Source organism: Acanthochromis polyacanthus, chromosome 6 (assembly GCF_021347895.1).
Source record: "Acanthochromis polyacanthus isolate Apoly-LR-REF ecotype Palm Island chromosome 6, KAUST_Apoly_ChrSc, whole genome shotgun sequence".
Lineage (NCBI taxonomy): Eukaryota > Metazoa > Chordata > Actinopteri > Pomacentridae > Acanthochromis > Acanthochromis polyacanthus.
In genome coordinates this window covers 21,758,682-21,830,770 of record NC_067118.1, presented here as the reverse complement: position 1 = coordinate 21,830,770, position 72,089 = coordinate 21,758,682, and the positions used below count along the sequence as shown (strand labels likewise).

Sequence of the window (72,089 nt, the reverse complement as noted above, 5' to 3'; positions counted from 1 at the left end):
GATGGATAAGTTAGCCCAAGGCCCAAGTATAATAGAGGGAACATCATCACCTGACAGGTACAGTGTATTGAAATTTCCAGGCAGATATTATTTTAAGTGAGTTAATGACTACACAGGTTGGGCAGGGTTCTCAGGCCCGTAGCCAGGGGGGGTTCAGTGGGTTCTCATGAACTCCCCCACAGCCCTAAAGGTCCAGATTTCCCCAATAAAAATATGAAAATATACTCTAATATAAGCTATTTACCTGCGAAAAGGTCCACATTTTGATTTAGTGACACCCTCCCCCAACACACACACACACACAAAAATTCCTGGCTACGGGCCTGGTTCTCAACTCGTCACGAATTTGGGGCGAGACTCCCATTTGGCCATTTTCTTATACTCTCACGCATCCACAGTGGAATCTCACCCATTTTATATTTTTTCACAATGATTTTAGCCGGTGGATGGGATGGGGGGGGGTGCAGACCTACCCATGGGGGATGCTTATGCCCAATTAGTTAGTTGAGTTCAACCCTGATGACTCCCCCCCACTCCCTGTGAGTTCCCCTGCAATGCTTGCCATGAAATTCTGTACAGTCCCTAAAATTGATGAATGAATACATAACAAGATAAGTTTAAGTATAAAGATTGAACCATTTTATTTCACTGTAACAGACATATGTAACAAAATTAGCTATGGTACTCATAGTTTTTACAGTATCATGTCCACTTTCCATTCATTCACATTTCCTTTAATTTACATTTCAGTCCATAGCTGTAGATGAGGGCACAGGCCCTAAGGAATTGTGTCGGCGAGATGTTTCCAGCCACATACTCTTCCCACAGAGAGAACACACGTGCCTGGATCTGACAGAACTTCTTTTTTTTTGGTGTCGCTTTAGCTTCCTTTCTGACAGTAGCCAAACTTGAATGTCCACTAAGCGTGCCTCCTGGTGGAGGAGGGTCACCAAGAGGTAAAACGGCACTTGGCCTCTCCTAGCTCGAACATTCAGCCGATGGTGCCAGCCTTCCACGTCATTATTTGTTTTAATGCTCTGCATAAAAACACTCCACGCAGCTGGTACCCAGATGTCATTTTTAATCCAAGTGTCCTTCACATAGGTTGTCAGTTCTACAAGGGCAGCATTTCTTCTAGCTTTTTCCTCCAGTTTCGCAAAGGCAGCTGTGATGTGTTCCTGTGGCAGGAAGGGAAGGACAATGTTGCATTTGGTGCTGAAATGTTGTTTGGCTTAATGTATGCTTTGAACCTTAACTACCCCACTGAACTGAAGTATACGACTGAAGTGCTTCATAAAGTTGTGATGGAGCTCGACAGTGACACACTGTCCAAGAAAGCCCAAGTTCTAAAAAACAGACTGTATCAGTGAGCTGTTGCACTGCTTTTAGGTTTGCTACCTCTATAAATGTGGGGAGCCTTGTGGTTCGCTTCAGGACTTCTGAACCCCACTCTGCCATGGTCATAATCATGGGCCTTTGAATATGGACTGTTCAGCATTTGTTGATAACTTGTGTTTACAAATTGTATTTGTGCTCTGCACTCTTTGATAGCAAGTGTTGTCTTTGTAAAGGAAAGGAGATACTGTTCTGATTATTGCCATGCGGTTTTGCACACTCGTTCCTCATTTTGATACATTGTTTATTGACATTTTGTTTTAAGAGCGAAGCTATTTTAAGGTCAGACCCTTCTTCCTTCTAATAAGTGATGTGTAAACAATGTAGTATTTCTCTAAAAAAAAAAGTAGCTTTACTCAGTTCATGTGAAAAAGACATCCTGGTCATTTGTTTGCAATGTGTGACAGTTTGAAGTGCTCTAGAAGGTTGTGATGGAGCTCAACAGTGACACACTGTTCAAGAAAGCCCAAGTTCTAAAAAAAACAGGATGCATCAGTGAGCTGTGGCACTGCTTTTATTTTTTATTTGTACTCCACACTCTTTAATAGCAAGTGTTGTCTTTGTAAAGGAAAGGGGTTACTGTTCTGATTATTGCCATGGAGTTTTCCTCATTTTGATACATTGTCTATTGACATTTTGTTTTCAGAACGAAGCTGTTTTAAGGTCAGACCCTTCTTCCTTCCTAATATGTGATATGTCTTCATAGAGATGTTTCATTGAACCAAAAACTGGATTAACAAGTATTTCGGGAAAAAACCCTCAACTGTATTTTCATGTTTAATACAGTTTTTTTTTCTTGTTAAAAGAAATATTCTTCTCCTGGCTTTATTTATTTTGAAACTTTTATGTTAGTAATTTTGGTAGTTGGTAAGGCTGCATTAATAATAATATAGCTTAATCTTATGTAGGATGGAAACACAAAGTATGCAGAAGCTTTATAACTTAATAGTATGAGACCTGTTTAAACAAATTAAGTTGAAGTGACAAAACACTGCAGATACTTTATATAATGAACTAACATTGCTTTAACAGGTGGTAATTGAGTACACTAAAAATAAAAAGTCATGTTGATTTACGTAGGGTAACTGAATATACTATACATCAAGAAATCATGTTGTTTTAACATAGGTCAGTTTTGCATACATAACATAAGAGAAATACTTTAAATGTATGTAAAAAATGAGTATAATTAACAGAAAAAAATCTTTTTGAGCAAAAATAACTATGTGCAACCGATGTCCATAATTTTTTCATGTAAATTGAACAGACTTTTTTTTCAGTGTACTATGGAGTACTCCACTTCTTCCACCTCTTCTCTGTCCTCCAGTACTGTTGGGACCTCCGGGTCCCTGATTGACGACTCTTCCACAATGGCCGGCACTTGGCATTTGCTCCATATTGTCTTCACTGTGGTCCATTGCATTCCCATGGTCACTATTACTTGCTGATGGAGAGTCCATCTCTGCTGGAATTTGCTGTACAGGTGAGTGTGGCAGGGGGGGAGTCTGGAGGCAACACAGACCTGGAGCGGAGAGCCTGGTGGAGAGCCAGTAAGAGCAATGACCCAGCGGCGACTGATGGGGCAAGTCAGGCTTTAACTGCCACTGATGACTGATCAAACGCAGCTGTGCTCTGACCACAGCTGAGTCCCATCCGCCAGGACTGACAGCTGGTAGCACAGAGGAGGGAGGTGCCATGACAAGATTAAATGGTTGAATATGTAGCGTCAGCTTTGTCTGTGCTGTGATCTGTAAATTAATTCAGCCTGATGCTGATGGTAAATCATATCAGAGCGTGAGCTGTCAGTTCTGTTAATATTCACTCCAGTTCTTTTTATTCCAAAACTTGGGTAATTGCTGTTACATTTCATTTGTGATGAATCATTTTATATTCCAGCTCCATCCCCTGCAAAGTTGCAAATATATGAATAATTCCTTGCATTTCAAAAATGAATATGAGCTGCGAAGTGAAACACGTTGTCGGCTCATGTTTTGCCTTTGAGATAATGGTTACAGTATCAGCCACCCGGTGATGCCAGTGCTCTGACACAGTAGCTGCAATACATCAACTCAGATTTAATTTTATAAGCAAATAAAGCAGGCTTCAGGTAAAGCTAGAATGGGCAATTCTTGGAGAAATTGCAGAGTGATTGCTGAAAGCAGCTGCATGTCATTTGGACAGTTCAGCACAAATGCAAGAGGAACCTGGTCTTGAACCTGCAATCCACAATCAGACAGCTCATTAGAATTTAACACAGTAATGGATAATCGTTAACAAGTGTGAACCACGGAATCTTGTTAAAACTGCAGAACCACAGGATCATTAAATAGTGCTTTTACAAAAATCTCTCTGCCCAGTGAGCTGTTATAATCTTTACTTTAAGAAATGATTTATGTATATTTAGTTAGAAGTTGAGTTGTTGAACAGGAAAACATATAGCATGTTTCCACACATCAAACACGAAGAAAGATTTGAGTTAAAGAACTGAGGGGCTGAGGAGAAGTACAGCCTGCAGTTTGTATTGCAGTGATGTGAAGCTTGGCAATGCCTTTCCCATCAATTCAAGTTTAAATTAGAAAAACAAAACAAAGGGGCTGCACAGTGGCGTAAGTGGTTAGCACTTTCGCTTTGCAGCAAGAAGATCCCGGGGTGGGCCTGGGATCTTTCTGCATGGAGTTTGCATGTTCTCCCTGTGCATGCGTGGGTTTTCTCTGGGCACTCCGGCTTCCTCCCACAGTCCAAAAATATGATGAGGTTAATTGGTTATTCTAAATTCCCCGTAGGTGTGATTGTTTGTCTGTATATGTAGCCCTGTGACAGACTGGTGACCGGTCCAGGGTGTCCCCTGCCTTCACCCGAGTCAGCTGGGATAGGCTTCAGCGACCCTAGTGAGGATAAAGCGGTGTATAGAGAATGGATGGATGGATGAAAACAAAACAAAAACTCATTTTAGTTAATGTTACACCCAGCCTAGGGGTTGCTCAAATGCAATATTAAAAGCCATCCTTCACTGGTCTCAAGCAGCCGCACAAAACTTTTTTTTCCCTCTGAGAAATGAATAATTTATTTTACAAAAAAAGTGAGCTAACAAAGGTTGTAGTTAATAAAAGCAAATCAGTGGTAATGTATAAATTAAATTCAGAGTGAGCCAAAAGTCAACGCAACAAACAAAAGCCTTACCTGGGAGTTGGTCTTACCTACCAAAATAAAAGTGATTAAAATAAACAAAGTCTTACCTCCTTTCCTACTAAAACAAGAGAAAATGCATTAAACCAAAACTGGCAGCTCAATTCTACCTTACATTTACCACACTATTTGCTTTGTCTATACAAAAAAAACTCTATGCTTAAGCTGTGATGAAGAAAATAGCACACATTTTGCTACGGATACTTCCTAGTGTCAAGTGACATTCCTTCATTCCATTTCCCAATGTTATCTCCAATTCTTTCATCTTTTGTTATTTGTTACGGTCTGTCAGACCCATTTCTTACCTTTTTTGTCATGCTTATGCTATTTAAAACTGTTTGTCAGACCCTTCATCTCTTACCTTTTGCTACCTACCCAGACCTCTTGATTCAGTTACCTTTTGGTCTTTGTTATGTTACCTTCTGTCACTGATTCGCAACCATATGCAAGTTAACCACTATTCACCCTTGTGTTTACTTACAGCCCCCTCCCTACCCTCTGACCCACTCTTTGACCATCACTAGAAAATGTGGACAGTGAACAGACTCATGCTGTGTGTTAGTAAGCCCACTGTATGCCGGAATACCAATACCCAATACGACAAACTTCGAAGGACTAAGAGTGAAATTCTTCAACAGCTGTGTTGGGACGCAGTGGATGACGGCTGGCACATCTGACTGCTGGGGACGTCGTCCTTCCACCTTTCGTATTGCTTTCCTCCGTAGTCCAATCCTGTCGTCATTACGGCACAGCCCTATTTGAAAATTAATTAGGTGCAAAGACAGGAAGTGCACACAAAGCACAGGAAAAACTACACACATATACTACCGCAGGTGTAACTGTGAGATATCAACAGTGGGAGAAAAGACACCCTTATGGGTACATTTTATTGCAAATAATGTGCTTATAAAGACATGTTTACACATTTAAAATCTCCAGGAAACCTTATAAAACATAAAGAAATGTGCACCACAAAAGTGCAAAATTAATATAACAATGACAAGAAATAATAATGATGATAGTAAAGTTAATAAAACAAAGCTAATGATTAATCCCCCAAAGCAATAAACCAGCAAGTTTAGTTCCTTGACAGCATTTTGTAAATTTTTCCTCCTAGATGATCCAATTTCAATGCAGGAGTTGCATCAAGTTTGTTCTTTTTAACCCTTTAAGCTTCAGTCAATTCCAGCCGTTTTCAGTACAAAAAATCGCTAATATTCTATTTTTAAATAAAAAAATTACGAAAAATACGGGGAATATTGGACGGGCATCGCGAGGTGCTTTTCCTTGAAAAGGACCGATTCGGGGATTTTATACCGACTTCAGGACATGTTTTGGACAAAATAGTTTCCTGGCTTGTGTCATCTGGATGTAAAAGGTTGGATTATGGCCGTTTTTTGTGGAATCTTTTTTTTTGTGTATAATAATGAACCCGGAAATGTGAGTCGCACTGTGTGCGTTGAAGCCGTGTATAGAGAACGGATGGATGAATATTTGTTTTTGTCGGACAAATGTGTTTTTCTCACCCGCTGTGGTAAGTGGTTTATACCGGCAGATTCATGAGAATCTAAGCTTTCCATCGGTGTATAGTGTTTGTATAAGCGCGTTTGCGGCCGTTGGACATTCTTGAAATTCCTATGCAAATTAGTAGGTGTACCGCCGGCGGTACACTGAAGCTTAAAGGGTTGTTATCAGCACATACAGTTTTACGGTTTCGAAGACACGATCTTCCTGTGTAGCATTGTTGCAGTTGCCACGGTGGAAAGTTCAGCGATCAAGCCAGATGGTGGTGGCAAAAAGCTGTGAGCATTCCCCAGAGCCACAGTTCTCTCTTCTGTTCATCCAGCTGTTTACAATGGAAATAAATTAAGGGGCAAGAGATGAACACAGTCTAATCTTTTGACGATCCCTGAGTAGGACATATGCATAGAAAATGAATCGTAAATAACTGATGGCTTGTATGTGCTACAATTCTTCTCGCTTTAGGAATACAAATAATATGACAATCACAGGGGCTGCAGTATTGCCCGAGCTCGCTGGCAATCATCATCCATCTCTCAGGTGGATTACTGTTTTAATATTTAAAGCAATAACACTGATACTCAGTTACGACTCGCTAACGTCAACAGCATCTGGTTCTTTTCAGAGCCCCGCTGACTGTCATCTCCTCAGTCGATGCCTCTAAAGCTCCCCATGTGGAAGCATTACCAAAAAAAAAAAATCACCTAGTAATCCGACATTCACATGGAAGAAAGCGTTTATTCTGTGAGTGTTTCTACTCAATGCTTTCATGAATTTTTAGCTGTTGGAACTAGAGAATATAATAATCCTGTTCATTCTGGAATAAGTTCAACTATGTTGTGCCAAGTATAACAATAACTGTGATAAAGTCATTTTTAAAGGTCATTATGATACTCCAACTTCATGCTATGGCTGAGCTCAGTACCCACCGTCATTGTTTAAGAGAATCACTCCTTTCAGAGCAGCAAATGTAAAAGCTGACATCAAGTGGATGTGGCCTTGGCTGAATTGCCACTCTGCTCATATAAAGAGATTAAATAAGTGTTTATTTCTTAGAATTCCAAACAGTTTAGAATCTGAATCTGACTGTATTTCTCAGTCAATCCTCTCCCTGTCAGTGTCTCACCATCTTTTGCTTTCTTCACCTGTTACACATATCTCATTTTAATCTCTTGATCCCAAGCTCAGTGTCTCGATCAAACATTACATGGGTCAATCCAGAATTGGAGGACATTTCGGCTTCAAAACTTTTGAAAAATAAGCCTTTTATTTTACAACTGTCTGTTACATGTTCATCAATAATCGGCAATAGACTATCAAAGGCTTGATTGTCTCAGCTTACACATCAACAGTACCATTTTTATTCCATGCTTTATTTGTTGTTTCCTAACCCTACTCTAACAACGGTAGCAGGGTTGCTAATCCATGCTAATGTCAGCTTTTTCCTGGAGCACACGCTAAATATTTAGCTAGCTGTTACTGCTGGCCAAGAGGACAAACTTACCTATGTAAAAAGTAAAGAAAAAGGCAAAAAGAATTTGTCTCATCCTGATAATATGCGAAAAAGGGGTTGCATGAGGTCGAGTGAAACATTAAACCAAGGCTGACAATGTTATGAAAAAATAGGAGAGAACATAGCTTTTCTAGACCTATTCTTTTGGAAAACTGATGTTAATTCCAGCATATCATGTGATTCACTGTATTCTTCTTCTTCTACCAGCTAAAATGGTTATGCTAACAGGGTTGTTATTTTTAAAAACAATATTTTCAAATATGCTTTCCTCCTAGTTTTCGTAGACTTGGTCTCAGGACAAGTAACTTTACACAACAGCAGCATGTTTTAGTATTTTGTACATGGCTAATTTGAAATTTAATGGCTGGGACGTAAACTGTCTTCCAGTTCTGGAATGACCCATATCCCCTTCTCCTTTTGTTTCATCTTTTACCTAAATGCCTTGCCATCTTTTGTCTCAATCCACAATTTCCCTTTTGATTGAAGCCGCATAGATAAAAGTGTCAAAGGTCCATGTAATAAATCACGAACCCCTCTCTCGCTTTTCTCACTTGCTCCCTGTTCTCTAACCTCTGCCCCTTTCCTCTCAGAGTAATTTACTGGCGGGCGAACTTGAGTTTTGAACACCCGTAAACAGCTGACACTAAAGCCAGCCTCTGTGCGTGCGAATGTGTTATGCTGAGCACTTAGCACTTGAAAGCTGGACCTCCCATCACTCCTGTGTGAAATGTTGCTTCTGGATACAGAAATACTCATAACTCTTGCAGCCACACGCATGTGCACACAGAGCAAATATTTATTTAGGCCTGCATATGTGCACAGAAGCTTGCATCCTTTTACAAACATACGTGAGGTATGTAACACTTCGGTTGTCATATTTTAGAATAACAACAAATAATTGTTTTCTTTTGAATTAAACTAAGATGGAATTTAAATCGACCATCATGTAAGGAAACCTAAATGATTGCCTACATACCTTTTATGAATTAACTCCATGCAGATTTATTTCTTTAATCCTTTATTTTTTGATCAGATTTGCTGACTTATGTCCATAAAGTACTGGAATTAGTTTGGAATGAGCAAGGGACAGAACCCAAGGACATGACACAGCAGTGCCTTGTCATCACAGTAGAACTGCCCTATCACATACTCTTATTTTGTAATTCGAAATCAAACCATACTGTACGAAATAAACCTAATTTTGCACTGAAAAAAACAAAGCAAAAAACAACACATACAAAATATTTATTATTTTTGTAAGAAAATTTACATTTGACATAAAAGAACTGTGAAGACATTCATGAAATTCACAATTTTATAAAGAAAATGTTTATGAAATTATCAATCTCATGAATGTCTTATTTAATAGATGCCATTGTTACATTCAAGTTTCATAAATTTGATAATTGTACAAAATTAGTGACAAAAAGAAAAAAAACAAGTATTGGTTCTGTCATCTTACATAGATTTTTTTTTATTTTTATTATATATTATGTCTTTTTTAACACAGGAAACTTCAAGTAAAACATCAAAGTTAAAACAAAAATAGTGCATCTCATAAAAGCAATGTATTAACTTAGAACATAAACGTATTTGAAATAAGTTTTTTGAAAAAACAAATCAAATAAATTGCATCATTTTTATACAGTCTATGCTTCTACCACACTGTATTTTTCTGCATTAATTGGTCACATGTTCCTTATGCTTTAGTTTGTCTTGAAAATTCCGCTTCACTAATTTGCTAAAGTAATCAGATATGAAACTCAGAAGGCATTTTTAAATATTCATTGTGTTAATTCAATCATCTTTACTTACAAACAGGGCTTGAATTATACAGTATGCAGATACTGTATAAATACTGCAACATGAAATGTGGCTGGTATGCTGGAGCTCGGTAGTTAGCTTGTCATCATAAGAAAATGGTGCATTTTCACCGTGGCATATATGTGTTTCGTGAAAAGACCTGCAGGTCATGTTCTGTGTGAATGTACACCAATCAGCCACAACATTACGACCACTGACAGGTGAAGTGACGAACATCGATCAACTTGTTATAATGCAATGCTCTGCCGGGAAACCTTGAGTCCTGACATTCATATGGATGTTTGACATGTACCACCCACCTAAACACTGCAGGTCAAGCAACCAGCAATTTTAAAATATAAATTTTCCCTCTAAAAAAAGAAGACAATAAGACAATTGAAGACAATGATGGGCACTGAAGTCTGCTCTTGTGGCTTAAAAATAGCCATAGCTGGGGCTCAGTGAATGGTTAGTGCAAGCAAAGAGGACTTGGACAAAATTACACATTAATTTTTTGTTTTTTTTTTTGTTTTTTTTAGTATTTTCTTCTCCTACAAGGAGACAGACTTTTGCACGTGGAAATGTAACTGCCTTCAGCTGTGCTCATCTCTGGTGTTTATGATTGCGTGGGCATGCAGCTCAATGTGAGCATTTGTCCAGAAGTCATTCCGGTATTGCTACGCTTTCTAGGTATGATGATTTATTCACTGACATCCAAGTTACCCAGCAACACATGAATGCTTCGTGGACTACAGATGGTGTTGTGTTTGCAATAATCTCTGTGATGTGTTGTTTAGCAACCGTATCTTTGCCTACTTTAAATTAAAGTTATTATTGGTTTTGTTTTTTAACGATGAATGATTTGATGAGCTTTTATCTGGAAATAAATATTTTAATAGATTTTTACTGGCTGTTTATTTGCATATTTGGCTTTACTGGCCTTATATAAATTTGATCAGGTTTAACTGTTTTACTTATCAGACGATACTAAGGAATGACTGTAGCCTTTGCTGCCAGTGTAAGTCTACTGGAGCCTAATTCATTATCATTGGCTATCAGCCCCCCTCTAGACCTGTTTATCAGGATGTTTATGTTCCCTGGAAGGCTCCCTGTGTGCTTATGGATTAAAGTGGGCGTATTATGGAGAACCAGAAAGGTCTGGTCTTGGGGGGGATTCTCCATTGTTGATTTTATCTACAGTAAGTGCTGTTGACGCAGGGAACATTCCAACCATCCCCTTTTTTCCCCTCCTTTGTTATGTCACAAAAGAGACAGAAAAGTTTTTTAGTACCTTATGGGGGGGTCTGAATCAGGATAACACAGTGCTCCTGAGAGATGGGATATAAAGCAAAAGCCTTGCGGTAGATTGGTGACTGGGTGGGAGGTGTGCTATATTGAAACATGCCAATACTGACCTGTGTGCCATTACATAGACGTAGCACTGTCTGTTCACAGTGCAGAGCAAGAGGTGTTTTCACAGACAGCCAGACTTGTTTTGCCGCCACTATTAGTTCTCTCATCACACCTGGAACACATTCTAACCATCTGTAGTTATTTCATAATATTCAATCTTAGGAAAAGTCATGTCAAGTCATCTGGGGAGGTTTCGTTCATTAAAATGGTGTTTTAGTGCAAATTAGGAAGCAGGTGTCCGACATGTAAATGACTATGTCTAATCTGACTCTTATTTTATTCTAAACTGCATTATACCTTTGTTTTCAAAACGAGTTGTACAAGTAATGTTTTTATTGTTTTGTTTTTTTAATTATCGGGAGGTTGCTGTAAATTGAAGACTACAGATTTTTTTTCCTGATGTGTTTTATGGGCTGCACAGTGCATTGGTGGTTAGCACTGTTGCCTGGCAGCCAGAATATAACAGGTTCGTGTCCCAGCCTTCCCGGGATCTTTCTGCATGGAGTTTGCATGTTCTCCCTGTGCATGCGTGGATATTCTCCGGGTTCTCTGGCTTCCTCCCACAGTCCAAAAACACTCTCAGGTTAATTGGTAACTTTAAATTGTCTGTAGGTGTGAATGTGAGTGTGATTGTTTGTCTGTATATGTAGCCCTGTGACAGACGGGTGGCATGTTCAGGGTGTCCCCTACCTTCACCCTAAGTCAGCTGGGATATATTCCAGCACCTTCACGACTCTAATGAGGATTAAGCGGTGTACTGATAATTGATGGATATGTTTTACCATCTGTATGCTTGATAAATGCATATGTCTGTTCCAAAACTTGTCTTGTTTTCCTGAAACAGCCATACAGATGCTGCACAGGAACAAAAAACATGTTTTTTTTTTCTGTGCTCTAATAATATACAACTAGACTCTATATGCTCATGGCGTGAATTTTCTCTCTCTGTCTCTCTTGACTTTGGCAATTATTCCTGATTTAGTTCCAATTTTCTTTGAGTAAACATCTTCATAATCTATGAATTATTATTGTAATAATTTCAGTGAGGTATTTCTTAGAAGCTATTGATATTGCTTACATTTCCCAGTCATTTGCCATTCTTTCCTATTTCTCTAAATGCTGTTATTACAGACGTAGTGCATGTACAAATGAACTGTTACAATCCATAGACTGTCAGTAGTTTTGCACTGAGTAGGATCCTACTGACTCTCATCATCACATCGCATGTCAAAAATGCTGCAAGCAAAAGCATCCGAGAAATGTTTTTGATTCGATTCCTTTGCTGCTGTTCTGTGTGTCATCAGAATGACAGGAAAAACTAACGAGTTTAACACTTACACTGTCAGAAAGGAAAACATCAAGCTGCTCTGTTAAACCACCAGATGCTTCTCTGTGGGAGGGAAAGCATTTATCTGTATAATGAAGACAAAACAACTTTGGTCTTGCTCATAACTCATAAATAGATCTCACTGATTCTTTTTTTTTTTTCCTTTCTTTCTGGGACTGAACTGAACCTTTCATGAAGAGGCAGTATAATTCTCACCTTCTCGATCAGCACACCCCTACATACTCAGTCACACAGCAGATCAATCTACCACATGACCCCTGAAGTGATGTCCAACTCAGCTGTTGTTGACAGGGCTTTCAAGACTGACACCTACATCTTTCAGTCAATTCATAAAACACATACTTCATATATGAGTCAAAATCTGCTAAGGAGTAATAATGTGTAACAGATCATCTAGACATTCAAATTCTTTTATCGATTAATCAAAGGACATTTTTTTACACTTTGATGATTGCCTTAACAATAGAAACAAATGAAAAGATAGTAAACTCGTAAACGGAAAAAAGTGAACTTTTTTTTCCATCAAAAAGTAACATACATAAGCGTAATTTTGGAAACTTGATAGGCCATTTGTCAAACACATGCCTCGTTTACTATCTTTTCATATGTTTCTATTGTTAAGGCAATCATCATCATAGCTCGCGCCAAAAACCGGTGTTTTGGCGCGAGCTATCATGCGATTTCGGAACGAGATTTGCTTTCTAGCATCCTGAGATTTGGATATAGACCACAACAAATAGCGATTGCCAAGTAATGTGGAGGTTTTCGTTCACTTCTCATCTCAAGTATGTTGTAGGACACTCGTTGAGACTATTCGAGCCGGTTAGTGTGGGGGAAAAAAGCACGTTAGGGCGGACTTTGACGCGGGGGGGGCAAGTTGCCCCATACTTTTCGCTAGCTGAGCTGCTAAGCTGCCTGCCTGGCTAAACACTGGAGCTATGTCGAAAATGAATTTCTCCATCACTCATGTATGAAATGACATATGAAAACAGACTCTGGTCTGAATGTATTTGTTTAATTATTTAAAGGGGAACTTCATCTTTTTTTTCAACCTGAGTATATTCAAATTCTCAACAGAACAACACACATCTAACAGCTTTAATAACAATAAAAGCACTCGGAGAGCAGTACTCTGCCAAGGCTGCTCAGTCGTGTGATTTCAATGTATAAGTCCCGATAAGACCACAGTAGTCGATCTGTAGTAGGATCACAATCATGTGATCGTCAGCAGGCAGCTGATGTAGCATTCACTTGTTGTTATAGTTAGTGACACCTCGAAATCTGTAACAAATACATGCATCCAGACTATAAGTCACATCACTGCCAAAATTTAATCTCTTGGTCCTTGTGTCATTTCTGACCTTCCCTGAAAATTTCATCCAAATCTGTTGGTCTGTTTTTGAGCAATGTCGCTAACAGGCAAACAGACCGACAAACATACGCCGATCGTCACATAACTCTGCCGCGTTCCTTGGCAGAGTAATAAACAGAAATTTGGGTACTCCTTTTCATTAAGTAGTATACATACTTTAGTTGTTTTTTTCTTTTAAACTTTATGATTAGTTTTCCATACAAAAGAAATAACTCTACACTTCTTGGACAGTAAACATCTTTTTCTCACTGTAACTGCCAAAGTTTCTATTTCTGATGCTAGTCATGTAAAGAAAAGATCTTACTTGACTTTACTGTGACTAAATAGATTAAGATGAACAGAATATGAATAAATGATAACCTAAGAGCTTACAATTAATTCTTTCACAACCCCTACAATGTTACTTCATCTAGAATGTACAGATTTATAAAATCCCTGCCTCTTTTGATCAAGCACAACAGCTCACCACATCCCTGTGATACTGGAGTAATTCAGTCATCCACGTTCAACTTATGGGCCGCTGGCTGGTACTCTGGCTTGCTCCCACAGTCCAAAAAATATGCTCAAGTTAATTGGGGACTCTAAATTTTCTGTAGGTGTGAATGCGAGTATACTTGTCCGTGAAACCCTGTGATAGACGGCTGACCTGTCCAGCTGATGGGATCGGTTCCTTAGGTTACTTATTTGAAACCCAGGAATCAAATTTGTGTTTCTGAGCTTGCCATCAGTACACTGCACCTTTAAAATAGGAATGCTCTGCCATTGTGCTGGAAAAAAATCCCACATGGACAGGTGAATGCACATAAATGACTTGATTATCACCTAAGGGTGTCTTTAAAGTTGTCACGCTGATGTTTCTTTTCAATTTTACTTCTGCCATTTCTGTCTACCTGGTGCACAAAACAGCTGTTCCATGTCTGTCTGTCTAGGAAAAGGAAGTCTTCTCCCCCCCCCCCAGTGGTTATATACATTTTTTTCTTATCCAATCAACAGTGTCAGGATTCTAAAGCCCTTGAAGAAAAAGTTGTGATGTGAATGAGACTTAATTTAGCAGAGCACACACTGATCATAGGAGACACATTTAATCATTAAAAGACAAATGCAACAGACAGAAGTTACTGGCGCTTGAATAACTGTCATCTTTCCACATTCTCCTGCATATATTTGATTAAATGCAATTAATGGAAACCCAAATTAACACATTAATTTGCAATATTTTCAGAACTTTGGTTCAACTTTGCACAACATTTTAATGGGGACAAGTGACAGAACAGCGATAAGAGGGGACAGACTGCACGTGTTCATGGAGTTGTATCCATTATGTACATGTGTATCCAGTGCTGGTTTGCATCTCTGTTATTTATATGTCCACGCCATCTTGTACCATGTCTTTGTTTCGTCTGTGACATGCAAAGATCCTGTTTGCTTTGTGCTGCTGGGGTTGGTCTGGGGAACACTGATGCAATGACATATTGACTGACACAAGACAATTAAATTGATTCTGACCAGGTCTGGTGGTCTGTATTGATCATTACACCACTTTGCAGCAAATATTCCCTCCCAGACATGGTGCCTTTATAAATGTCACTGAAAGCAAATGCCATGTCCTTTTAATTGCATGACAAACGTATTTAAAAAAACAAAAAACATAAAGTGCTTCCTATGCAAACCATATTGGTGTTTTCCAAGTCAAGGGTAGCACTGCATGGCAGCCGTTCCGTGGCTGATAGCAGAGTATTGTGTATGCCAGATGTAAATGCAACAGAGGTTCAAAGACGGCGTTGTATACTTAGATGCCACTTCTTAGACCAGTAAATATAGCTGGTTTATGATTTACTGTAATATCCAGAGTACTTTTCTCCCTCTGCCAGGAACTACCTCTTACAGTGGAAAGAGCTATTGGCAACTTGCTGAGAGTGTTATCCAGATCACAACATTTCCTTGATCGCAGTAATATAAGTAGACGCAATAGAATTCTCAACTGTTAGCTCTGAGGAATATTATTATTGCTATATCAATATCTGCAGAGTTATCACCATCTTAATAGATGCCGCACACTTTAATTTCATGAAGGTCATCATTGTAATTTCCATATGTATAGTTTCCAACTGAATGGCTCTGTAATTCAATATAAAAAAAAATCTAACCAAAGCTGTTATTTATTGCTATCCAGGTGGTTCAGAAATGTGTCGTAAAGCTCCAGTAGGTAACTAGAACATAATGTGGAGAGGGCTGGGTGTACTGAAGCTCCACAAGCTCCAAGAGATGATGAAAACCTGAACTTTCAACATTGATGTCAGGAAATGTATCGTGCATCAGCTGTGGCATCTGGTTGTTTAATACTGTAGCTACCCAGTCACTCGGACTGCATTCAGCTCTGTGTTGGCAAGTAGCTAGCAATGGGCCGCTATCACATCAACTTCTGTGATACCTAATGGCCTCCAGCCAAAGTCCATGTGTTTAAGAGAAGCTAAGATCACCTAGGACCATGTTCTTCTATCGCAGTAGCAAATGTAACTGAGTCACCATTCAGACCCAAAGCATATGTCTGCTGAGTGAAGCGCATCATCAGCACAGGACAAATGTCCACTGTGCTCAGTTTGTTTGTTAGATAAATTGTTTGTTGATTAATAATGTTGGTAGTATTGTTGAAGAAAAGAACTCCAAATTTGCATTCATAATGTCCAGACCCATATTGTTCCCTTCCTTCACCTGTGTGACATGGAACATGGAAGTGGAAATTGGACATTTTAGTTTACAAAACAATCTCAAGTTGAGATTCACACATTAGCTTATCAGCAACTTTTAACAGCATAACTTGACTTCAAGTAGTGTGCTTTGAAAATACAGGCAAATTTCAAATTCAGAAGCTTAATTTTGATTATATCCTGCCCCCTGGAGGCCACGGATTATTTAATGTTTTGTAAAACTAAACAACTTGGTTCTGCACTGCAGTTCACTCTATTTGAACCGAATAGAAAGACCTGACATTATTCCAGTTTGAAGCATTGCTATTCATGTCATCCTTCCATATAATTACTCTATATGGGGTGCACCATCTTTTTTTTCCACTTGGCTGTGTCTCATTACATCTCTTTGTCCCACCACACAAATTAGTCTCTTTTTCCAGCAACACTTCAGAGTCCATTTGATCCAAAGGGTAATGGGCAAACAATGCCATTAGAATGTGAAGTTTCAATAAAATGCATAAATATTGTTTGATTGCATTGAGGGAAAAATGCTGTTGTTTTTTTTCCAGGGTGTAGGCATTTTGGATCAGAAGAAAGACGGCAGCAGTGAGGTTTGCAGTAAAACAAACAAAAAAAAAGAAGCGAGAGGACAGCGAGTGAGTCAGAGGCACAGAATAGAAAAACAAGAACCACTATGTGAAGCAGAGATGTTGCTGAAAGAAAAGTGTAAACCTGAAAGATTGTGCTTAGGTGAGGGATCAAAGTGTGGATTGCTGGTGGCTTACAGGAGGTGAAGAGAGGAGAAAAAAAGTGGCAAGAGGAGGATTAAGGAAGATGTGTTTACTGTACGCTTACCGTGTGAAATGTTGGGAGAAGCTTCCTTCTCCATGAATCCAGATGAAAGCAACGACCCTTTGTTGATTTCAGCCCATCTAATCCGCTAAAGCGGTGAAGAGGAAAATTAGATTAAAAGGGGAAAGGAGAGATCATAAACCCATGGTAAGTGAACTGAAAAAAGGTCAAATTAAAAGAAAAAGTATTTTTTTTACCACCTAAATATAATTTTCATGACTGTGGCAGTGACTTCATCAGTTTCAATGAGGCAAAATTAACTGATCTAATTGGCTTACAATGTTTTGTCTTTTGCATTTGCAGAGAAACTTTATAGCAGAGTCCAGTAGCTCAAGCTCAGGAAGTCATGAATTTAAACACTAATGATGACAGGGTTTAAACAAATCCAGCATGCTCTTGTGGTTTGTATAGTTCTATTTCTCTACCCAGTCTTGTGAGAATGTGGCTGATATGCAGAAACTAGTGTGCATTTATGGAGCTAGGCAAATTATAAGGCTGTGGAGGTTGTGGTGGTGGATGGGTGTGTGTGTCCAAATTTTCTGCAAGATACTTAAACCTTTAGCACCCAAGTGATCCATATGCTTTTGTTGGCTTCACCTAATAACAACCTTAGTTTCTGTGCACAGACATGCTGATGATCCAGAACATCAACACGATCTGCCTATTATTCATGCATTCATTCATTTAATCTTAATGATTCATTGAGGGCATGCTCATAACAACAGAACTTAAACTAAAAGCACCTTTCCCAATTTACTTTTCTGCACATCAGACTTGAAATAATAATTATTGCCTTGACTGAGTTGAGTCATGATTTGGGACCAGTTTGACAAAGGTTATGTATCTTCTGTTCAGAGATTTATAAATGAAAAGAAACAAATGTTTGTGACATTTTAGTGTTGGAGATGGTCGATCAACTCTTTTGCACACATCACACAGTGATGAGTAGAATAACTGACAGCACTGGTTACAGTTTACCATTCCACTTGAAGATTCATTACTTGTGACAGAGTGGAGGCAGAGGCGTGTCTATAGATAACATCACCACAGACTAAAATTAGATTGCCTCAGTTATTTTCTTGTTACTGATGACATGGAAACATCAGCTTTGTTTCTGTACCAAGACCCAGTTTTATTTCTTGTAGCTTTCCTGAAAAGTGTGTTAATGAGTCTTACATGTGTGTTTACCTTGGACTGCACAGACCTTTCAAGTTGCTAAGTGATATCAGGCACCGAGACTTTCGAGACTTTAATGTGGCCAATTGGTGTACTGTAGAAAGCAATCTTTTTTTTATAACATGATGGTATTTAAATCAGTAAAAGATTATATCATTCAGTAGCTATGTTTTTGTGTGGCTGAGATGGACTCTTTGATTGCGTCACCATCAGATTCACAGTTGAAGTTTTGAAACGCAAGTTTTCAATTTTGGTATCCAGTAGTGTGTTTGGAGTTTGAAATTGAATGATGTTGCCAATGTCTCATTTTGAGAGAAAAAAATGGGGAAAAAAACAGCAACAAAAAAGCCCACCTTTAGGCAATGCATCCTTAGCCTCATTGAAATCATGATCTTCTGTGTACAAGAATAAACTTAGGTTGCATACATATGTTGCATAAGGAAAATGGTCACAGTTGAGGGTGGTTTGACTCATAATGGGAAAGTCTGAGTATGAATACGAGACAAAACTGCCTTCCAGTGATTCAGACACACAGCTGTGAGGTAATTTAAAATACAACAAGATCTCCTTCAGATCCTAGCACAAAGATAAAACTGAAAGATCTGAGGCAGTACTTCAAAAGAAAAGGCAACAGCACACGAGGAGGGTGTTTAGTTGAAATTGAACTCAAGCTTCAATCCCATGATTCCTCATTTTAGGCTGTCATCTGCTGGAGGAGGACAAGAAGATTTAGAAATGAAAGAAAAGGTTACAAGTGTGGTGCAGTTAGAATTCAATTTTATGTTTTGTGTGATGGTCGAACTGTCGGATCTTCCACAGAAAAGTAATTCTCTTTCACAATGAAAAGAACAACAGCGTCAAACTTTCCAGACATTGTGCTCATGTATTTCACTCCCTATGTGTCAAAACTGAAGTTTGTAAAGTTTGATTTTCACTGAAAATGTCTGAGTGAGTGTCTTCCACTAGACCAAAAAATGTTCATCTGTAGAAACTTCGAGAACATCACAATGGCATTTATTTTTCTTAAGATTTTCTTAGCCGAATCCTTTATTTCGCATAGCAGACATGACGCTGACAACAAATCCAAACAGGCAGCCACTGTCTTCTATGAAAAGCAGCAGGCCCTACTTTAAGTCCACAGGGGATGAATGTGATCGTCAAAAAGCGGATTTGAAGCTGAGAACACTTTTAAAAGGCACTCTACAGATTTTAACACATGGAGTTCAGTTTACTTAGAGGAAGTCCTGTGAAAACAAATGGTATCTTCCTTGGTACTGAAGACATCTTTCCAGAGCTTTCTGCTGATGATGACTTTGTCCCATAATTTTTAATCATTGGAAATGTTCTTATATATATATATATATATATATATATATATATATATATATATATTCCACATTGTAAAGAAAATTAAATACTCTTGTCACCCATGAATGTTTCAGTTAAATTTTAATGTGGTGGTGCCGTCTAAATGTTATTTTACCTGTGCAGTGTCAGTAAAGATAGTCTACTTCATGACCTGTGTGAAGAAAGCAGCTACCAGAAACAAGAAGGTATACAAACATGGCATGAATGACATTGGCTGTATTGTGCTTTAACCCTAAACGATTAGAAAAAAAAGGTGATTGACTGTGGTTTGTACCAAGAGGAGAGGTGGAGTGACGTGTGCTTTGGTGTGTCTTTCACTGCGTCATGTACCATTGTGGAATTATCCTGCTGAAAGACGCCATTACCATCAGGGAATACAGTCCCTATGAATGGCTGAAGTGGTTTGCAACAATGTTTAGGTAACTGGATCAAGCTAACGTTTACATGAATACCAAGGCCCATTATTAGCCCTTTGATTGGCAACATTGGTCAAAAGTGACGCAAATTCAATGGAAAACGGGTGTCTCTAGACCCACACTCCGCATCAAACGGTTAGGGACTGAGCAAGCATGACTCTGTTGCTGGTTTGTCTTTTGTCCTTCCTCATCCCAACCCTTACCTCTGACACATCAGCTTCAAGAACAGATTGTTAATTTGCTGCCTAATAGATCTCACTTACTGACAGAAGCCACTGAAACGAGAAAATCAATGTTATTCGCTTTACCTGTCAGTGGTTTCAGTGTGGCTAATTGGTGTACTGTAGTAAGCAAACTTTTTTGTAACATGGTGGCATTTGAGTTAGTGAAGAGATTTTGCAATATCATTCATTATTTGCTGTCTTATGTAGCTCAAATGTACTCTTTGGGTTTGTGAAGCTGATGCAGCTCTACTTTTACTAGCTTCAGCCAGTCAGTGTAATCTCTCATTTATTTTTCAGGAAGGTAGATGAAAGATGTGCTAAAGTACATCTTAGAATCAGTAAACATCCCCCAGAAACAAATTGCTCTGAGCTACAAGACAGAGCTCAATTTGTGCTGATACCTTTGTTAAATTAAGTAAAAATCCAACAAAAATCACTTGCTCATAGGATCAACTGGATTCTCACAGTCATAATAAATCATAATAATAAAACAGATCTGGAGACAAGGGTGAGACAAAATTCCTCCCTGATGATGTAAAAGGTTGCTCATAAGCCATCATAAACATTTGACTGCAGTTATTTCTGCCAAGGGGGAACCAACCACTTATTAGATGTAGGGGGGTAATTACTTTTTTTCAGGAGTGACACAGATTTTCACTAATTCTTCAACAAACGGTAATTTAAAAATTGCATTTTATTTGTGGGTTATGTCTGTCTAATATTCAAATAAGATACATTTTATTGTTATGATCTGGTACGTTTCAGTGTGAGAAATATGTAAAAATTTCACAGAACATTACTGTATTTGTGGGCAAACAGTTTTTGCATGGCACTTGTAGGTGGGAAGCACAGTGCTGAACGTCACGGTGATTCTGAAAGCTCGCTGATAACGGCGGCAGGAAAGCATGGATATGAACACTCTGACCTGTGGAGGACACTTTGGAGGAAGATTGGATGAACCGGCCACCTTCACATGATTGACACGGGGATCTCGGACTGACGTCAGCCGGTGCCGCTGCCTTCCAGGACTGTGGGAGAGTCAGACAGAGAGGAGAGCTGAGGCTGGAGCGCAGCGCTGCTTCCACAGAGGCAACACCGGAGGAGAGAGACTTTACCTGGGACACAGAGGAGGGTAAACCCGCCTGAACTCTCTCAGAACACTTTATCTGTTAAATACTTTCTCTTAATACGCTGTGATTTGTTAACGTTTGGTTGTGCAGTAAAGCTACCTCATAGTAGATCATTACCGGTGGTTTTAGGTTAAGAATTTGATGTTTTTCTTTTCTTTTTTAAAGTCTTTCCCAGTTTCTTATTTAACATAGAAATATTATATTTTATCCATGCTACATGGCTACATCATGTTGATTAGAGGAAAAAAGGTGTTTGCATCTTGTTATATATAGAGAAAATTTGGAGTTCTAAATTCGATCCAGTTCTTTTTTTGTTTTTTCGCTTAATTTTGTCTCCATCGCCGAAACATTGATTTTCGTCTGTATTGATTTCAGCCAGTTAACAGTAAAGTCTGCGCTTGTTCTCTATTCAAGTCCATTAACTCCATGCTCAGTGATGTTTAAATGCATGCACGGTAAGTAATTGATGTTCACATCTCTCTGTTGCCCAGATTTCGTGATGCGCCACTCGTGCGTAAAACGCTGGCACCTTCTCCAGAGCGCACATGAAGCACAGAGAGGAAACACCAATCCATAAATAACCATCGTAAACCTCGTCGTGTTCACGTTCAGCCTTTAAAAAAAAAAAAAAAAACTCATTTCAAGGCTCTGGCATCGTGGGAGAAGAGAATCAGAGGAGGCCATTTGGGATGTGATTTATTTATATATATATATGTTTTTTTTCCATGAAGGAAAAGTGAACGAGTGAATCCCTGAGGAGATAAGGTGTGAAGAGCTGGAAACTGAATATTAATCCTGAAACAAAACTGCTGATGGAGCAGTCGTGAAGCTGGGCATCGGAGGCGTTTTTATACCAAGGACTCTAAATAAATTCACTGTGAAGGGACTCTCTTAGAGTGAGATTTTCTAATGAGAAATTCAATCTGATAGGATATTAATAATGCACATGGTATCCTATCACTTTATAACTGTCTGTACAGTAGGTGGAGGAGGTAAGATGTTCTCTCTTTTTGTAACATTCCAGAAAATGAAACAACAGTGAAATTATTGGATCTTTTGCTCTCATTTGCCTGCTGGTGATTCCTGGACCTCAGCTTTAAAAGTGTTGTTGTTGTCTAGTCGTCTCATCCTAAGTTCCTTTCTCCAGCGATAATTTTTTTTTTTAAACTTCGGAACTGCAGCATTTTTGCTTCAATGATACATGTCTGATGTATCTTGTGAGGGAAAATGTCTAAAACAGAAGAAAAAGGCACTTTTTTTCTTGGAAAATATAAGAATTTTCTTGAAAATCAGTGGATTGTTGTGTCACAATGCTAACAGACTTTTAGTTGTTGTCCAGCTACTCCTCTCTCTTCAAACATGGAGAATGTCTCCACCCCTGGCGGTGCACTGCCTGTATGTAATGACTCTGTGGACTTCTACTCCCTCACGTCAGGGAACCGCACTGAGTTGAACTGCACTCCTCCCTCTGAGTTTTACTTCTACGCTGACCTGTACATCATTTTACCGATCATCTACTCTGTAATCTGTGCAGTGGGACTGACTGGAAACACAGCTGTCATCTATGTTATCCTCAAAGCCCCCAAAATGAAAACAGTCACTAATATGTTCATCCTGAACTTGGCTATTGCGGATGATTTGTTTACTTTGGTGTTGCCAATCAGCATAGCTGAACACTTACTGCACTACTGGCCTTTTGGTGAGGTTTTGTGCAAAGTTATTCTGAGCATAGACCACTACAACATATTCTCCAGCATCTATTTCCTCACAGTCATGAGCATAGACCGCTACCTAGTTGTCTTGGCCACAGTGAGGTCCAAACGCATGCCTTATCGCACCTACCGAGCAGCCAAAATCATCTCTTTGTGCGTCTGGATTCTTGTCATTCTCATCGTCATGCCTTTTACTGTGTTCGCTGGGGTTTACGTCAGCCCAAATGATGAGAGGAAGAGCTGCGTGCTCAGCTTCCCTAGCCCTGAGAGCTTGTGGTTCAAAACAAGTCGGATCTACACACTCATTTTGGGGTTTGCCATCCCTGTCTCAACAATTTGCATCTTATACACCATGATGCTCTACAAGCTGAGGAACATGCGGCTCAACAGCAATGCCAAGGCTCTGGACAAGGCCAAGAAGAAAGTTACCATCATGGTGTTCATCGTCTTGGCCGTCTGCTTGTTCTGCTGGACCCCGTTCCACCTCAGCACCATCGTGGCTCTGACAACAGACCTGAGGACCACGCCGCTGCTGATCGGGATCTCCTACTTCATAACCAGCTTGAGCTATGCCAACTCTTGCCTCAACCCTTTTCTTTACGCCTTCCTGGACGACAGCTTCAGGAAAGCCTTCAAGAAAATGCTGGAATGCAGACCGGCCTGAATGTACGACATGTTAAACCTGTTGCAGAGGACTAACTGTGGGGAAAGCAAATTGTAATAGAATGGGGAAAGGGGTGATATCCTAATGTATGTCATGCAAATTTCACTGGTTTGTTAAAGCTGCACTAGGCAATTTTGCACATTGTTTGTGCATGATAGCAAAAGAAAAACTAGAAAACAGAACATAAAAATGCCTGTAAACTGCATGCAGCTTTTTTAACGTCATACTGTAGTATAAAGGATTTACATTACAGGAATCCAAAATAATGAGCAACGAAAAACACCAGTTTATTTCTGAGTCCAGCTTTGTCTCGATTTAAAAGTCAAGCATGACATGCAGACAACTTAATGTCATCACTTCTGGTGAGTGGAGATGATGTGCTGCTGGCAGAAGTCAATTAGTGCAAACAGCAAATAGAGACATCTTATACATGAGTGAGAGTCTTGTGTCAGAGCAAGGCTGTTAGACTTATGCAGAACTTACCTAGTGCAGCTTTCAGTGGCTCTGAAAGCACAAAGTTGATAAAACTAGACAATATTGCTTGCAATAGGGGATGATGTTGGTTGACATAGAGGACAATAATGACATTTTAAAAATCTGAAAAAACAAACAATAAAACAGCAGGTTGTGACTGTTAGAGTCACCTGAAACATCATTGTCTGAAAATTGATTATTTTCAAGGCTAAGACTGCAGCTGTCAGTTTCTTTTCTTCTTTCGTTAACTAATCTAAATATAGAGCCAAGATGGGTCATTGCAAACGCTTGTGACCTTCACTGGACTCGTCCCGTTTCCACAGGACTGCCTGTGAGGAGGCAAACATCTGCTGTGTGGAAAGAAAACTGAACAGCAAGACTGATTTCCATGCTGCCAATCAAATCAGCGTCACGAGGGTAGCATGGTGTGTGACAAGGGAACACAGGTGTCTGATATGAATGGCTTATTGAGGTTGACTGTAAAACTGGAGGGGGAAACTATGTTTCATAATCAGTGCTGGTGGGGTAAGGTGAGAAATTGTGAGATCATGTATGCAAACACTTAATCTGCCTTTGAAATGACTTGTGTTTGGAACAAAGTAGTCCCAAAGGAAATGATAGAACTTTGTAGATTATCTAAGTGTTGTGGTTCTGTTTTGGGGGGTTTAAACAAGCAGGTTTCAGTCTGAACAATTAAAGGACCAACGTGCAGATTCTTATAATATTCAGTGTCTGGATGAAGGGTGAAGTTCTGTTTAGTTTTTTTGTTTGTTTGTTGCCAGAATGTATATGTATCATTCAAGTCATTCACAAAAGAATCTTACCAACCCTGACAACAGTACTGTAGGCCTGATATTAACCAGGCATGGGACAGGAGGGCTATGTAAAAATGTATTCTGTGTTTCTCTTCACAGATTTCTTGTTTCTGTGAGCTTATATTGCCCCCTGTTGTCGGCAGGGTGGCATTACCTGAAAATGCAGCCGGAGCCTTTTACAGCTTTTGAGCAAAGACACTATTAAGGGGAGTTGCATGTCTCCATGTGTGTCTTTATGATGTTCATTTTTCAGATACAAAGATAATGTGCATTTTCTCTTTCCACATAACATTTTTTTCTCCATTCACAACTTTTTTTTTTAAGTATCTGTAATTCATAAAGACTCAAAATAGTAAAACTCACCAGTCTACATTCTGAAGTCTCATTCATTTAATCTAAAAGGGACAAAGAGGGAAAGTTTATGTCTTACCTCTGTAGAAGATAGCACTGAACAACAGCAAAATTCAATGAAAAACGTAAACAAAAACACAACAAAAATCAATCTCAAATGGCAATATCTTCATCATCAGAATTTTGCATGTTTGAAGCTCGATCCTTCCCATTAAAAATGAAATCTTAGTATTGTCTTGCTCAGTAATCTATAAAAGTTTTCAAAAAGGAAAATAACAGATGTATACTTTTGGGAGCTAAAGTATAACATGTGCGTGACAAATTTGGTTTCTTTGACAGTTTGAGATTTCTCCCAGAGGTTTGGAAGCTTTGAAGCTTGACCACGCACTACTTCATAGAGAACTACCACTCAAGCTTTTTGCTCTTTTATCCTGCATTCTGTCTCCCCTGTTGCACTGTTTAACAGTAAACTGTCTCAAAAGACAGTCTACTTCCTTGAGTATTTTTTAATTCTACACATCGTGCTCTTTTAAATGTTAAAATCACAACACCCAGCACCACTGTAAGGTCTTGCAACCTCTAATTGCTGTAAAATGTAAAAACTTTATTCCTCCTCTGTTTTGTTTTGCACAAGGCTTTATCTGTATGGCTCTGACTGCAACAAATACTATGAACTGTAAATAGTTCAGTCTTTTGTGATTTAACTGTACAGAAGAATGTATAGTCATGTATAATCAAACATTCTCCAAGATTACAAACTGTGTCACTCAAACAAGAAATGATTTAAGTTGAATCATTGTCTTATGCAGCATTTAAAGTCATGAGATCTCATGTCATTTATTTGTGTATTCTTTCATGTCTGTCATTAGCTGTTGCTGATTTAATGATTAATATATATTCATTTCCCCACCAGTATTTGTGTCTGATATTTTAGAACCAAAGTTGCTTGCAAAATATAATAAATGTGCAGATATTTCAATCATAAATCGTGCAGAAACATTCACTTCTAGATTTCCACAGCCACTGTACATTGAAAAGACATGCATTACATGCAGATGAAGACAGACTGTTACTCTTATCAGAATCATCAGAGGGGTGGGATGGTGTCAGAGTGACCGGGGAGATTCTTTATGTGGGGGCTAACATCAGATACCAGCTAAAGAGCAGCAGAATGGATTAGCGGTTAGTGCATCTAGTCAGGAAAAGGTCACGGATTCAATCGCAGCAACAGCCTGTTGTGTCCATGATGCACTGCTAGGCTGTCCGGTGGCTACAAATCGTCCAGGGGGATCCAGTGCAGCAGAGCAGGTTTACAGCAAAAAAGATACAGGATAGTTTTGTATCAATAATTGTATGTTATTCTTGTGTGCTGCTGGGTTCTCTTGTTGTCCAGGGACCAATAACAACGCATCAGTGAACTTCACTGTTGCTCTGAATAACATGTTGCTTAATGACCATCCATCCATCCATTCTCTATACACCGCTTTATCCTCACTAGGGTCGCAGGGGGGCGCTGGAGCCTATCCCAGCTGACTCGGGCAAAGGCAGGGGACACCCTGGACAGATCGCCAGTCTGTGGCAGGGCTACATATACAGACAAACAATCACACTCACATTCACACCTACGGGCAATTTAGAGTAACCAATTAACCTCAGCATATTTTTGGACGGGCTGCACAGTGGGGTAGTGGTTAGCACTTTCGCCTTGCAGCAAGAAGATCCCCGGTTCAAATCCCGGGGTGGGCCTGGGATCTTTCTGCATGGAGTTTGCATGTTCTCCCTGTGCATGCGTGGGTTTTCTCCGGGTACTCCGGCTTCCTCCCACAGTCCAAAAATATGCTGAGGTTAATTGATTACTCTAAATCGCCCGTAGGTATGAATGAGAGAGTGATCGTCTGTATATGTAGCCCTGCAACAGACTGGCGACCTGTCCAGGGTGTCCCCTGCCTTCGCCCGAGTCAGCTGGGATAGGCTCCAGCACCCCCCGTGACCATAGTGAGGATAAAGCAGTGTATAGAGAATGGATGGATATTTTTGGACTGTGGGAGGAAGCCAGAGTACCTGGAGAAAACCCACGCATGCACAGGGAGAACATGCAAACTCCATGCAGAAAGATCCCAGGCCAGGATTTGACCCAGGGATCTTCTTGCTGCAAGGCTTAAGAGATAACCAGTAGACCACTGTGCAGCCCTGCTTCATGACCATGAACAATCTATACTTTTTTATGGATCCCACATAGATTGTCCTGTGTGCCACCATATTCAGATTATTTCTTCCTAGATGATAAATTGCATAAAATAAGAATGATATAAAAACATTGAATAATCTTTAACCCCTTTCCTCACAATGACCATTATTCACATTAGCAGTTGCACTATTCAAAGCTGTATCCCTCCCTAAAAACAAAGAAACTATTAATATAAAGTGTTCACAGAAAGGCAACAAAAAAGTATGTGCTTAAACCGTTTGATAGTCAAAAGAATAGAATATTCTTTATTAGTCCCACAAGCGGAAATCTGCAATGTCACAGCAGCAAAGTGACAGTAAGAAAAGCACATCTATGATTTAAAAAGGTGAAGTGTACACACTGTAATAAAATGAGAAAAACAGTAACATAAGGATATTAAGACAAATTTAAAAATATTTACATGAAAAGAAATAGAAATGTGAAAAAAATGTATTCAGTATAATTTATTATGACACACTACAGTGCAGTTTAAAAGGTTTCATCGTCACACAGCTTTTTTTACTGCATGAAGATATGTGTAGTTTAACAATATTTATTGTTATTCATCTCATTTGTTTCCTTATGCTTTTATGCAGATAAACATGACTTGCTTTCTTCACTGGTATTCTGATTCTGTTCCTCATTAATTTGTACACTGGTTTCATAGGATTTAGTTATAGGAAAGATGAAAGAGGGAGAAATGTGGCGAATCCACCTCAACAATTTTCCTGCTTTCTGATGGGGAAAAAAAAACTATGTTCCTTTTGTCAAGCTTTTCTACACCGTATTAAATCTCTTATTCACATCATTACTGTTATGCTTGTCTCTCTTTATCATCCTAACACTTTGTTTTCATGTCTCCCTGTGTCGCTTTTTCTCTTTTTGTGTTATGTCAACAACACTCAACTGTTTCCACTTTAAACAAAGGACGCTCAGCAGCATAAAATGTCAGTGTTTAAGGATAAAATGTACATTCTTCACAGCCCCCTTTTATTGTGCATGTGACCTCCTGTGTGTTGGTCTAAAAGAATAATGGATGAGCATCTCCTTGTGGTCAGCTTGATAAGGATGCAATTTTTTTTTTTTTTTTTTAATAAAAATGCCAGTAACAGTGTTTGTAACTGCATGTCTCTGCCACTAGAGGGCAGTGTTGGTCTGTGCATCCTCTTGCTGTGTTTGTGTGCATGTGTCACCTTCAGTAGGTCAGATAAGTCTGTCTGATATTTTGACTGCAAACAAAGACTTGGCAGGTGGAAGCAAGTAAAAATAGCCCCACAGAAACAGTGGGTGTGTTCTCATCTAACCATCTTTGTGAGACCCAGCCTGAGTTTTAGAAACTGAAATGAGGACACTTTTGGAGAAGAGAGGATATTTTGACTGGTCTTCACTTTTTCACACCCTACATTATTTCATTTTACTTGATTGATTTGCACATTTGGATGAAACTTCAACTAATGAGTTTTTCTTTTTCTTCAAAATGGCGGCGCACACGGGTGCAGCGGCTCACAGCTCTCCAGTTTGGAATTTTCTTTTTTTGCTCTGTGTTTGTTAATGTTAAAACTTTGTACAGCAAATCACTTTTGTAGTCGCCAGAATCTCATTGATATCAGTCTAAGGTGCACCTTGGCCGTAACAAGGGAATACCAGCAAACCCACAGTATACCGAAGGACAATACGAGACCACCAGGATCTCTGTGGCTGGTCAGCCTACAAACCAAGCTGTGCAGACGGCGGAGACAGAGGAAGCAGAAACGAGGATATTGGTCGGGACTAGATGCTAGCCTAAGGAAAAAATCCCCACAGACCATTGCTACCGAGCATCTTCCTCACCAACGCCAGATCTATCACCCACAAAATGGACGAATTGGAGCCAACGATTACCGCAACCAGCTTTGTCCACAACTGCAGCATTATTTTCATCACGGAGAAGTGGCTTCACCCGCTGATCCCCAACGCTGCAGTTCAGCTAGCGGGCCGCACGACAGAAACAGAGACTCTGGTAAGAGCAGAGGAGGGGGGCTTTGTGTTTACGTGCACAACAAGTGGTGTAGTAAGAGCAGGATCATTGACACGCTCTGTTCACCTGATTTAGAGGTTCTGGCAGTCCTGTGCAGACCTTATGTAAATAGCCGTCACAATAACTACTGTCAGCTCTCTCGGTAGATAATACCACCGGATGCCAACATCGGCACGGCCCTTAGCCTTTTGCTCGCTACCCTAAACAAACAGCAACTCGCCCATCCGGATGGAGTTTTTCTCGTTGCTGGGGACTTCAACCAAGCGTGCTTAAAGCCTGTGCTCCCTAAATTCGTCCAGTACGTGAACTGTGCCACCAGAGGGGAGAAAACACTGGACCACGTTTATTCCAACCTTAAACATGCTTACAAAGCCACCTCCCTCCCCCACCTCACTGGGTCTGATCATCTGTGCTTGTCCCTCACGCCTGCATACACCACTCTCCGGAGGAAAACAAAGCCATACACAATGAAAATAAAAACTTGGCCTGAGAGAGAAAGATCTTTCCACCCATTTCCCACTGATGAAAAAACATCTATCATTAGTAGGAACAATGCAGGCGGCATTAAAGACGCTTCAGAACGGAATGCTGGGGGTCTGCATAGCCACCGCAGACGGTGGCTACAATGTAAATCTCGCATGTATTCCAAAAAGCATAGTGGGGATCCCAGACCCCAGGTACAATAACCTCATCTGGGTAAAGGAGGGGATCCTCCAGCTGTTAAACAGGGTGGTATACAGATTTAAACAGCTGCTAAAGGGCCTCTCCTTTGAGGAAAAACCCAGGCCGTCCCTGCAAAAAAAAAAAAAAAAAAAAAGTCTTTTCAGACTTGGCACACATGGAAGTGCTCCGTCAGGACCAGCACTTCATTTTGTCACTACTGGACCAGGCTATGAGCCTGGCGTCAGGAGACTACCACTTCGATGTGATAGTTACCCTGTTGCGATTTGGCCAAAGAAGCCCAGGCATAGACGTGACGGAAATAGTGGATGTGGAGGCAGTCAGGGCCACGTCAGTCCATGCCGCCTGCAGTATCACACCAGTTGACCCCACGTTCATGCGGTTGTGGTCCAGGGCAGGCTTGCAGGACCTGGCGGGGATGTCTGGTAAAGTCTTCAGTGTGCTTGGGATGCATGAGGCTGTGAACTTCCAGTCGAACCTGGAGGGGAGGCCTCTCGACTTTGCTTGTGACTTCCGTATGTTGTGTGTACCAGAAAAGATCCCGTTTTTGCCACTGTACGTCCGCTCTCTGTTCAAACACCCGGTGTCTGGCACCATTGTGACTGCGGGACTGTCACACCCGCAGTATAACAAGGCTATGATGGGACGTGCGGAGAAATATATTGACCATATGAGTGACCTGGTGGACAAAGTCCAATGTTCTATGGCCCTGTTACAAGCAGAGCCGGTGCTGGTGGGCAAGGCCCTTGAACATGTCTTTTTCAAGGACTTGCACAAAGCCAACAAGGGCTTCATCATTGGCAATCTGAAGGTGGGCCAACCTCCTCCTAGGCCCATGAAGGGGACCATCACGGTGGATGCTCTGTGCCAGGATCTGGCAACCAGGGATGCCTTTTCCACACCCTTTGTCTTCCAGCGGGCAAGACAGCTGGGGAAAGATGTAGCGGAGTGCCTGCAGCTGGGCTTTGCAACCCTCCAGCTCAAGTATTTCCCGGACAACAAATACAGGGATGTCAGGAAGAGGAAAATCCTCACCTGGAACTTCCTCGACTACGTCAAGGTATACGATGGCAGCGGCAAGCCCTCCATTGCGGGCCTGGCAGGTGCACTGACAGGGGACGTTGCTATAGAAATAGAGCGGCGGAACCTGTCATACCACCGCAATGTGGAGAGGTACACTGACTACGGGATGCCCTGGATGGAGGCCTGCCTGATGCGACTCCCTAATAACCTGGGACGCACAAAGACCCTCAACATCCTCACCTTCCTCTCCAGGGTGGGGATGTTGATGAATGGGGATTTTGTCTGCTATAAGGAGCTGGGCAGGCTCCTCCGGGAGATGGAGTACTCCCAAGCCCAGCTGCAGGCACTTAACATACAATCCAGGTTCCTGCTGCCGAAAGTATTTGGCCTCTCTGTATGGCGCCTGCACGATGCAATTCCTTACCGTATGGGCCCTCCTCCCAAACCTGTGGTTGGAAGGATATTCCATGAGAAGGAGGAGGAGGAACAACCCATGGAGGACGATGTGCAGGCCGCCAACCCAGATAAGTCCGGCCAGATACGTCCAGGGGGGTGTTTATGGCCGCCAAATTTTAAAAAACAAAACAAAACAAAAAAAACATTGGCACGATTGACTTCACCCTGGGCAGAGAAAAGGCCTGCCACAAATACTTGCAAACATGCAAGGACACAGGTGTCCCCACAAGGACCAAGAGGGCCTTTACTAGCAAGTGGCAGCTCATGAGGAGGAAATAAAAACTGAAAGTCTCCAAAAGGGAAACTTGTGGGGCATCTGAGTCTTTGCTTTTTTATTTTTAGCACAGATACACAACCCTAGACACAGACACTGCACACACTTGCATTACACTTTTATTGGTACATAACTATTGTAAATTTATTGTTCTGTTAAAAATACTCCCAAATTGGACTCTACCTTGATGTGGTGTGGGGGCTTACATGTCACTCTGGTCCTGTGGACTCTAGTCATGGCCTCAACTGAGCAGTCTACTCTGCTCAGTAGAAACCATAACTAGGGTCCACAGGGCCACAACCAAAGAGTACACCTGTTCTTACAATTTTCATGCTGGACACTGGACAGATGCATGGAAGCTCCCTGGCACCACCTACAGGGAACACACTTACAAAAAACATCACTACAAACCATTACCAATCGACTCCAAATGGCCTGAAACATGCTCCTAAACACTACAGACTTGGAACCAAGATCCCTCTGCCATAATTCGACCCTTCTGAACATGCCAGATCCACTGAGGACGCCATTGCTATAGCTCTTCACAAAGCGCTGTGTCACCTGGAACACCAGGGGAACTATGTGAGGATGCTCTTCATCGACTACAGCTCAGCCTTTAATATCTCGGACATTCTGGTCGACAAACTCTCTCTCCTTGGACTGCCCACATCCATCTGCAGATGGATAAATGACTTTTTGACAGACCGCCCACAAACTGTCAGACTTGGCTCACACCACTCCCCCACCATAACACTCAGCACCGGCTCCCCACAAGGTTGTGTACCGAGTCCTTTACTGTACTCACTGTACACACACAACTGCACACCTACCCATCTCTCCAACTCCATCATCAAATTCACGGATGATACCACCAAGGTCGGGCTCATCTTAGGAGGAGACGAGTTGACCTACAGAGATGAGGTGGAGAGACTGTCAGTGTGGTGTTCAGAGAACAATCTCATACTGAACACCACAAAAACAAAAGAACTCATCCTGGCCTTTCGCAAATGCAGCTTGGACCCGGCCCCACTCCTCATCAATGGGGTCTGCCTTGAAAGGGTCCACTCATTCAAAGTGCTGGGCGTTCACATCTCTGATGACCTCTCCTGGACTGTTAACACCACAGCAGTGGTGAAGAAGGCCCAGCAGTGACTCCACTTCCTGAGAGTGCTCAGGGAAAACCACCTGGAGAAGCTGCTGTTGACCTTCTACCGAGCCACCATTGAGAGCATCCTGGCATACTGCATCACAGTGTCCTGTTGGCTGCAGTGCACCCAGCATACCAGAGTGCTGCAGAGAGTGATCAACACCGCCCAGAAGATCACTGGCTGCCCCCTTCCCTCCCTAGATGACATCGCCAGCTCTCGCTATCTCAGCAGAGCAACAAACATTATCAAAGACCCATCCCACCCCAGTCACAATCCGTTCAACCTTCTGCCCTCTGGTTGGCGCTACAGAGCACAGAAAACAAGAACAAATGGACTCAGACAGTTTCTTCCCCAGAGCCATCAGTGCTCTGAACAACAAGAAAACATGAACACAATAATATCACTAGGAACACACATCATACATTCAATAATATGCAAAGTCACTTTATCAGTATGTGCAATTTAAAGCTTGTTTTTTTCTATAATTGCCACTCTCTCACTGTATTTTATTGTGTTTTATCGTATTTTATTCTATTTTATTCATTTCTTTATTGTAATGTATATATTTTTCCAAGCACCAAATGGAGCAGCACTCCCAATTTCGTTGTATACCTGTATACAATGACAATAAAGACTTTCTATTTCTATTTATACTTGAGTATCACTACTGGTACCCTCCAGGGATCTGCTCTTCCCTTTCTACACTACAGAGGACCAATCTGTACATTTCTTGAATTTTGTGGTCATTGGTGTCACCCGGGATGGTGAGGACTCTACATGCATGCAGTAAATTGAACGGATGGTCCTCTAGTGTCGTCATCAAAACAACTTTGAACCGAACACACTCAGAACTGTGGCGATGACGATGGACTTAAAGAGGAGGCCATTTACACTGTCCACCCCAACAACACTAAACAGCACTGTGTCCACCATGGAAACCTTCAGATTTGTCTCGGAATCTGAAGTGAACACTCAGTGCAGACACGATTTTTAAAAAAAAAGACCCAGTAGCAAATGTGCTGCCTTTGTTAGCTCAGAAAGTTCAACCTAGTCCTGGAGATGCTGTTCCATTTCTACAGTGTGATAATTCAGTATTTTTCTGTACTTTTTGAAAAGCCATCCAAAAGGAATTGAACTGAAGTGCAGAGACAGACTGCAATAGATAGTCGAGACTGCAGAGAAGATCATTGGGGCCAACCTGCCTTCCATCCAGAACTTGCATGTTATTTAGAGTGAGGACAAGGGCTGGTCACATCACTGCAGACCTATTCCACTCCAGACACAATCTGTTCCAACCTCTCCCCTCTGGTAGACACTACAGAACCCTGAACACTACAGCAAAACCCAAGAACAGTTTCTTCCAACAGGCCATCACTCTGATAAACATTAAAATCAGTTTGGAAGAACGCATTCTGTAACCCAGCCCTGGACCACTGTATATATGCTGCACATATTGTATATTACATGCTTGTTTATTGTAACAGACACAATTTGGCCTCTTTGGAATGCTGAGAGAGGTCAAGAAGGTTACAAATACTTCCTTTGTTTCAACTCTGTACCTTCACCTACAATAAATCTGCCATCCTTTACAGTATACAGGATGGGTAAACCTACCCATTCTCAGGAAGAACCACCATTAGCGTGACAGAAAAGTAATACAACCAGGACTGTTGGGATCAACATCATTTGTAATTTACTGAAGCTAATGGTACCACAATCATTCCTTTACAGTATGGATGTCTGAGAGACAAAAAGTTCTCTCTCCAGTCGATGGTATTACTGGGCCAGTCGTCAGGCAACCTTGAGTGAGTTTGCAGATGAATTTGTCTTGGAGAATTTCAACAATGAAAGCAATGTGGTTCAGATATGTTTACACATTCCTCTTACCCGTTTTTGAGGTTATTTTGCTGGTTAAAAAAAATTCCTCCTAGTACACATCACTGGACCCTGCCTAACCCAATACTTTAAAGAGCTAGTGTTCAAGAACTTGCATCAGAGCTTGAAAAAAAAAAAAAAACTTAAACATGTCTCTACCACTGGAAACACCTCCATCCTCACCTTTGGTGTTCAAGGACGAGGGTCCTTTTACACCAATCCAGACCTGCCAACCATGGCGAAATATTTTGAGTACCACTTAATCTCACACACACACACACAGCTCGCGCTCATGTCGATAGGAAAAAAAACTCTCGGTGCTTATTTCCCCGATATGACATCGTATTTTCAACGTGAAAGTAACGTTATCAACAGTACATATTTGCCAAAAGACACACACGTACACTCACGCGTGTGCGCACACACACACACACACACACACAATTTTACCGTTTTAACCGCCACCTGCTGCGGGTGGGGGCACGGGGAGAGAGGTGGAGGGAGGCAGAGGACAGGAGAGAGTGGGCCAACAAGGGCTCGGCAGACTCGTTATTCTCCGCTACTCTATGACGATTGGTTGAAATTGCACCACTATGCTGCTGCATCGTGTTGTCAGGCATGAGTATTGCACGTCCACATTTCTAACAGCACTCACAGATGTCTTCAGCTTTTTGAGTAATTTAATGAGGCGGAGCGTACCAGCGTATTTTGATGTCAAATTGCGTACCTGCTACGCAAAATGCGTACAGGTTGGCAGGTCTGCCAGTCTCTTTGTCGGTAACATCGAGTGGTAGCAGACCTTTTGCACCACTGTCTTTGTCGGGAGGAGAGGGAGTACCGGACTCGCTTTCTTTAACTACTTCAACCTGTTCTTCATACGTCTCTGTCTCTACCTCCTCCTCGTCCTTCTCTTCGATATCCGGGAATCTGTATCACCAAAACCAGCAGGTACACCCAATGAGAAACTGTAGGCTGGGATGATTATGAAGCTGGTGCAATGACCTACTATCCAAAGAAGTCCAAGAAGGAATACTTTGATAGAACCATCAAAATACCTGCCCATGTCAGGTGTCAGGCTTTTAACCCCAAAAATCTAGGAAAAATGAATCCTTGCAGATCATGTGGTAACTTGTTTTGCTTGAACACAGATGAAACTAAAGAGTGGCCCTATGGTAACTGTGCTGAAGTTGAGAGTTTGAGCAACTTGCTAAGAAATGAAGCAGAAGTTAAAAAGCAGTCACAACCAACATCTGACACGTGGAGACCTGAGAACATAAAGGGAGCCAGAGAAGATGTTCTTAAGGAACTTAAGAAAGTGTTAAACATGATCCACTTCAAATGTGTCACATAGCAGTCGGGACTGGGTTTATTGTTGTTTTAGAGATTTATTTTTTGCATGTTTTGCATGTTTTTAATTATTGGTGTTTTGAGTTTATTGCATGTTTTTAGATGTCCCACTACCAGTGAATGGCTCTTATGAGGCAATATGCTGCACCTGCAAAGTTCTCCCTTCTCTCTCTCACAGGAGCCAATTGACAGTGGAGAAAGAGGCTCTGGACTGGAAGGAGAGGGGCTATAAAGGAGCCTGTGGAGGATGACAGAGCAGGACGGCAGTTGAAGGAGAGCGGCAAGGGGAGACAGCATGAGGCCGGGAACCGGGGTAGAAGGAAACGTTGAGGCGAAGCAGGAAAAGACCGAGAACGTTACGACGTGTCACACTCACAGCAGCAGGGCTAATAGCTCTGCCTGGTGTGCGAGTATCCCTTTGGGCTTTTAGTAACATTCTGGTGTTTGTACATCCCTGGGAGAGGGTTGATGGTGCGAGACGTCCATACCGGCAGTGGGTTTTCTGTCTTTCAAGCAGAAGAGTCCAGGACCGGAAGAAGACTGCTGAACACTAGCTTCTGAACCTCGTGCACCTTACCCCGGTCTCCTTGGACCTTCAATATTCATTTTAAACAGACTTTACGTTTTAATGGCCATTCACCCCGCTGGCTTTTAACCTGGTTGCCAGCATTTGAGGAAGTTTTAACCAGCTTATTGGGATTTTAAAGAAATCGCTCCCTGTAAATAAATTGTCTGCACTGGCATCTCGTTTCCGCCCTCTGTTTTTAACTATCAGTGTGCTCCACCTGATATGTAAAGAACCTGCACAAAAACTTACAATACCATTTACCTGGTCATTCCACTCCATGGCTCACATTACAAATGGGATGATCATTTCTACGTTCCTACGTTTCACAGAATAGTCTCGAAGAGGGAAGATAATGTCATCTGTTGTCATCAATAAAAGTCCACTGTTGCACCATGTAATCATAGAATAAACAGAGCACGATTTATCATCTCCTCATACTAACAGTCCAGAATATATGAATCGCAAAAATCACAAGCCTGTCAAAATTGTCAATGCAGAACATGCATGCAGAAGTGATTGGGACTGAAGGAATCCACAGTCATTTCCTAAATGTAACCGTTTCTGAAAAGGGTGCATGCCTCTACAAAAACACCAAGGTCATTCTGACAGTAATGGAGAGCCATTTTCTCAAGTTAAAAGTACATCCACGCACCATCTTGTAGCAAGTGAAAAATTCACTCCTACTTTCTCTACTCATTTGTGCCATTCAGTAAGCGGGAGCTGAGGAGCCAGCTCAGCACCAAAGTAATTTAGATGATGTTCTGAGCTAAAAACATGACGAAAATACCCTTTACTCTGCTACAGACATGGTGAGAAAACTCAGGAAATCTGTGTATTTGTGCCTGTAATCTGTATCTGTTGACCAATTATGTCATTGAATAGTGGCCGAAAAAGTGTTTGGTTAACATTTTGATGTCGGAGTCAAGTTCTCCTTTGACCTTTTGGATACAAAATGCAATCACTTTAACATATCCTATGAGACATTTGTGTGAAATTAAGTCCTAATTGCCATGTGAAATCTCAACTCACAAATGTGTTTTATGAAGTCAGTGACCTTTGACACCAAATTTTAACCACTACATCCTGAGTTCAAGTGAACATGTGTGCTAAATGGAATAAAATACCTCCAGGTGTTGGTGATAATTTGTTTTCACAGAAAAACAGGACGGCCATGAGGTCACAATGACCTTGAAATCTGGTCACCTAAGTGATGTGAAAATACAATATTTGAGCCAAATTTAAATATATTCTATTATGGTGTTCCTGAAATATTGTGTTGACAATACAATCAACCCCCCCCACAAAAAAACAACATACTACTTCTGCTTAAAAGCACAAATGAAATTTATCATAGAACAGCACCTAAGGATGGCAGTGAGTAACCACAGCTGAGAAGTGTGCATGACAGCATTCCTACTTGCAGGTGTGTGCCGTCGCGCATGTGCACACGTGTACAGAAAATATTTTACAGTCCTTTGTAGAGCACAGATTAGGCTAAAAGGTGCTATTAAATGACTGGCCTTTTAGAATGTACATCATTAGCGCTGACCTCAATCCCTCTCAGATCTCTAATGCATTTATAAGAAACTGCTGCAATTATTTATCACATCTGTGGTCAAACAAGTCACCCTAAACTGAATTAATTATGGTTAAGGCTAAAGGAAAGCCATGATTACATTAAAATACTTAAAACCTTTGAAGGTGATGAAACTTTAACTGCCGTGTCATGTAGCTACCACCAAGGTTTTATCCGTTTTTATTGTTTCATGGTTGTTATAAATTTTGAAATGTCAAATACAAAAGCTCTTAAGATATGAAGAAATTTACCTTTACCATTCCTGAAGCCACCCACAACTAGACAGCCTCTCAGCATTACCATCCAAAAAGAATTCTGTTGGACTGCTACATTTCAAGTGAATAATTAATAGTCGACCAGCTTAAGATCTGTGTATTCCTGTCCTCTCATTGCCTGCTGCTGGTGAGGTGATCTGTTCACAAAAGACGACCTGTTTCACCAGATTTCTTTACTTTCTCGGGCTGCTTCTAACTCTGAAACGTCTCAACCACAAGCAAACCTCACCAAGAGTCTTAACATACTCTGTCATCAAAAGCAATAGCAATCCACTGGTTGTTAGTTTCTCAGATGCTCAATGTTCTACAACATTAGAAAAACCCTTTATATTAATTTTTACCATTAGCTCTGATTGTAAGCAAGCAGGTCAAAGCTTTGTGGAAACTGTAGTGTTGAGCAATAAGATGATAACTTTAAGAACGATATGAAACTGTTAAACAGGAGTTGGTTGTGCTAACATATTTTATGTCCCCTGTTCTGTTTCAGTGTAACTTAAGCTCCACCAGTTTTTACATCCGTTTACGTCTCTCCTACTCTCTGTGCTCACACACCATATTTGTATACAGCAAAATTCCCAGTGTAATTGTTGTCATTACATCGTTCTCTTTCTGTTGCAATGAGTATGAAAAAGGGAAAGGAAAGACTACATGTTAACCGGCAGTCACTTCAGAAGCATTTCCAGAGCGTAAACCAGGAGTTATACAGGCATAGTAAAATGAACCATCTTCCCTTGTATTCCGAGCTGAAAAATTGAAATACATTGTGCTGACATGGGAGATATATTAATATACTGAAAATGGGCCCGTATGTGAACTTTAGGTCAAACCATTTTGGTGACAGTGGGGATGCTAACGCAGCGGTCTCTGGTAAACAAATACAAGGACCAATATGTGCTACGCTATTTTGTCAGACATTTTTACTACTGACTGCACATGACAGCTGCTGTGAAATGCACAGCCCCCCCATATATGCCTTTAACCATTCATCAATGTGCTTATTTTGGTGGTTGTATCTTCCTCAGTACCAAGTAAACACTCATCAGTCCCCTCCAATATAAACAAATTAAATGTGTGCTTTTGTGAACCATGTTAATGGATCCATCAATTGGTATATCTTAGTTATTTTTGAAGTGATTTTGTTGTGGAAAACTGAACTGAGTAGCACTCTTTCAATTCCAGACTTAGTTGCACCCATGAAATAATGGTGAGCTCAGTTCCAAATCTTTAGTTTTGCCGTGCTGTTCATAGGAGCGGTCACTGACTCCTACCTATAAACATTTACAGCAGTGAAGCTGGGATAGTCTCCAGCCCCCCACAACCCTAATGAGGATTAAGTAGTGTATAGATAATGGATGGATATTTCTCATCTTCAGCATTGATATAACAGAGGAAGTGAAGAGTGTGCTTTGGCACATTACAAGATCTATACATGGCTACATTAAAGGCAGAAAAAATATTATTCACAGCAAGCAGCGCAGTTTTAGCCTGCTCTTTACATTTCTGCACAGAGATCGTTTCAGGATAATACTGCAGAGTTCAGTTTGCATGTCTTTAATCAGTGGAGGTGCACATACAAAGCTCTGCAATAGCACAAAAAACAAAACAAAACTCTTCTTCATATTTTGGCTATTGAGCACATGTCATTTAATGTGATCTCCAAGGCAGTGATGTTTCCTGGGGTCACTGGCTATTTCCGGTCTTTCGCCATTACACACTATCATCCCAGTGATAGAGCTGGGGTAGATCAAGGCCTGGCTTGTGTCCAGGTGGCACTGCCCCACTAACAAGAATCAGTTACATAATATATTGACATATCTGTCAAAATATAGCTATTATAATATATGCAGACAGATCTGAAATATGATAATGATGAAACCATAATGTTCCGGTTTTACTGAACAGAAAATGTTCTGTATGCAGAAACACGAGTACCTCCTGAAGTCCTGTTTGTTGCCTGCAGCTAGCTGTATGCCTCCCTATGACTGTAAATACCTGCAGCATCACACAGCAGCAGAAACGATAAGTGCTTCTTTAAATTGAGAGTGATGTGCCCATTTACGCAGGTGGCACAGCAGTGGTAACTTCATTAAAACAGGATCCACCAGTAAATGTTCTGTGTTCCTCCACACACCCTACATGTCAGCCGTTCCACACAGATCCCATGTTTACAAGAAGAAATTATTTGTATTAAAGCTTCTCTAGATAAATCCTGTGCATGGATTCATGAACTTGTCTGTGTGAATTTTGTAGCTGCTCAAATATACCGAGATCCCCTGCAATGTATTGAATTTTAGTTGAAGTAATAATAAATCTGTCTAAATGCTTTTTAGCCCATCATTAAATAACTTAAATCCAAACTGTTTTGTGTACATGAACCCACTTTGTTAAATGGGTCACATACTGTCAGATTTATAGTTGTAATAATGCTACTTCTAAATATTTAATTCATTAGCAACATGAACATATAACAAGTACTACATACAAATGCCAAGCACACCCCATACACACAAATACACACTCCGTTATCTATTTTCAGTCATACTGCATTTCATTCCAACTTCAGTGTGTTTGTTGGAAGGACAAATATCATGTTCTACTTCAGTTGCTGCCCCTCATAAACCAAAGGAGAAGCAATATGCCTCCTCAGTGTCTGGCTGGCTACGTGGGAGACCAATAAAAACACTGTCAGAACAATTCCGAGATAAAACAAATGACATCAGGTAAATGACTTTGGCCCAAGACTCTTAGTCATCTGGAGCCAAAATGGCATCTGCCTGTCTGGAGGGGGTTGCTTTCTTTCCACTTGTGAGAAACAGAAAGGCTGCTCCGTTTATGAGTGACTTTCATAAACATTGTTTGACTAAAGATTGATTTGCACAGAGCACTCCCCCATGGTCTTCACTTGTTCACTGTTTCAAAGTGCTTTATAGTAAAAAAGGAAAATGGCTGACACTGCAAACTAACACACCATGTGTAAATACTGAAGTTAAGACCATATGGTGTGAATTTTTCAGAGTTTCATACATAGTAGCGTTACGTTTCACACACACCCCAGTCTCACACAAATTAAACAAACCAAGGCTATGCATGGGTGAAACGAACAAAAAAAAAAAAAAAAACTGCACAAACAAACAGAAAATGGGGTCTGTGGTCTAGAAGGGGATAGGGTATGGTTAAATACCACTATCCCTCACTAATTCTACCAAAAATGGTAGATAAAAACAAAAACTGAAACCACTCAAAAGAAAATAACATTCCCCAAAACAAAAAGAAAGAACTCACTCAGTTCTGGGCATTAATGTCACAAAGACACTTTGGTTTCTGAAAAGAAGGTTAACTGATGGTGTCAAACCTTCCAGGTTGCATACCCACACCCAACTGAGCAGCTGGGAGACACCCTCCTTATATCCCCACCCAGCTGATTGGCAACAACACACAGCCGAGCTCAATCACACAGGTGCAGCAGATTGAGCCTGATCTCAGAGTCAGGCTGTGAACTTTCTAAGGACATAACAGTAGTGATTTCAACTTTACAAAAAGTCTGTAAACTTACAGTTATGCGTGTTAAAACAACTCATGAAGTAAGAGGTATTTGTCAACAATTTGCTCCCTAGCACCAGATTTGAGTCACTATCAGAACCATTCGTCAGTTCCAACAGTCGTAGTTTCACCATCTACAAGTGTTAGATATTTATACAAGGCATTAAACACTATTATTATTATATTGTCATTTATTGCCTGCAAATTGTGTTTTATGGTGGTTGTTCCTGCATAGCAGAGTTTGACCTTTGACAGACATTATGATCAGAGTGCCCTTCCTCTACATGGTGACACAAGTGCACCTATTCAGTCATACTTTTATAAAGTTAGCCTGCTACAGTGAATAAAACTGCAGTCAAGAAGTGACAGATACCATATACATTATGGCACTAGAATACTTCATTCTGATGTCATGAGGTCAGCGGCACATTTCACATTGAATTCACTGAAGGCATGAAATCCAGTCAGTCTCCCCAACTGATGATTGAACTGAATGATTCTGAGCGGGCAGCCTTTATTTAAAAAAGAAAAAAAAAAAAAACTCACAAGGCTTGAAAAATATGCATAACACACCCTTACACTCATGTAAGGGTGTGTTATGCATGCTTTTTTCTGCAAGTGTTCCACTGTTTGAGTGACGTCATCTGCAGATGTAGAGGAATTCAGGCTGAAATTAGTGTCCGCACAGTCTGTGCCCACTACGCGACACTGCAGGTTATTTTCAGTTTAAAAATTAAGTTCCTAAATGGTCATAAAAATGTGAGGGACCTGCACTTTGGTTTATTAGTTACTTCAAAAATGCCTTTTCAGTTGTCAAAGTGCAAAACTAGACAGTTCAAATTCACTTTAGACAAGATCAGTAAATTTTTGATGAGTGGAATCAAGTCAAATAATATTATTATTGTTATAGACAGACATGCTCTGATTTTAGGTTTTCTAAACTTGAAAGGAATTCATAATGTGTGTTTAACAATGCATCATGGGAAGTCTGCTTACTTGAACTCTGATCCCTCACCCGTTAATTGATTCAATTCATCATTTTAAGTCAAAATGCAAAGACTCACCCCCCCCCCCCCCAAGTTTGCATTACGTGATTATTATTGATTTGAAGTCCTTCACAGACCAATACAATGCATGCTTTGGCAGTAGTAAGCATGTGTGGAATACAAAACTTGTGTGGATAATGAGTTTCTCAGACTAGAAGGTAGTATGATTTAGAAAGACTGATTCTGTTGTCCCGCAAATGTCCATGTATATGACTGCAAGGACTTTAATCCTTAAAAAAAAAAAAAAAAAAAAAGTAGTAAATGGGATACAATGCACCGTTTCAGCTCACCACTCAGCCCCCTGAGGCTAAGCTGTCCAATCACTCCCACAGTCTCTCTGGTGCAAAGACATAAGTTTATTGCTGTGGCTACTGCTTTTGTAAAACTGTGGTGTTGATGTCAGTTGCCTGGATAGACACAGTAAGGGAAGCTTGTGCTCCTGTTGTGATTGTCTCAGCTTTACTGGCCTTCTCAAGATTCCCTGATTAGATATCTTAACTCATTTGTCTTCAGCACTGCAGCTGGTTGGAGATCAGGTTGTAGATCTGGTATGTGTGCTCAAGTGAAGTCTTAACAGAGAATGAGACTAGCTATCAGGAGACATCTCCCACACAGTATCTTCTCACTTAATTGCAATGTTCTCAAAGCACCTTCAGGAAAGACGGGCAAATCAAGGAGGGGCAAAAATGACTTGATGTAGTTTATGTGAAGGTGGCTGATGGGGTTTGCCGGTAAGAACAAACAGTGAAAGACTGCAAGGTAAAGGATGATTTGGCCAGCTACAAAATGTCTTTAGATGTCAAATTAACTCAGATCGGATATTCTCTTTTGCAAAGAGGCTTCACCTGCTCAAACTAAAAAAATAAAAAATTAAAAAGTCTCAAAATCCAATTATAGTCAAAAGCACACAGTATTTTGATTTCCTCAAGTTTGCCTTTTTTGACTTGTTCTTGGGTACCACCTTACCTAGATCTGCTAAACAATCTCAAATTCTGCTTTTGCAAGAACAACCTAAAGTTCTTCCTCTAGAGACTAACACGTCAGCACACACCTACACACACCCTCCATCCCAACACTCGACTCCTCCAGACAATTCATTTACGCTTTCCTGCTCTTGCCTTGTCAGGGCTCCAGTCTGTACTTTGAGCAGTGTGAAATGAGACTCTCCGCCCCATTGTGTGTCTAAATGAAACCAGATTCCATTAGCCAACTGCAGTAATCCCCATTGTAGATAGAACAGCTTCTGCCATCTGATTGGCCCAAGAAATGTTGGAGTTTAGTCTGTTTGGTCCTTCTTTACTGCTTCATGGGTTCAGTCTCTGTTAAACCAGTTGCCTTCTATTTTTTTGTTTACTCGATTCAAAATTTTTAAATTTCATTCACTCAGAATTTTTCAAACATGCATTATAATGTGCAGTAGAGACACTGGTGGTGCTTACTTTCAATTATTTGTATCTAAGAGATTTCCAACTTTCAGAGTGCTTGCATTATTTGCTGTTCACATTTTTACCACAGAACATCAAACTAGAGTTTCTCCAGGGTGTCTCAGGGGCTCATTTTCAGTTTAAGACAGATCTCAGGTGTCATAGTTAAATGTCTTTGTCGATTGTCAGTAAATGAAGTGATGGTAATCCTAGGAACTTCAGTAAAAAGCAACTGGATTCTTTTAGGCACTTTAAGACATTTCACCTCCATCCACCACACCACTCCTGTTCAACAGCTCCACTGGCTCCCAGTTCAATCCAAAATCTTCCTGTTAACATTCAAGATTATCCACAACCTCGTCCCCCTATGTCTGTCCCACCTCCTCCATTTTCCCCACTCCCTAAGAGACTCTCTGTAAACCTGTCTTTCCCCTCAGGCTGTCTGACCACCATGGGGAGTAGAGTATCCAGCCGCTTAAAACATGTTTAAAAACTGCCTATTCCATCTGACTCCAATTGTTCCGTTTTGGATTGTTTAGGTGTTTTAAATATTTATTGTGTATATATGTCTGTGTCTGTACAGTGTTTGAGTGCCGAGAAAGGAGCCTTCAAATAAAATGTATTAATATAAGAGGCTTCGTCAACTCTGATTAAACATAAAACATTGATATAGAACCAGATTATTTGCCATGTAACGACTGAGTTGGGTGAATTCTGTATTCTATTTTCAGAAGAATGAATGTGTACTGTGTGACAAATACATTCACATGATATCAGCATGTATTCTATGAATATTTTGTGGTCAGCTAAAATTTAATTATGACAAATGATGAAACCAAACACAATAATACAGTCTAAATAAGTATTCCAGTGTAGTAGTGCTGATGCAACACTTTACATGATTGAAATTTGATTTTAATCATGTAGTCTGTTACAAAATGGCAAAAAAACATGCCCATTACAAGTTCCTAACCCCGTACCTAGTGCTATTCAGTATACAATTAGAGAAAACAGTGAGTCCTTTCATCTGAGAGCAGTGAATAATTTGCTTCATTTCCCAGCCTAGTTTTTAGGATGGGACATAAAAAGTTATATCATAGCATTTCATAATATTAGTCATGTAAAGATAGGCTGTATGAACGGATCCTGCATGAATGTTTCATTGCAAGAGATGACCACTGTTATGACCCAACTGCTAGGGTCAGCTGGCTGTAACAAAAAACAGATCTAACAGTAAGCAATTTATTGCTCAGTGACAGAAGTAACAAAAAAGTGGCAAACAAAGAAAATCAGGGCTAGTGGATGTTGCTAAAAAAATAAATCAAAGAACCAAATAAAATCAAACAGACTAACAGAGTTCTTAAACTGGCACAAGAAAAGCAAAGCAACTAAACTCCTTAGCCAAACCTAAACACAGTAGCAACACCCACAACAGGCAACAGAAACTAATAGAAATGAGTGCTGAGAGCACATAACTATCAAGAAAAGCACTCAGAGTGCAGTACTCCGCCAAGGCGGCTCAGTTGATGGATCATTTCCGATGGATGAAATCTTTAATAAAAACATGACCTTGTGCTGAGCACAGGCATGTGTTACACATGCGCATGTTATGCATTTATACCAAATTGCGTTTAAATTACTCTTATAAAGGTCTGCTGATCAGTTCATCACTTTTGGCAAGTCTTTGTTTTGCTACTGTTAAAATAACTGTTCCCTCTATGCTTTTATTGTAAAGGCATATTTTTAATGTTGCAGGCTTTTATTTTGCCATTCCAGTGGCACAGGAAGTTGTTCTCTTAGAAGAGGTTTCTTGACATGACAAAGATGCCCAAAAGTCTGAAAACTCACATAATGATGAAAGAAAAGGGTTCCATGCTGTTGCTGTCTAGCAAAGGATGTGTTTAAACTTATAAGTACCTAGCGGGGACAAGGTGTTACAGTGAAGAAATGAGTGAAGGACAGAAAGGTGAATTTGTGTTCACAAAAAGGCTGAACTTAACGTGTCTGGCTGGCATTTGCATCGCGTGGCCAAATCGGCAGGAATTGATGGAACTCAGAAACACCCCACAGTTTAATCATTTGTTCCTTGTATTATTTCCAACTGATAAATCAGTGAATTTGTAGGAGGATGGCAATCATGTAATCGTCAGCGGATAGCAGACAGCGTTCATGTCATGGTTACAGCCACGCTGTGCAGGCTGCTATATCTGGCAACGGTAAGTCTTTAACAAAGCCGTGAATCCACACTGTAAGCCGCATCACTCCTAAAATTTAATCACTTGGTCCTTGTGTCATTTTTGACCTTCCCTGAAAATTTCATCCAAATCTGTTGGTCTGTTTTTCCGTAATGTTTCACAGATTCACGTATGCCAAACGAAATAAAACTGCTGCATCAAGAGACACATTTCCTAACAAACCACACGTACCTTCTCTCCAAATTGGCAGACTACTAACAGAAGCCACAACCTTCACCAAGACTAGTAGCTCCTCACTAAAGTAGCAGTTGCTAACAGAAAGTTTAATTTCCATTTAACCCCTCAGTGGCTACAAAACCTACGGACCCCACAGACCACAACAACTCTAGTGACACCAAGGCAGACTGGTCACATTAAACCCCAGCTGTCTGTGGAGGCAGATTTATAACACAGGTTTGGAAATGGTTGGCATCTTGTGGGAGGAGGAGTTATGGTAGCGGATCAATCCAACAGGTCGGGAGGTGTGGAGGATCAGGGCTGAGAGCAGGTCTGGAGCTGCAGGCCAATCAGTTCTGATGACTGTCAGGTGGGATCTGGAGCTCGGTTTTCAGCCAGCTGCAAACAATAAAGCCTCCACAAGCCATCCCAACACACAGAGGCTCTACAAAGTCCATTACGAACCACATTTCTTTAGGACGTAACAACCACAATAAAGAAACTAATGTGGAAGGAAGTGAATCTTAGTTTTTGGCCTTCAACACAGAGAACAAACAGGAGCTGGTGACTCAAATTCTACTGATTGAGCTGCTGTTTACCCCTACCAGAGAGCAGTAAACAGCCAAGCAACAGGCAACCCTTTCATAATTGACAAAATGATTTTTTAAATGTCTCTTCTATTGCAGTATGTCATTGCAATTGAAGATATAAGATGCTGTATTCTCTGTGGAAGAATATGTTTAATTTTAATAAAGACATTGTTGCTATGCACAGATATTAAAAAGATTTTTTTTAAATATTACATTATTCTTGGTTTCCTATAGTCTGCCGCTAAAATATGATAACTAGCTGCGATCGGACTTGCAGCCTGAGAAGCTCTGCACATATTCATGTTTGCCATGATGAGGTTAACACACACGTTCTGTCAGCCAAGAATCAGAGCTTCTTTTCTTACAGTGGTGCAATTTGCGATAATACTGTATTGAGTTATTCTCTGCTCGGTCATCAGTCATTTTGTCAGAGTCGAGACTGTCATTGGAAAATGAGGAGGGCATCATTTGAAGAAAATGACACCCACATTTAAAGGGTGACGGATGGCACAAGGTGAAAACTAATGAGGGAAAGCGGGAAGCAGCTCAGGGCGATTGTGTCGTAGTTATCAAAATGCTGCTTTAAACAGTTTCACTTGCTCTTTCTCTGTTCCTCTTATGCTTACATTTAAATATAGTCTGCATGCATTAACTGTTACAAAAACATTTCTATGACACACATTCATCACGATAATATCCAACATGATTACACTTGCTTTTTATAACTCCACAGAGAATTTTTAATAATAATAATGTCAGTCAATTATACATATTTATCTCCCTGATATTTGTATTTTGAGCAGGAGAGCTGTTTATCCAGGGAGGGCTTCTCTTTTCTCTCTTACCAGGTGTGCTGTGTTAATGACCAGGACCTCACCTGTCCACTGATCAACAGACAGCAGCTGTTGCTCATATTGGTGAATTTAGTCTGTCTGTTTAGACTGAGTTCATAATTTATTTTTCCCTATTTTGTAGGAAAGCCTGCACGATTTAACTCAATCCAATACAGCAGTTTTGCTTTTTTGAAGCTCGTGATTTTCTGATTTTGTTGACTTTGTCAGATTCCACTTTGTCTTATATTTTGGGAATTAAAATAGGAGGCATTTTGTTGAACTGCTGTATGGCAAAAAAACACTTTACAGTCCCTCCAGGATTTCGCGGGCGTTTTTCGTGATTGTTGCGGCTGAAAATGCCTGAATTCGCAGCAGCTTTTCTAAAAAATTGCGATAAAAGTTGAAATGTTTTAAGCTTATTTGTTGTGATAAAATTGTGGGAGACAAGTAACAACTGCTAAAAAGCTGCTGTTTTCCAGCTTGTAGAACACGTTTCAACACTGTAATTGACAATATTTATTCCAAAATTAATTATTTAACGTTCCAACCCATTTCCACAAAAGCTGGGACACCATGGTGGGACATTAGCAGCAGCCAGATACTGGTTTAATATGACGTGACCTAACTATCCAGGAGGCGACAGGAAATGGTGGGACTCAGAGACACCCCCACAATTTAATCAGTCGTTCCTTGTGTCATTTCCGATACGTCCACAGTGGTAGATTTGTTGTAGGATCACAATCATGTGATTTTCAGCAGGCTGCTGAGGTAGCGTTCACTTGTTGCCATGGTTACTGTGCTGCTATCAGACGCCATGCCGCTATGAATCCTTAACAAATCCATGGATCCAAACTTTAAGCCGTATCACTGTCGAAGTCTAATCACTTGGTCCTTGTGTCATTTCTGACTGACCCTGAAAACTTCATTTAAATCCCTGAGTCCGTTTTTGAGTGATGTTAGTAACAGAGAAATGATTCACACACACTGATCGTCACATAACTCCGCCGTGTTCTTTGGTGGAATAATTAAACTAATTTATGTCATTCTTTCAGTGCTCTAACGGATCTGGATGCAACAGTTTCCATCATGGTGATTTGTCTGGTCTGTTGTCCGCTCATTTCAACCGTTCTATGTTTTGTGTTTTTAAAAAAGTGTGTATCAATCGATGATATTTTTTTCTTTTTTGTATTCCACCACAGTATTGCACGGTTGTAAAACAGTTTAGTTCCGCTTTGGTAAAGAACATCAGTAAATTAATTGTTTATCACGGTCTTCAGCAGTAATTTTTGTTGGTAAATGAGAGACATTAGTATCGCACACGTCTGCATCTTCAAACCATAAACAAGGAAGTGAATTCGGTGACGTACGTGCATACGTTTGCGCTGGGAGCTGCTATGAGTGGTGGAACTCACGGGAGGCGGGCCAAAATTGCGGGAAAGTTGCAGTGATTGGACAAAATTGCAAGGCCGCGCAAAATTTGCGGAGATTGGTTGATTTCACGCAATGGCAACATTGCGAATTCCTGGAGGGACTGACTTTAAAATATAATGCAGGGGAATCCATTGCAATGGAGTGATTCAAGATTTAGATAAAATACTTACATCGACGCCAGAATGACGGGTCAGCACCGGATTGGTTGATGCTTCCATGAAGGTTCCAATAAAAACACGGGATGGTGACGTCGTCCCCAGGTCAGAGGATTAGAGGGCGTGGCATTCCATCCTACCCTGCTTCCAACCAAGCACATGTCAGCATGCTTCATTGTTAGTAGTTGTCTGCGATTTGGAGGTTATAGTATAATAGGAGTGAGAAGCCACCTTTTTGTGTTAAACTGTTTTCTCTTATTTAATGTAGGATAGGGAGAAAAGACGTTTTTCTTTTGTCAGTCTTTGTTTCGGTAGGTCATTCTTGGTTAACAGATTAGTGGGATTTTATTTGTTTTTTGGTTTGGCTCACTCGAGGTTTTAGTTGCAAATTATTGTTTTTGTTAAAACCATATCCTCTGTTTACACCTTGTTATTGTAAATATGCACTTAACTATATGAGAAAATGTGTGCTGTAGCTGCTTGGCACCAGGGGAAGGATGCCTCTTCATGCTACGTTAAGCAACCCCTAGGCAGAGTGCAACAATGCGAAATCTCTGAATTTTTCAGAAAGCATGTAACATGAAGTTAATATTATGAAAAAAAATCAGGGCAAACCCAAACCACCTTCCTCAAACTAACCAAATACTTGAGATGCCTAAATCAAAGCAAACAGCAATTACATCAAAAACATAACTCTCCTGTCTGAAAGTCCTTTATCTGATTCATGCCACACACGTACCTTCTCTGACTTTGTTGTTCTCGATACCACACTGTGTTTTGTGATAGTGACTTATTTTTTGCCGCCATCTTGCAAATTTACAAACTCATGTTCCTGCAAACATCAGCCTTTGGCAATCAATCTGTTCTGTCATCGAGGCATTAGGGTGCCTTGATTGAAGTGTAGCGCTTTCCAAGTTCCCTTTTTTCTTTTTTTTTTTAAACCTTTCACAAGTTTGCTTCATCTTCTGTTTTATTTGATTTGGGTCCATATTCTTTCTACAGTGAGAGCCAATTATGCCTCAGTGAAAATAACAAACCTGATGCAACTGCATTGCCTTAGTATTACAACACCTTAAAGAAACTCCATTTTCTCTTCTAACTACACAGACTAATGTTGTTCTTTGCTGTCCTTGCAGCATCAAAGTGAAAAAATTCATCATGAAGAACAAGCCCTTCTAAAACTGAGCACGAAACCTCCCAAATGATAAAAACAGGCTGTAGCATCAAAAAACCTTTATTCTCTCTAAGTTATGCCGGACTTAAACCATTTGAAGCTTTAAAGAATCTAACAATTTTCAGATGAACAGATTCGTTCAAGGACAGAAACTAATACTTCCAGCCTGAAATGTAAATATGTAAAATCATGAAATCATATGAAGAGCTTTTACTACAAAAATAATTGCAATAATTTATCAAAAGTACCTGTACTATCTTCTCCGAATGGTTTGTGTCATACTACGCTTTGTGAGGCAGTCAGCTGATCTCTTTGCACCATTTGCCTTTAAAATGAAGCCAAACAGTGTTAAGCCAAACATGTTTGTCTGTTATCCGCCCGAATCAGCTGCAGTCAGGCTGGAGACTGGTTGGCTGCTGTTGTTAAGCAGGACAGATAAGCTGCCAGAGTTCAGCTCATAGAGACAGAGTGGTCACAATAGCTCTGCTGTTTATTCAGTGGTGCAGCGGTTAGGACTCTGTGACACTGCCAGCTTTATACCAAAAGCACACACAAGATCGAACAGATGCTGAGCAATAGTTTCTATGCAGAAAAATCTGTGTTTTCTTTCTCCATTTCAAAAATACCCAGTCATATATTAAGGGAATTCCAATTGATTTAGAAAAAAATACTAAGGCACTGAATGGCAACACATTACAGTATCTCAAATCATCACAGTTAATTACACTTCTTTTTTGCTTTTGTTTTACATGTTTCAGCCGACTAATGAAATGTAACAAAAAAATAACAGCATGATGTTGACGATTATTACGATAAAAGCAAACCAGCTGTGATTTATTCTTGTTTTTTTTTTTTTTTTAACCAGTATTTGCCATCCACAATGTCTGAGCTCTGCTGACAGCCTTACTTTTACCACAGCAACTGTTTTTACAGTCATCTAATAGGCACTTCAAAGCAACAATTATGCGACAAAAATATGACACATTGCCTGCATCTTTTAATTATTTTTACATTACTTTTATGGCACTGCAGTGTTTAAAGAGTACTAAAACTACTGCACTGCCAGACAGTTTTATTAACAATAATAATAATAATAATTCATTAGAACCACAGATCCTGCTTGTACAGTATTGTATGTGCACATAGCTTTTATCCCTCAGTTTTTTCATGTGTGCGTACCGGTCTGTCCTTATCTTTAGTAACTGGATCCTGCAGTAGAATGAGGCCCACATGAATACTTGAATGAAAACAGCATAGCTCCTCCTGATTGTAGCCCACATGGAAGCTTTTTACTGAGTTGATCAAAAGAACTCCCACATACTACCCTCGCCAAATGAAAGCTTTTCTGTCCTGTTGTTGTTCATGCTAATGCATGGCTTCATGGTCAAAAAAAAAATGGGCAGCTGCACCCCCAAAACATAACTCTGCCCACAGCATGATGGGAATTGTGGAGGTGGGAGATATAACAATTATGTTGCATCAGGAAAATTAATAAATATATATATATATACTGACAGTCAGTAGAAACTTTGAGGTAGAAATGTACGCAGTATTCTACTTGTAGGGGGGTTGTAATTATTCATTGTGGATTTACTGATGATCTAGTGCCCTGGTAGTTGAGATAATGATGAGTTGTCATTTTGTCATGATTCATTGCACTTTTGCAAAGTGTATTTGGTTCACTTTGCAAAAGTGACCCAAATACACACCAAGCAATACTCAGTGAGTATCTGCACAATTGGAGAATGGGTTTTGAAGGCCTATATACAGTGCCTATCATAAGTATTTACCCCCTTTGATGTTTTACCATTTATTGCTTTCATAAATCAATCATGGTCAATAAAATTTAGCTTTTTTAATAAAAAAAATTATTGGAAAAAACTGTTTAATGTCAAAGTGAAAACAGATTTCTATAAAGCAATGTTAATGAAAGAAAATTATATAAATGAAAATAATTGTTTGCATAATTATTCACCCCCCTCAAGTCAGTATTTAGTAGATGCACCTTTGGCTGCAATCACAGCAGTGAATGCCCCTTGAGATGTAGCATTTCAGGTGGGAGAAGAAAAAAAAAATAACAAAAAAAACAAAAGTACATAATTCGAAGACGGACAACCTATTTGCGACAAAGAGAATATTGACCATAAATAAAACAAACAAGCAATAATAGTATCAACAATAGATCAATAAATAAAATATTTAAAAAGATATATACAAGACACAAAAATACTACTACTAATAATAATATTAAATAAAGAAAAAATAATAGACCACACACACACTAACAACAAAAAATAAAATAAAATAAAATCTCCACGGGCCAGATAGCCCTAATTGGTTTGCATGAAATTTTAGCATACTGGCAGCTTTAGACGGATTATATTGTTTGGCAGAAGATTTATCAAGATCGGGATCCTGGACCTGGTTAAAATCTCCTCCAATTATTATGTGATGATCTGCTGTGTTTTGGATGTTAGAAAACATTTTGGACAGAAATTTATCATCATCCCAAGTTGGAGCATATATAGAGGCCAGGACCACAGGAGTGTTTTGCAACCTCCCCTGTACCATAACAAAACGTCCATTTGGGTCAGAAGTAACAGAAGAAGATTCAAAATTAACATCTTTATGTACAATAGTGGTTGCACCTCTAGCCCTCTCTGAAAATCTTGAATGAAAAAGGTGACTCCTCCAAGGTTTTTTTTTAATGCGGGAGAATTCCAATTTGCGCAAGTATGTCTCTTGTAGGAAGAAGAGGTCTCCTTTAAGTTCCTCTAAAGGTGACATTACCTTATTGGCTTTAATACTGCTATTCATCCCCTTGACATTCCAGGAGATGAGACGGATGTTCCTACCACTCATCGCCAAACCTCAGTCTTGCAAACAACTGCTGAGCCCTGGAGGTGGGGAGGGTATAAAAGAGGGAAAGAAAAAAACACCCACACACACAGATACCACTCAGAAACCCACACACACATGCCTGTATACACAAATGCAGTCCTCATAGGAATAGATACCCTGTGTATCTCCCAGATACAGTACAAACCTCGCTTTCAAACAGCTCTATTCCCATTTAGAGGTAACATTTCTCAACCTCTCTCAAATTTTAGAATAAGAAAACCAAAGCAGCGATTGATCCAGAAACATTTGGTCAAAAATTAGACCTAAATCTCCAGACCATATGCCAACAGAACCCACATCTTATTTCAAAGCAGCACCACATCGTTAGCTTCCATGCAGAAATCAACGGGGCACACTTGGACATACAACTGGTGCATTCTACATAGTGCAATGCTGGTTAGCTGAAAGGAGTCCAACAATATGTTAACATTCAATCTTAGGGAGAACAGGCTATCCGTTATTTGTTAAGTATTAAGACCGTTAGCATTATACAGTCAAAATATTCATGTACCATAGACACCAGAATAACCAGCAGCCAGTAAGCCGGGTACAGTTACCGTAAGACCGGGGGTTATTCAGGAATGCTTTCCTTGGCGAGGTATTCTCCAGCCTTTTCGACCGCACTTTTTCCCCGTTGCTCGCGGTGATATACAGCTTCGCCGGATAGCGAAGACTGGGTTTCAACCCCTGTTTGTAGAGGAGGGCCATGGCTTCTCGGTATGCTGTGTTTTGCACCATCACCTCGGGGGAAAAGTCCTCGAAGATGGCCACGTTTCCCTTGGTATTGTAGCTCCGACCTCCTCTTGCGGGCTTCACGGAGAACCCTTTCCTTGGTCTGGTAGTCATGGAACCGGACGATGATGGGCCGCGGTCTTTCGCCTTGTTTAGGTTTCAGAGCCAGGGACCTGTGTGCTCGATCCAGCACGGGTGGTGTCTGCAGCGTTTCCTCGCCCAGAAGTTGGGGCAGCAACACAGAAAGAAAATCAGTTGGTCGAGGGCCCTCAATCGACTCAGGGAGCCCTATGATGCGGACATTATTACGGCAGCTATGAGCCTCCAAGTCAGCCGTTTTGGATTTTAGCTTCTCGCTAACCATGGTTAGCTAAGCACAGACTGATTCAAGGCTAGCCAGACAACCATCCACCGAGTCCACATTAGTCTCAAGAGAGGCGATACGTTGGCCATGGCTGGACACAGTCGTCTGGACAAGATCTATTTTGGCCTCCAGTGCTGAGAAGGATATCTTAAACTCCGTAGCTAGCTCAACCTTATCACTTTTATCTAAGAGTCTCGTTAGAGCGGCCATGCTAAGCTCGTTAGCTGGTGCATTACTGGGAGGCGTGGAGTCTTTTTTGCTTTGTTTTGCGTGCTTACTTGCCATTTACAGTCGTGCTGTGGCATTGTAGACACTCTGTGATGCTGCTTTTGGTAGTAATTAGAGGAGAGAGGGTTTGAAAAAGTGAAACTTGAAAAAGAGTGTGGGAGAGCAAGCTTGAAGCGTCTACTCCGCGTCCGCCATGACCGGAAGTCACATGTCCATTTTTTTAAACTTTTGTAAGATAAAAGACAACTGAAACTTCACTTCATTATAATTTTTGACATTTAAGTTTGTTGTGCTACACATAAGACAGGTTGGAGTTATCTCACCATCGAGTCATAGTTGTGTTGTTTCTATAGATGAGTCTTGGTCTGCTGGACAATGCAAACTACAATTATCTGCTGGTTGGAAAGGCGGTCTGTCATGCAGTCACTACAGTTTGAAGTTTATCAGTGGAATGCCCCTTGAGATGTAGCATCTCGTAAACACATGTATATATAAACACAATTTACAATGACATACGTAAGTGCACACACACACACACACGCGCACACACACACGCACACACACACACGCACGCACACACACACACACACACACACACACACACACACACACACACACACACACACACACACACACACACACACACACACACACACACACACACACACACACACACACACACACACACACCTTTGTTCCCTCACCCCCCAATCCTCAATGAATTCTAAAATAGGTGCCACCAACTCGGTGCCAATGAGGCCAGATAGCCTTTTAGAGATGTGTTTGTCTGTCTTGCTCTTTTTTTCGTCTTCCGCTTCCTTTCTCTTCCCCTCCACCTTCCTTCCCTCTCTACCCTTCCTTCTTCTCCTCCCCCCTTCTCTACTCCTTCCTCCTCTTCCCCTTCTTTTTCCTTTTTTTCTCTCACAACTTGGTGCTGCTGACAAACTAACCCTTCGCTTCCAAGATTGGTGACCCCTGGTCAGGAATGTCAGCGATTCCAAACCATGGTTCTTAAACCTATTCAGGTTTCATACAAAATAGGAGATGTCACCTGAGGGACAAAGCTGAAGAACCACAGTTCAAGAGTAGAACTAAGGATAAATATGAGAAAACAAATAAATGATACAGCATTGTATCTATAGTAATGCATGTGCCTGATTGGAGAGACAGTCGATAATTTGAACAGTAAAGCAACAAATGTGTCTCAAAGGCCACGTCTACAGGAAGAGAAAATGAGCTACAATCGATTTCTGTTGTGTTACTATTCTACTAAAGATCTGTTCCTGAACTCTTCTAAGTTATACAGTAGCCGTTTGTCATTATTGGTACTGCTATAGAAGGTCATATTGAATCATTTATCTCCGTTCCTCACAGCTTTTTTCTACTTCTTGCAATTACAGTATTTGTCCAATCTGTTGCTTTCTTATTCCTTTATCAGTTTCCTCCATTGATTTTCTGCCACTAGAGTCCAGCCTGAAAGAAAACAAAAAGAAAAAAACAAGACGATGGTGAAAAAAAAAGAAATATAGAAACCACATAACACATATGCCCTCTGACATAACCTGAATGAGTGATTAGATGAATCTGATTCTTTCATTTTTGCTTCCACTTTGTCGTCATCTTTTATCGATGTATAAGTCAAGGTCTTCTCTCCACTACATGTTCATATGTTCTACTTAATCTTCAAGAATCTTGAAGGTAAAGATCTCTTCCTCCTCATCTCCAGCACTGAAATTTGTAAACGTTCATGGCTCCTGGTTTTCCCCGTTAACTTTGTTTTATCTTCTCTTACTGCAATATGGCATAAATTCGTTGACAACCCAAAAAAAAAATGTACAAACAAGTGCTGATTTATTTATTTTCTTCAAAATGAGGAAGTCAGGATTAATGGCTACAATGAGCACGTTTTGCAGTGGAGAGCTTTTTGAAGCAGGGTTTGAAGCATGATTGTCACAAGGTGGGGGGGTGGGGGGTGGGGGGGGGTTGAACACAGAGTGCAGGCACAAAGGAGGCAGTCAGGTGTTCTCAAACAAGGATTTATTTCAAGAAGAAAAACACGAAACACTGGTGGAAGTAACCAAATCAACCAAACTCCATTTGAAAATTAACAAATTTAACTAAACCAAACAGAGCCCTAAGCTAACAAAGAGTAATCAACAAAACTGGCCACGACATGGGTGGAGAATTAAACTAAACACAAACAGCTTGACGCACGATTAATAAGTCCAAGCGAGGGGGCGGCAGGCCCATTCAGAAGCCAGCAGTCTATGGCGAAGACAGGCAGCTGCTTGGCACAGCAAAGACTAGTGGGGTGAGTTAGGCTTTTAATGCCGCTGATTACTGATCGGCTACAGCTGTGCTCCTTCAGCAGCTGTGTCCCATCAGCCTGGGCTGTCAGCTGGTCCAGGGTGTAGCACAGAGGAGGGCCATGACAATGATACTGCAACTCTCAGCTTCTGCTCGGTGTTTAGCTGGGACCTGTACTTTGTCTTCAGAGTAGCGACAGCAGAGAAGCCAGTCTCACAAAGATAAGATAGAATAGAATCACTTTATTCATCCCTGAAGGGAAATTCAGTTGTCATGGTTCTTATCTGTTTAATTTTGAATTGAATACCCTGACTGCTGATGGCAAGAAAGATTTCCTAAATCTTTCAGTCCTGCAGCGCAGGGATAGGAGCCGTCCACTGATGTTTTGTTGTTCACTGAGACTGATGTGAAGTGCTTGATCCATGTTTGTCAGAATGGCCTCCATCTTGCTCAGTACCCATCTCTCCACCTCATCCTCCAGTGTGTTCAATGTGATTCCAACCACAGAGCCAGCTTTATTAATCAGTTTAAGATGCCTTCCATCCTTCTGTTTTATGCTACCTCCCCAGCAGACTGCAGCATAAAACAGGACACTCGCTACCACAGACTGATAAAACATCTGCAGCATCTTACTGCAGATGTCTAAAGATCGAAGTCTTCTGAGGCAATAAAGTCGGCTCTGGCCCTTTTTGTAGATGAAGTCTACGTTTGTAGACCAGTCCAACTTATTATCAAGGTGGACACCTAAATATTTATATGATGTCACCATCTCAATGTCCACGCCACAGGTGTTGACTGGCTGAAGAGCGGGTTTGGATCTGTGGAAATCTATGATCATTTCCTTTGTCTTTGAGGCACTGAGTAGCAGGCAGTTTTTGTGACTCCAGTCACTGAAGGCGCTTATCAGATCTCTGTATTCAGCTTCATGTCCATTTCTGATGCATGCCACAATAGCAGTGTCATCAGAGTATTTCTGAATGTGGCAGGACTCAGTGTTGTATTTGAAATCAGATGTATACAGAGTGAACAGGAATGGAGTCAGGACTGTTCCTTGTGGAGCCCTAGTACTACTCAATGTCCCAGAAACACAGTTCTCCAGCCTGACAAACTGTGGCCTTCCTGTCAGGTAATCTGTGATCCATGAAACACAGGAAGGATGATGTCACAAAGGGAAGAAGAATGGCCATAGCCCTCTGCCCTAAGAGTGTATACTGCCTCTCTACGAACACCAATGCAGTCCTCCCACTTTAGCCCATTTTAAGTCAGGAAGCAGTCCAGCAATTTGAATAGCTCTTCAGGTGTGGCTCTGTCTGACACATTTACAAAAAAGTAGATTCTCACACAGGGAGTTTGTCATGTCAAAATGTACATAAGCAATAAACAACCAGTCTGTGTTGCTGTCAGTTGCTTCATCAAATTGTAAGGCAAAACATTTGTCTTTGAGTTTATCTACCAGCTGTTCCTGAAGATGGTTAGCAATGTCATTTATGTCTGTCGACAGTATCATTGACCAAAAGGGGACATGTCAAAATGTGGAAAAAGCCCAGGCTCTCTGTGCCTTTGCAGAACCAGCTCCAGATCACATCAGTTAGCGGATGTGGAAGCTGCTTAGTTTTATGCAGACTGAGGAAATCACAACTGCTGTAAAAAAAAAAAAAAAATGACAGTCACATTATCAGAATTGGGGAACATTTGCTGAACAAAAAAGGATCATCTGATGCATCTCAAGCCTATATTAGGCAGAGTCTGAGAGAACATGGACGATTGTTGATCGCTGCTCGAAATGCCACCACACTGAAGAAAATGTTTACTTGTGCATATGATGAAAACAATGAAAAATATAAAGTTCCCTCACGTGCAAAAAAAAAAAAATAGGAACTGCTTTGTCAAAACTCAAAGTTCAGGCTTTAATTGCTGAATACAGAATTTGAGAAGAAAGTAACAGATCTCCAAGAAGTACATAGTGAAAAGTGGAATGAGTTTGTGTCAGCCACAGCAACACGCAATGTTTCAGAAACAAAATGGAATGTGCCAACAATGTTGCCGTTCACTGAAGATGTGCAAAACCTTCATGCCTTTCTGGACAACAACTGATGAACACAGCAGTAAGTTGTTGGAAAAGTCATCAGAACAAAACTGCTCTGCACTTGCAAAAGTGGTCATGGTGAAAATATTTTGTTTAACAGGCAAAGAGAGGGAGAGGCTTTGAGGATGCTACTTTCTTCCTTTCTCACAAGGGACACAAGCTGAGGAAGTTTTACGCAAACACTTTAAAAGTGTCATAACAGGGGGGAAGGAGGACGTGCTGTCACCATTTTGCTTATCCCCAAAATGGTGGATGCTCTGGATTTGCTGGCAAAAAACGAGATGCTTGTGGTGTAGTAAAGAACAATCTGTAAGGGCCCCCTCCTCCCCCTGTCCTTCCTGACATCCTAATCCCTTTTCCCTATCTCTCTCCCTCTCGCCCCCTCTCCTCTCTTTCCTCCGCTGCACCAGGTGGAGCGAAGCCTCACGGCTGCCTCTACTTGGTGATTAGCGCCTCTCCCCAGGATCCGGGCAGCTGGGGGTCATCTCCTGATTACACCTCGATCCATAAAGAACCGGTTCTTGCACCCACACGCCACAAGATCGTTGACTCTGCTGCGCAGGAGGCCCTCTCAACCAGCGACTCCCCTGGCCTTCAATCTAACTCTGCTTCTCCACCGGCCGACAGACGACCCGGCCGCAGTCGGCGCTCCACCCAGACGCGCCGTAACTCTCCAGTCCCAGAGGAGGTTGACGCCCCGCCTCCAATCCTCGTGAAGACCGACGTTCCATCCCCAGTTCCTATGGAAGCCGAGGCTCAGCCATCAGTTCTGAAAGGGGATAGGAGCCCTTCAACGCCCCTGGAGGGGGACAGAGGTTCCCCTACTCCCACAAGGGAGGGGGGGGGCAGATCGCCCTTACTGGTCCGGCAAGACAGGACGCTATCCTCCCTGGATTCCTGTCGGGGCTTGGAACCCCCTCCGTGCCTATGGGGGAGCGAGACGCCGGCCCCGAGTCCCCGTTATGGCATAGGGCCTTCTTCGAATTCATGGGGAGGCGGGACGCCTCCCTCCAGTCCTTGATGAGGTGGAGTGCCTCCCCTGCCTTACAGAAGAGACTGAGTGCCTCCTGGGCACCCATTTTTACTGCATTCTCCAAACAGTGCATCACAGTAATATAAATCCCATTCTCCAGTACTGCAAAAGTCCAGAGTCTACAAATATATCTTTTCCCTCTTGTGTGTTTAGAAAACATTGACTCAGATTTTTGCACTGACAGAAAACCAGTTTTTCAGTGTGTGGGAGTGAATGTGTGTGTGTGTATATATATATATGTCACATGGACTGCACAGATTCAGATACTTTTTTACCAGCAGTCAAAAGACTTGATTTTCCACTGTTAAAAAACGTGCACAAATGCAATGAGCAACGAAGGACATTTATTTCCTCAATTTAAAACCAACAACACAAGGTAAAAACAATCTCTTAAAAAATAGACTAAAATCCTACTAAAATCTATAAAAAAAAAAAAAAAAAAACAGTCCCGTTGGGGCATCAGATCAATAAGACAGAGCACACTGGTCTTTTTGAGGCTATGCTTATCTTGACCGGTGTAATAGTCCCTCAAAGGGAATATTCTCTGGGGAACAGGCGACGCAGGGCGATGAGTGACGAGCCGCACACTTCCTCCTTGGCCTCCGTACCTCCGAGTCCTCCTCACGGCTGGTCCGACGTGATGCAGCGCTGTGGAAGAGGGAGCGTCACTCAGTTTTCGGCACACCATAAAAACAACCAACCACACACACACTGCTGGGTAGGATGGTTCGCGTCCCTTCACTTATCTGGGAATCTGCGTTGTATCAATCCTCCTCGGCATCCGTCGCTCACTTCAGCCCTCCGTTCCTGCCTCCGTGCAGCCACGACCCGACTCAGTCCGCCTCCGTCCTCTCCCCTCGAACCAGCACTGCTTACTGCATGTAGCGTGGAGTTTCTTTGGCTCGGTCCACTCTTGTGTCGCTCCACTTTGTTCCCCGTCTGTTCCCAGTTCTACTCACGGCTGCCCTGTTACTCCTCTGCTCGGTTTCCCCCTTGTGCGCTCTGTTAGTCCTCTCCTTGCTGCACATGTGTCCCTCTTTTCTTCATCAGCTCAGGTAGCTCTGTCCAATCAATCGCAGTCTCCGCTAAATCAGTGCCAGCTGTCTTCACTAATTACAACTCACAAAAAGAAAAAAAGATCACTCCACCCAGTAAATATGCACACTCAAAATAAACCCATGCAACTACAAAATAGAAACATAACAAAATAACCACCACAAACAAAACCATGCAACTATAAAATAAAAACTAAACAATTAAAATAACCACTCCAAACCATGCAACTAAAATACAAACTAACAAAAATACAACTGGTACTGTGACAGATTCCCCCCCTCTTTAACAATAGTCGTCCCGACTATTCATTCATAACCATACCTAACTGGTGCAAGTCCAAAAGTGGCTCGTTGTGAGCGACGAGGCTCACCACTGGGGGCTGCTGGTGCTCTGAGAAGGTCAGGTGGGTCAGCCTGAGCTGGCTCTGGGATAGGCACCATCTGCTCTTGTGGGGCATTAATAAACAGACCAGGAAGCCACCATGTGGGAGGGGGTAGCTCAGGGGGCTGGTCTCCTGATGGCTGCCTCGGCTCCTGTTCTGGTTCCTGGTCATCCTGTAACATATCCAAGGGGCACGTCCTGAAATTATTACGGTGTACAGTTTGAACTGGCCCTTCTTTCCCCTCCGGTCGAACCACATAGACTGGGTGGTTTTCTCTCAGCTGTCTGACAACCACCAAAGGCTCTGGGGTCCATCTTGGGCCCAGCTTACCTTTTGCTCTCCTGCGGAAGTTGCGCACCAACACACGTTCACCTGGAAGCAGTGCCACTCGTCTTACTCTTCGGTTATATCGTGCTTGATCTCTGTTTTGCCTTTTCTGGGTGTGCTCTTTTGCTACTTGGTAAGCCTTATGTAGGGCCTGCTGATGTCTTTTTACCCAGTCTTGTAAACTGTGGGGCTCTATGGGAGGACTCAAGCCTGTCGCCCAATCCAGTGTGAGACGAGCATGTCTCCCAAAAACAACAAAGTGTGGAGTCAATCCGGTGGTACTATGGGTGGTGTTATTATAAGCCTGGAGAAGGGCTGGTAGCTGATCTGGCCAGTGAGCCTGGGCTTCTTCAGACAAAGAATTTAGCAACTTTAAAAGAGTCTGATTAAACCGCTCACAGGCTCCATTTCCCTGAGGATGGTATGCAGTGGTTCGGCTCTTTTGGCACCCATAGAGCTGACAGAGATTACTCACCAAAGCCGATTCAAAAGCAGCCCCCCTGTCTGAGAGAATCCGTTCAGGACAACCAAAAGTCTGGATCAGGCGGGAGTAGAGAGCTTTGGCAGTAGTATTGGCAGATTGATCCTTAGTTGGCACTGCAATGGCATACTTGGAGAATAGATCGATTATTACCAAGATGTAGGGGTACTGATCACCTGAGCGCCCCAGAGACAGGTAGTCCACCCCCACAACTTCAAATGGATATGAAGTAGTGATTGACAGTAATGGTGCCCTCACCTCTGGTCCAACCTTTGCGCACACACACTGAGGGCATGTTTCAGTCCACTCCTTTACATCCCTTGTCATTCCCGGCCAATAACAGCGTTGCCTTAAGGCTGTTAGGGTCCGTTCACTGTTGGGGTGTCCCATCTCATTGTGGTAGTCTCTCCACACTCCTTTTGTTCCGTGTTGGGGAATAATCACCTGGAAAAGCTGGAGGTCAGAACCTCTTTCCATGTGAGACCGTTTCAGTACACCATCCTGTAGTACAATTTTACCCCATTCTTTCAGCAGCTGCTTCAAATACAGAGATGAAGAGTCACATACCTGGGGGTGAGGCACCTGCTGGTCCTTCCACTGCCGAATCTGGAGGAGGTCAGGGTCACTAGCCTGACGGTCACTCCAGGTGTGATCCGCACCAGCCAGAACCTGGTTTGTCCGTACCAGACTGGCTGGTTCACTCTGCTCCGGCAACCGGGATAGAGCGTCTGCATTTCTGTTTTGGGTACCTGGCCGATATTTGATGGTGTACCTGAAATTTGCCAGTTGAGCAGCCCAACGCTGTTCCACAGCCCCAAGCCGTGCAGTCTCCAAATGCACCAAGGGGTTGTTATCAGTGAAGACTGAATTCTACACCATACAAGAAATCTTTAAACTTCTCAGTGACAGCCCATTTAAGAGCTAACAGCTCCAGTTTAAAAGAGCTGTAGTTCTGGTCATTCCTCTCTGGGGGGTGTAGACTGCGGCTAGCATAGGCAATGACTCTCTCCTTTCCATCCTGCACCTGAGCAAGTACTGCCCCTAAACCCTCAAAACTAGCATCTGTATAAAGCCTGAAGGGGAGAGAGAAATCAGCATAGGCAAGGACAGGTGCATTTAACAAAGCCTCTTTCAACCTGTCAAAAGCTTGCTGGCACTCTGGAGACCAGATGACAGAAGCCGTCTTCTTTGCTGTCGAGGCAGTACCACGGGTCAGAGCATTTAAGGGCATAGCAATCTTTGAAAATGCAGGTATAAAACGTCTGTAATAGCCAGCAAAACCAAGAAAAGATTTTACCTGTCTGACGGTCTGAGGTGTTGGCCAGTCTCTCACAGCTGCAGTCTTTTCTGGATCAGTAGCTACTCCATGCTCACTGATCACATGGCCCAGGTAAGTCACTTTTCTTTGGAACAGGTGGCATTTTTTGGGTTGCAGTTTCAGCCCATGTTGGTGAAGCCTTTCAAACACTTCTTCGAGGTGCCTGATATGGCTGTCAAAATCAGGGGAAAACACCACTACATCATCCAAATAAATCAGTAAACAGTCATTTACCAGGTTACCCAGGCAACGCTGCATCAGTCTCTGAAAGGTTGCTGGGGCATTGCACAGGCCAAATGGCATCCTCTCAAACTCGTACAGGCCAAAGGGGGTGGTGAAAGCAGTCTTCTCCCGATCAGCCATGTCCATTTCCACTTGCCAATATCCACTGGCCAAGTCCAGGGTGGAGTACCACTTGGCTGCTTTCAGTCCAGTCAGTGACTCCTCAGTACGAGGTAGTGGGTAGGCATCTTTGTGGGTAACTGCGTTTAACCTCCTGTAGTCGACACAGAACCTCCAACTCCCATCTTTCTTTCTCACCAGCACAATAGGGGCTGCCCAGGGGCTCGAGCTCTCTCTCACTACACCAGTGTCCAACATATTCTGCAACAAGGCTCGTAGTTCAGTGTACAAACTTGGGGGACAGGGCGGTATCTCTCACGGCTTGGGGGAGCTAACCCTGTTGGTATCTGGTGTTTGACCACACCGGTCCGGCCGAAATCTTCGTCATGGCTAGAAAACACCTTTGACCATTTCCATAACAGGTTTATCATCACCCCCTGCTGCTCACAACTAAGTCCATCTCCCTGTAAAGACAAGACTGGATGAGGCTCCTGCGGGTCTGTACCGTTTTCCACTCCTACTCGCCTTACTGACACTTCTACCACATCTGGTGCCACTGTGTTAATAACTAGTTCTTGCTCCCCTTGGATGTCTGCATCTGCAATCTCTGTTACCTGAGCCAATGGCTGGCGTTGGGGGACCTCAACTGGATACGGGTTGGGGTTACAAACTCTACAAGGCACTCTGCCGTCCTTCAGATCAGCCAGGGTGCGGCCCACACACCACTCTGTGTCACCATTAAGAAAAGGTTCCACCATAACAGTACATACTTTCTTAGGAGCACTTTCAGATACCTGTAGCCACAAGACCATCTCTGACTGCGGTGGGATAATGACTGGCTGCTGTCGTGTTAGCTTGGCAACTCCTTGGTAGGGGGGAGGAGGGCACTCTGCGGCAGCTCGCTGACACTCCACAAAGGCACGAGACCAGAGGCATCCAACAGTCGGAGGCACGGTTGTTTTGAATGCTGAAAGCCCTGGGTGATTACCCTGGGTGAGAGCATGCCAGACAGGTTTAATAATATTCATTCCAAGTATGCCCTTCTCTGAACCAAGGCATTTATCGTCAACAACAATCACACCCTTTTCAAAAACCTGAACACTTCCTACCACACAGTCCACCAAAGCATAGCCAATATAGGGGATTTCAAGGTTGTTTGCAGCACGAAGGGTCAGCCAAGGGGTGGCATCAACACTCGTCAAACAGGTGCCTTGGAGGTGCTTTTTATACAGACTTTGGCTCAACAATGTAACCTGCGATCCAGTATCAAGCATAAATGGTATCTCACAACCATTCATTCTCACAGTCACATCATGACACTCACCCACCAGGACGGACCTCGGCTGTGATCTGGGCGCCTTATCTGTGCTGACTGCCCCCACTGCTTGGCCCTCAGCTGCAGGGGGAACTAAAAATCCTGAGGCCTGGATGAACGTTGGGGGCAGTGACGCTGAACGTGTCCAGCCGTACCACAGCGCAGGCAGACAGGCCTGCCTTGTGCATCCCATTGGTAGGTAGGGGTTACTGGGCGCCTTCGTCTCATTTCCGGGACCTGGGAGGTAGCTGTGTGACTACTGGAAGGGAAAGTATTAGAGGTTAGAGGGACTTCTTTAGATGCTAGATGTGCTTTTACCTCTCCCATTAAGTTGGTTGAAAGGGCCTTGATCTGCTCCACCATCTCCTTCCTCATCTCTCCCAACAACTCCTGCTGTAATTCAGCTCGTATCTGTCCTTTTAATTGCTCTATGTTCATGGTGGCATTTCTAGGAACAGCAACCCTCTGTGCCAAAACGGCCTCCTCCCCCTCTTGAGATTCCAGTTCGAGGGCCCGGGCCTCTTTGCACAAGTCATCAAAGGTCATACGTTGGTTCCGCCTCAACTGCCTGCTTAGCTCTTGTTTGATTGATCCAGGTTGGAGACCGACCATCAACTGGTCCAACAACAGATCATCACTTTCTTCTGTTCCTTCTTCATCTCGTTCCTGCCATCTGCTGAAAGACTCCCTCAGTCTGAGTATAAAAGCATTTACATTTTCAGTGGGTTGTTGTCTACAATTAAAAAAAAAAACTAACCCGCAGCTGAGCTTTAGAGGCAGGTCTAGCATAAAGTCTCTGCAGCACATCTAGCACCTTCTGTCCAGTATTTTTGTCTCCAAGGCTAATGAGCTGCAGTTCTCGTTTAGCCTCTCCTTCTAAGGCACCTAGAATAAAATCAGCCTGCTGTTGCTGGTTCAGTCCTTGCGCCCTCAGCATGGCCTCCACCTGACTCTTCCATTCTACAAATTTTGCTTTGTCACCAGAAAATTTAGGAATCCAAGCAGCCCCCAGAAACCATGGCATCACAAACTGAGCAACCGTTGGAGAACCACTATTACTCTGAGCTGTGTCCATTTTTGTATATATATATATATATATTTTTTTTTTAACAGTGGAGCTGGTATCCTGCTGACAACGCCAGAAAAGCCGTACTGTCACATGGACTGCACAGATTCAGATACTTTACCAGCAGTCAAAAGACTTGATTTTCCACTGTTAAAAAACGTGCACAAATGCAATGAGCAACGAAGGACATTTATTTCCTCAATTTAAAACCAACAACACAAGGTAAAAACAATCTCTTAAAAAATAGACTAAAATCCTACTAAAATCTATAAAAAAAAAAAACAGTCCCGTTGGGGCATCAGATCAATAAGACAGAGCACACTGGTCTTTTTGAGGCTATGCTTATCTTGGCCGGTGTAATAGTCCCTCAAAGGGAATATTCTCTGGGGAACAGGCGACGCAGGGCGATGAGTGACGAGCCGCACACTTCCTCCTTGGCCTCCGTACCTCCGAGTCCTCCTCACGGCTGGTCCGACGTGATGCAGCGCTGTGGAAGAGGGAGCGTCACTCAGTTTTCGGCACACCATAAAAACAACCAACCACACACACACTGCTGGGTAGGATGGTTCGCGTCCCTTCACTTATCTGGGAATCTGCGTTGTATCAATCCTCCTCGGCATCCGTCGCTCACTTCAGCCCTCCGTTCCTGCCTCCGTGCAGCCACGACCCGACTCAGTCCGCCTCCGTCCTCTCCCCTCGAACCAGCGCTGCTTACTGCATGTAGCGTGGAGTTTCTTTGGCTCGGTCCACTCTTGTGTCGCTCCACTTTGTTCCCCGTCTGTTCCCAGTTCTACTCACGGCTGCCCTGTTACTCCTCTGCTCGGTTTCCCCCTTGTGCGCTCTGTTAGTCCTCTCCTTGTTGCACATGTGTCCCTCTTTTCTTCATCAGCTCAGGTAGCTCTGTCCAATCAATCGCAGTCTCCGCTAAATCAGTGCCAGCTGTCTTCACTAATTACAACTCACAAAAAGAAAAAAAAGATCACTCCACCCAGTAAATATGCACACTCAAAATAAACCCATGCAACTACAAAATAGAAACATAACAAAATAACCACCACAAACAAAACCATGCAACTATAAAATAAAAACTAAACAATTAAAATAACCACTCCAAACCATGCAACTAAAATACAAACTCTAACAAAAATACAACTGGTACTGTGACATATCAGCCCGATCTCACGAGGATTCGTGAAACTGTTACGTAAATTTTTGTTTCGGTTTCGTGCGCACCAACACGATTTCGTCATGTTTTTCGTGCCGCTCACCACGAAATGCGCACCAATGTATTTTAAACGGCGGACTTTTCATGCCACCCAGAACGTATTTCAAACGAATGTGTGTATTATATTTTTAATGTAAAACCATGGCGAATCCAACGCTATATTTTGCATGACATCGTCCCTAACCATAACCCTAACCATAACCCGGTGGTACACTTACCAATTTGCATAGGAATTTAAAGAATGTCCGGCGGCCGCAAACGCGATCACACAAGCAGTATACGCCGATGGACAGCTTAGATCGTCATGAATCCGCTGGTATAAACCACTTTCAGCTGTGATTACCACAGCGGGTTTCGTTGTGAGCAACACGAAAAACATTTCGTGGTGAGCGGCACGAAAAACATGACGAAATCGTGTTGGTGCGCACGAAAAAGAAACAAAAAATTTACGTAACAGTTTCACGAATCCCCGTGAGACCGTGTTGGACATATACATATACATACAGTGCTTGCATCAGTGACAGTGTAGAAAAGACAGGTTTTTATCAGCTTAGTCTTCCTCCTGATTGATCTCCTCACATTGTACATAAGAAAAGCATCATGTATTGTCATTGACCACAAGAAAACATTGTGGCCAATCAAATAAGGTCATTCTTACCTCTGTTCAGTAGAAGTTCACCCTGTAGGGAATAATGCGCGGTTCTGTCACACAGTTAGATATGCTTACACAGTTTTTGCTCTCAGAGTTTTGACAGTCTCCACAAAAAAACTAATAAAATAAAATAAAACACCCCACTGTAGTGTCTAATGTTAGTCATTTCATTATAAGAAGAAACAGTGCCTTAGTATTAAGGATTAGCATTTGCTCTTTTTAGAAGCCATTTTATGTAAACTGTCAGATCTCCTCTCGGCGGTCATGTGGTGGCGTGACGCCTCCCCCCGAGCCCAGGATAAGGCCAGCATGACTCATTGGGTCCTGAGAGGGCTGGCCAGAGCTCCGACATCTGGGGATGCCTCGGCCGCGACCACTCCAATGGGTTTTGATGCTGTGGTGACCTTCTCGTCCCTCTCTCGGACCCTGGTCCTCCACCCCTGTCCCCAGAGGACCCACTGGCGCCCGCTCTGCCCCCGAAGGATTCAGTGGCTCCCGCTCCACTCTTGGAGAATCTACCGGTTCCAGTTCGGGCCCTGGAGGACCTCCCAGTTCTTGCTCTGCCCTCGGAGGACCCCTTGGCTCCAGCTCTGTCCCCCGAGGAACCTCTGGCTCCGGCTACATCCTCGAAGGGGCCTCAGGCTACTGCCCTATTCCCAGAGGAAGCCTCTGCCCCAGCTCCAGCCCCGCCTCCCGAGGAGCTCCCAGCTCCAGGAAGACTTCCGAAGGCTCCTCGTCACTGCTGGTCCCGGTCTGGCCGCCGACCCGGTCCCTAGAAGAATTCCACGTTCACCAGGTCCCAGTCCGACCCTCGGAGCTTCCCTGGCGGAGCGTTCACCAAGTCCCGGATCGCCCTTCAGAAAGCTCCACCCTGCTTGTCCAGTCCCCGGGCCGTCCCCCTGAGCGGTCCATCCGGCCAGTTCAGTCTTCAGGGCGTCGCTTTGAGCGGCTTTTTCTGCTCGCCCAGCCTCCGGGCCCCCGACCGGAGTGACTTCTCCGGTCGATCCAGCTCCCTGATCTCCTTCCGGAGAGGTCCCTCTCACCAGAACCGTCTCCGGGCCATCCTTCGGAGTGGCTCCACTGGCTCGTCCAGTCCCGGTCCGTCCAGACCCCGGGTCGTCCTCTGGAATGGTTCCTGTCTCTGGTCCAGTCCCGACCTGTCCAGCCTTCAGGTCGCCCTCCAGAGCAGCCCTTCCTGCCGGTCCAGCCCAGGAGCCGTCCTATAGTACGGGCCACCCGGCCGGACCGAATACTATCCCTAGGATCCGGATTACACCTCAATCCATAAAAGACCAGTTCCTGCATCCACACGCCGCGAGATCGTTGACTCTGCACAGTTAGTTTACCTCTCGCTCTTCACAGTTCCCAGTAAGAATATCTGTTTCTAACGATTGTTGTCTTTCTCTTCGCCTAAAACAACTCCGCTGTCTGGATCCTCTCCTGTACCGCCTGCCTCCCGCGAGCCCTTTCCGGATTCCATCTTCGGCTCCTGTCCTGCATCATGCCCATCCTCGGACTTCCCCCTTGGCTGCCTTCTTGCATCGTGTCCCTCCTCGGAACCCCTCCTTGGCTCCCGTCCTGCACCTTGCCTCGTACTGGACTCCCTCCTTGCCCAAATAGTAGTTAAAAACATCTGCAAATAAAACTAGGTAAAACCGCTAAGAGAGAAAAACCTGGCCTGCAAATAGCAAACTGTACAAAGCTGCTGCTTCTGTGATGCAAGACAGACAAATAATATAGTGTGTATGTGGCCATATCTCAGATGGCTGAACTGGAGGAGAAAGTTTTTATTCTTGTGATGCCGGGAATGTGATGAGGAGCTCAATGTGGAACAGCTCATCGCTGAAGAGCTCGGCACCAAAAGGCCAAGTGAAGAGGAGCTCAATTACAAAGACAACTGCAGAGTTTGAGACATCGTGCCAAAATATCAACCGACATGCAGCTATAACATTATGAAGCCATTTTCCATTTCATTGCCAACTTTCAGGTCCACTGATGTTTCCAAACCATTAAAAAAACATCAGCTGATACAGTTAAGTTGTATTTCACCAAGAGAATGAACTGTAAAACTAAAAAAAGAAAAAAAAAAGTTGTCTGCCCACATGAAACAGTGATTATCTTCATGTTTGCTTTTTTTTTTTTTTACATGCTCAGCGAAGTGACATTTAAAGCAAGCCTATAAACTCAGCTGAGGGTTCGGACAGAGATCAGATCTGAGGCAGATGAAGACCAAGTCTGACAGATACTCATCAGATATGACCTGAAAACATCCCATCTGCCTTACATGGAGGAAGACAAATCAGTTTTGGGCCATTTCAGCTTTTAAACAGCATGCTACACCATGCTACCACCATGCCAGAAAAAGGTCCCGTGCATGGGATGATTTTCAATTGCTGCCGGATAATAAGGTAGCTACGAGTGTTATTTTTATTTCATCTGCATTTACATTGGAAAACTCATTGGCAAGACCTTATGTACAATGCTGTAGAAAATAGAATTACTTGAATGTATTCATATTATGATTGACCTTGGTAACTGATTGTTTCACAGGTCCAGTGTCTGCTGTGTGATGCCAGGCTGGCATATAGCAACAACAACAACTCATCCATGCTGAGGCATTTGAGGCGCAAGCATGCAGGAGAGAGGGAACCGGCGCCGGAGAACAGGCTGCTGCCAGTAAGCCAGGTAGGCCTGTTCATGACATTTACAAAGAATTACTTATGGCTTGTAAGTTTGGTTTATATTGCCCTGTGATAAATTTCAATAACAGTATTTTTTAA

At 42.0% G+C, this 72,089-nt stretch overlaps 1 protein-coding gene and 1 long non-coding RNA gene across 2 annotated transcripts; both read left to right on the top strand.

Annotated features, from left to right (window-relative positions):
• Positions 1-21,103: 21,103 nt before the first annotated feature.
• npbwr2b (neuropeptides B/W receptor 2b) lies at positions 21,104-26,409 on the top strand. The gene is made up of 2 exons (XM_022218933.2): positions 21,104-21,409; positions 21,899-26,409. Exon 2 carries the CDS (start codon positions 22,767-22,769, stop codon positions 23,781-23,783), a length of 1,017 nt encoding a protein of 338 aa, XP_022074625.2. The 5' UTR covers positions 21,104-21,409; positions 21,899-22,766; the 3' UTR covers positions 23,784-26,409.
• A 570-nt stretch (positions 26,410-26,979) lies between these two features.
• On the top strand, positions 26,980-37,214 carry LOC127534472 (uncharacterized). The gene is made up of 2 exons (XR_007942653.1): positions 26,980-28,597; positions 36,650-37,214. It is a non-coding gene; the product is annotated as an uncharacterized LOC127534472 (long non-coding RNA).
• Positions 37,215-72,089: the final 34,875 nt, after the last annotated feature.

Coding starts and splice junctions, on each gene's coding strand:
- npbwr2b (XM_022218933.2), top strand. CDS start 22,767: ATGGAGAATGTCTCCACCCCTGGCGGTGCACTGCCTGTATGTAATGAC.